This window comes from Achroia grisella, unplaced genomic scaffold, assembly GCF_030625045.1.
Source record: "Achroia grisella isolate CSIRO2021 unplaced genomic scaffold, CSIRO_AGI_Agris_v1 utg487, whole genome shotgun sequence".
NCBI classification, from domain to species: Eukaryota; Metazoa; Arthropoda; class Insecta; order Lepidoptera; family Pyralidae; genus Achroia; species Achroia grisella.
Window position 1 is genome coordinate 409,926 of NW_026712891.1, and position 55,271 is coordinate 465,196.

Here is a 55,271-nt window from a genome sequence, read left to right on the forward strand (position 1 = left end):
ACATTATCATATGTTTATCATATATCTATATGTTTTTTAACTATATCACATAGTTACAGAAATAGTGTATTTAAATCTATAAACTGAAATCAACTAATGAGACATCAAATAAACTGAAAAATTACTAGCGCTCTCTATAATATATTTTTAAAACAAGTTAGAAGTTATTACTCTAACGACTGATTACTTAGTTTGTTATTTAGCATACGATGGATACGAAGACCTTAGAGTAAGTTCAAATATTACACGATAGATGGCACTTAGACTAGTTCTGTGATTAACCAACAGATGGAGTTATATTTTAAGTCAACCGGGAACGCGCAAGCGGAGCTTTTCCCTCCCACGGAGAGCAATGCGTACTCCGAAACAAGTTATTTCTTGTGTCAAGAAATAATTCATAGTACATTGCTTGTTTGTTGGAATAATACTGGAGGACCATTTCCGTGAGCAGCGGTGGTATTTGCGTAAAGACAATTTCAGTTACTTTGGAGTAGTGTAGTAGTGAGCTGGATCTGTGGACACAAGTCAGCAGCAAGCCACCGGCGGCCGGTTGACGGCAGTTGAGACGTGTTCGCCACTGTGATAGGGACAGGTGGCGCACTGCTTCTGATCACGCAACTTGCGCTCGCGAAACTCCCTTTTGTTTATAACACTTGTTGTGCTCTTGTGGTGTCAAATTGAACTGAGGTTGAGTTGTGCGATTGTTTGCGAATTAAAATGTTAACTTGAAAGTGTTGTGAAGTGATACTGTATAATACCGGCACAGCCAGTTATGTCGTCAAGTACGATTTAAGTGCAAAATCGTCTTGCTCAACTCAAAAGACGATGTACACAAATCCCGCATGGATTACAATTCTGTGAAATAGTGCTGAATTTTGGTCTACATATTTAATTAACGTAAGATCTCGTTTATACTTACAATCTTATTGAAGATGAGATTGTAGATGATAAGTCAATTTAGAAGGGTACCGGAGCGTAGCAAGTAGGGTATTGTCTAGAAATAAAGCTCATTATGTGTGAAAGAAATCTCACGGGAGAAAATCTACTATTCCGTTTTATGTTACCTCGAATAATAAGTACTTAAATAATTTTCTGTAGAATATATATACAACAATTTTGATTATTCAAAAATAACCAACACTGACGAAACACATTTTTAATGTTGTCATATAGAAGTTTAGATGCCAATATGTTTCTAACGGATTTACTGTTATTAAGTCGTGAGTATTGGTACCCATACTAGTTACTAATGAAGATTTGTTTATGCAAGTTTTTCTTATACCACTTCAAATTAATTCAAAATAAATATACACGGTATACATTATCTGCATTAATTCTGAATAGTAGAGTACAGTATAGTCCATACGGAGAGTGCGAGGCCACGATTCTACTGACAGCGCTGAGTTGAATGGCCGCCGCTGCCGCCGCCGTGGCCGTTCCGTCGCGGCATTGGACGCTGTGCATCCATTCAATCACGCCAACAATTACCTCACCTTGACAATAATCTAATTATGCTCTTTCCGGAACGAATCCTAAATTAAATATCGAACAATGTTACTATTCTAGTAAGGTACTGGTATTGTCTTGATTTTTAAAAACGTAATTACTTACTAACATGCAGTGGAGAGTGTATCCAAATTATACAAAATCTACATTAGTTTAAAAATAATAGACATTTTTATGAGTAACCTGCCTATGATTGTACATTTAGACATTTGTTTGTAAACCGATTAGAATAAAATACACAAACTTGGTAAGGTTTTGAGTTTCATGTTTTTTTTCTATTAGATATAACTGTACCTTGTGATGAAGTTCTTTGCTGAATAACAAATTAGCAAACATTTGTGGGCCTATTTAAGATGTACGCCGCGGTTTTTAATCATAACCAAAAGTTTCTTTTCTTCACGATGGCCTCCTGGGAGACCGCTATATTTCATCCATTTTACAACAGCCTCAGGGCTGTCAATGATAACGAGGTCGATATCATTTATTAGCTTTCTCTCAAAGTCTCGTGTCTTTTTGTAAAATCATTCTAGTAAAGCAAAATCCTAAAGCATATTTGATGACCTATTATTTGTGTATTGGAAACTTTTGTTGTTGCACAATTCAAAATTAGAGTTTTGATTAGAAACTTGGGAGTCAGGAACTGCACGGTCGAAGCAAAAGGGTCAAGTGTCCTCTTGTCCTCAATGGAGATTTGTAAATCTCGGTCCACTTACTGGGCTACCCACTTCAAACGCTCCTGACTCCTTTGTCCACAGTTTGTGAAGACATTTTAAGCTTCTTCTATTAGGTGGTTTTATACAATATTGTTGATTTTATGTACCTTAAACATATATCCTTTGTGCACGTTTATTTACTTTTAACTACTTATTAATTATTAACTTGTACCTCATAATTTCATAGTGTCACATCAGTATAGTAGTAAGTACATAAATACATATTGTTATAAATGTCCCGAACTTTTAATTATTTGATCTATAAATTTTAATGCCATAATCAAAAGCCTACTCGACTTCGATTGTATACCATATCCCGGATAAGGAAATATTGTCCATATATAGCAATTTTCATGACATTCCTTTGGTATAAAATTAGAGTAATGTGGTAAATAATTAACTCCATCCTTATCTATTATTTTTCTTAATACTTTCAGTGAATTAAATTCCTGGATACCTTTTATAGATGACTTAAGCTACAGACTTCTAAATTAGAGCATTTGTTTGACAATCATCTCCTAGTCGTTGCTACTCAGGTAATTTGAATTAAAGTACCAACATATGTTTAATAGTTAGGGTCCTAATTATATTATGAAGTTTTATACTATAACCTATATTTATTTTTCCTAAACAACTAACATGCACTTATTGTGAATATAATCTTATTTCCTTTAGTGATTTAATTTGATTAATATATCTTAATAATTCTTTAAGAATGGAAAATTAGGAAAGAATAATTATGTTTCAAATATATTTATTTCATAGATATCATAAAATAATTGAATAAATCTGTCTGATATGGTAGAGCGTATGATTACAAATATGTAGGTACATCTGTGTGAGCGGAATATAATCATGATGGTCATGAATGATCATGAATATTCGCGGCCGACGAGGCAGGCCGTAGCGCGGGCGCGGCCGGTGCTCTGTGGGGGACAAAAGACTCTTTGTTGCACAATGCCCATTTCCGATTACCAGATTGAATCGTGTCCGTCAAAGCGCCCCCAGTCCAATAATCGTCCACATGAAATGGATGTCATTTTTGGATGACTTATTGTTATTTTCAAAAGCATACCTAGCCCGAATTGTTTAGTCTAAAATTACTAATAATTGATTATTTTATCTTTCCGTATGGAATTCAGAATAGCTATCTATTCTTTCAGAAGAATAGCTATACTGAAATATCTAGACTACTTTGACTGTGATTCCTAAATGGTTATATCTCTATCTACTCCTAAGTACCATTGGTATCTTTTTATAATTAATATAGCAATCACAACAATATAGCAAGAAAAACACGAAATGATTTGTTAAAAAAATCAATTTTATTTGAGATTAGATTGGGCGATTTACAAAAGAATTTCGATGTATTTTATTTAAATATAACTTAATTGTTAAAACTTTAATACGAAATAAAATAGGCACTGAATATCAGATGATTTTGATTGATTTTATTATATAAAATTGACTTTTTTTCTTATAACGGCCTGCATAACATCTAAATAACATTGTTACTGTCAGAAATTTCGGCTAAGGTTGTCTGGAAGAGTTTGCGTACTAATAGTAACACCGCTTCGTTATATTCAATTTTAATAGTGAAATCTAGTAAGTAATTATATAGTATTATAATTTTAATAGCCTATTATTGTATGCCTACTAAGTATTTCAGAAATTTTGATGGCCTTGTCCCTTCCTTTTACAATCAAATTTTGAATTATTTTTACGAGTACGTGCATAATTAATTAGCTCAGTTTAAGAGTATTACTTATCTTATTACATGTCCCCATTATATTGTAATATAAGAAACTACTTCATCCTAATATCGATTGTATTCCCATTATTTTTCGACTTAAAAGTAAAATCTGCACACCGAATAAATACCGCGTGTAAAGAGGTTGAACAACTAGGCTTCCTTGAATTCTACTATTCCAAAAGTGTTGGTATTTTCACTATAGCACTCTAAACAACGTTATTTCCCATTTTCTTACCTTGTTTCATTAACTTACTGGATATTCTGCATTTTTAAGTATCTAGGTGACGTTGGCTAGAAACTGGATGAACTAACAAACCTTTATTTCTTATACTAGAATTTGCTGGTAGACCATAAGTTGGTCACATTAAATACGAATTTGTTTATACAACCGATAAAACTACTTTATCAAGGCAGTAATATATATGTACAATTAAATATATATATATATATACGCTAGGCTATTACTCAAGAAATATTAAGTAGGTAATAAGTAAATAAATTTGAACATTGGATATTTAATATGCGACGAAGTGGGTACATACTGATAGTCTGAGGAAGAAGCTATCAAGAAGCATGTAAGGAGTCTCTCATAGTTTCTAAGCCCGTCACAAGCAGTTTGTGGTCAGGAACTTTCGATAGGAATCGAACTAATATAGCTATACTGATTTACGTTATATACAGAGTACTTCATACTCTTGACACTCTGGGAATTCTCAAAGTTTGGTTGTTATTTAATTTAACCTCTCGTTATGCGGGCGGACGAGTAACGCGCCGATTGCGAAACGGCGTCTGGCATACTGTTCATTGTTGCGGAAATTTAGACGAATTTGCGACGATCGCATTTCATTAAGGGGCGTTTTAGTGCGAAAGGAGCGCCGCTTTTAATTCACAAAGCGAGTGCGGTGCTTACGTAAAACAAAGTTTCTGAGGGGTTCTTCGTTAGTTGCTCACTCACAGGTGGAGTAGCGCAGGAACATGCAGCAGAATATGTTAATCGTGAATATTGCATTACATTAATGATATTTAGATTTTACAATCTTACATATAAAAAGACTTACAAAATAATTTTAAGTTGTTCGTTAAATACATCTGTAATATTTCTATAAAGAAGCACGGTGCATTACTTCTTGTAGTAGTAAGAAGGAATTAAATTATTTAAAATTAATTATCTACTTCGTTTTTAGTGCGTCAAGTAACCTAAATAAATAATTAGTAGACAATTAAACAATCATCCTATTAAATTGTTTGTAGGTTGAATATAGTATAGTTTTACACGGTGAACAAAATTAAATACATTCTCTTTATATTTTAATATAAACTGAATGTAATTAATTTCGTTCATACATATAACAAAACATTGATACTAAATTGATGACCACAAACACCTTCGATGAAAATGAACAATCTAATATCAAGTATTTCAACGATAATCAACGACAGACAAATTGTAAAAAAATGTTCTCTACGTTATCCCGGTACAGAATGAAGCTGACAAAAGCACCGTGAGACCTTATGAAATAACTGCAACTTTTTAATTAAAGCTGCTATTAATGCGTCACAAAAAAGTAACGACCTCTCAATTTCCTCCTTCATACGGTATCCCAGCTCAAGCTATGACGGGAAACTGCACTTGTACAATGTAGATATTACGTATATATATCTACATTGTTCCAATTTACGTAACATGCTATGTTTGTGTACATTTGTATATATTATACGAGTGTATTATTTAATCAAACGACAGTAATAAATGAAACATATAGATACGTTTCTATCTATTATTTTATTAATTAGTATAATGGTAGATTTCTTATTGAATCATAACATTACTTACATATTTAAGAACATATTTTGTGAAAATGAAATTTTAATTCCAATGGCCGTTTTTATGGAAACTTTAAAACACGAAGCCTTGTTATGATTTTTGTATCTACATATATATAAAGATAACAGTATTAACTACCTACTTTCAATTGTAATCTCATACCTATAAGGTTTAATTAGAGACATTGTCTGTATCCGAGTTGTTTCTGTGACGTATATTCTATCTCTAATTAAATATATGTATCTTACTGGCGTGTACTAGGTTTATTACAAATTTAATGAGATTAACAGAGATGCCCAGGCAAGACATAAAAAACTGATAAACTCAGTTTCTTCTTTATACAAATATGAATAACTCTTTACTGCTCTTTATTGAGTTTGAGATTAACCACAGACGACCAGGGGAACAAAGTGCAATCTCGATAAGGAAATCTGGAAATAAACTAATAATAAACTAACTGGCTTAACGAGTGTGGCAATAGTTAATAGATTTTTTTCTTTCTCTTATATAAACGCTTGCTGGTTAAATGCTTACTGGAAAGGTGTTCAGACCAGACACAACATTGCTGTTGGCGATACTTACGATCACTGAGATGAAAGTTGTAACCAATCAACGGGTTGATTTTTTATGTTTTTAATTTATTTCTTCTTAGTTTGAAAAAAATAAATCCATCATTGATTTTACTTCATAATTTTTACTTACCACTTGAATATTCTTTCAGTTATATTATTAGCGACTAATGTAAATTATACCCGGGCAGGGGGTACAACTAAAAGTCTGTGATCTATGGCATGAATAGAAATTTTAAAATTATCTAATTGAGTAAAGCTTAGGATCATACATAGTGAAGGCATTAGAAGTGGCCTTGTTTTAATAATTACATAATAGTACTAAGGGATTAACTTAGATATGCAAATATAAAACAGCTGTACAGAGCTAGCAGTTATCATAACATTATTCTTATTTATTAAATATAAAGTCCACAGTTAGTGACAGTATCACAACGTCTTTAGTAATTCAATTTTAAGTCAATGAACCTTTTTACTAAATTAGATAACAATAGAATGTTAGAACGACTCAGTTCGGCAAGGTAGAAAATAGTAACGACATTATAATTACTATGCTACATAATAAACAATATACCGAACTAGTATTAATTCCCAGACGAGTTAAAAAATGTTAAACTGTGGGCGGAGATGAAGCAGTGCGGAGGTGAGCCTTCACATGGACCGTACGGGTGCGTTGATTGTGGTCCAGCGCGGAGAGTCGAGAGCGGCACTGCCGCGGGCTACCTGCCATAATTTGAGAGTCAAGAAATTACTCATAATAATAAATGTACCTACTAATTTCGAAAAAAAAGGTTGAGTTTCTTCGTTGAAGCGTTCGAGTGCTTGGAAGTTTGAACAGATTATCTCTGAGTCAGCACCGATTAAGGTATCATATACAAAAATATTTTACCTGTATCGATCAAGAGACGGTATATCATTTTTGTTTAGTCAACTCTTTAATATTCGTAGCACATTTCACAGTTTAGCAATGTTCAATATACACATACTCGCATGTAAACTATAATATGTCATTCGCAAGCAATTCGCAACTGTGTTTTTGGCTCGTATCCAAGCTACCACTCGGATCCAAGTCATCTGTTAACTTTATACGAGGGAAATAAAATACACTACACTCTTTGTAAGCAGTTGAAAAATAAAAATAATAAACATGCTCTCGAATATTGTTTTCATTTCCTTTTCGGCCACAATTATGCTCTCGAGGGTATATTCTTTTTTCGTAATTAGCTACAGCAAAACTAGAATATTAACAACTATAAAAACAAACAAATAACAAGATATTATTTCCGCAGTCTTACCTGATAGAGATGGATGGATGGATGGATAGTCTTGTATCTAAATCATAGATCTACCCGTTTATACAATTTGTATACTTTATTTTATTTTAATTTATCATGATAATATCTTAGAAATGCTCATATTATCTGTAAAAATTTTAAAATAAAACCGGTCGATTACTAAGTAAAACCGCAATCCTGACCACATTTACTTCACACGACAAAATCTCACAAGATTTACGTTATCCAAAGGACGGAATTCTATTGGAATACCCTGGTGTATATAAAATAGATTACAGGTGCGGCAGATCATACATAGGTCAAAGCAAGCGAGCTGTATCGTATCTTATTAGGGAGCAAATATCAAAGCAGTAATGGATAATAACTGAAACAAGCTTAGTCCTATAGTTAAATTTATGGAATTGGGACCGAATTACTGGGTGGATTTTGAAAGGAAATCAAAATTTATAAATATATCAAAATTGCATTGAAGAAAAGAAACCAAAAGTGTAAAGTCATCTTATACTTATACTTCCTAAAGTAGTTGTGATATGATGTGTATTTTCGTGACGATCAAGTAGTAGAGGTGTCGGTGTAAAAATATGTACTACGAAATCTAGTACATCTACCGCCATCTTCAATGATCCGAGACCAAGATGTTTGTAATGTGCGTACAACGTATATCTGTGTGTTTGTGTGTGTATATTGTAAACTGTGCAAAAAGTTAGAAAACAGTATTTAAAAAAGTAAAAGATAGTTTTCCCTATACATAAATACCTTGCGTTAGAGACTTAGGCCGGTTTATCGCTCAGATTGGAGAAAAGTGCGGCTTGTATTATGCAAACTTTAAGACGTCCGTTCGCCGAGATAGGACCTCTGAGATCAATTTGTTTTGTAACATTTTACATAACACGAGTTTATGAATAGGTATATATGCGGCTAAGAGCTTATACGTGCATGTTATAGCCCTATAAAATTCGAGCTGGATAATTTTACTTAATAGCAAAACGTTAACGGAGCATGGACAATTCCGTAACTCGAGAAAATAATAAGCCTTAAAATTATTTCAGATTTAATAAAATCCAGGGCTATTAATCGCTGCTTCTATATTATAATTGTAGTATTTTCATTACAAATTGTTATTTAATAAAGAACAACACGAAAATTTAGTTATTGTTTGTTACGTTGAATAAATATTTACTTTTTATTTGATCTTTATTATTATTATTTCACTTTTCGTCACATTTTATATGAAAAAGTCATTTAATCAATAGATGCATTTAATTTGAAATCGTAAAACGTGGTTTGTATATTTTAGTTGCAATGTTACAATTCATGCAGTGAGTTGAAATATTTACGTTTCGTTAGTCAAACACGGTTATAAGTATAAATATAATACTCTATATTGTGGCCAATCTACTACCTACTTTGATATTCGTAGTTTAATTTTCTAACTCCCCATTTCAAACAGATAAAATGATGCTATCAATATTTTATGCATCAATCTATTGAAAAAGATTGACAATAAATTGCAATATGAAATGAAACTATGATTTAAAATAAAAATAATGATATTCGTATCAGTTATGTTGTTGTACCTTATAATGTTAACCCTTTTTTCCTGGAAAATGTAAATATTTTTGGATATAATATTTATGTAACTGTACGTAAGTACTATAAAGGGATATCATTTTTTTTTTCGAATAACGCATTATAATACACAAAAATGGTAAGCAAATTAACACTGTCCTTTGCTTATTGCTTTTGTGGTAGTTATATTAGCACAAGCAAATTCTAACTAATTACTCATTTTTAAAATGTACTACTTACTGGTTTGATTTCAAGATTTCGGATAGTTTTGTTTAAAAAACCTATTGATTTTTCTTAATGAATCCAAAGTATTATTTAAAAACACAATACAAAACATAATTAATTTAAATAGCTATATTATATGTATTCCATCACAGATATTATTCTCATAATAAAGCCTTGTTATGGTAGTATGTTGAGCAGGCGGGCCGGGCAAGGGCGTCATGATTCTGGTGTCATCAGTATGCGCCAAGCAAGCGCGTGTCGGCATGCGCCGGCGTCCGTTCACTAGGTGCGAACGGTTAAGCTTATCAATAACATTTCTATCATAACCAACAATTTTTGTTATCCTTAGATATTTTTTGTTGACTTACTCGTTAGTCAATTTTAGTAGTATGAAGTTACTTACTACATAGGTCCAGTGGTCGTGCTGCTTAGGTGAAGATTTTATTTATAAGAGACATATAAAATTATCTTCACTTCTCCGCTTTGCTTCCAGGGGATACGGAGATCGAAATTGCGACGATCTGAGCCGAGGTTCAACCCCTAGCGGTGCCCTCAGACTAAAGTCGTCGCGTCGTATGGCAATGCATTAAAGGTACCACTGACGTCATATGATGATGTGCCATTCCTGGTGTTATCATTAGTTGAAAAGGTCTAGTATTAAAAATATGCATGGCAAGGTAAGATGGATGCATGGTAAGATATAGAGACTTATACAGTGGTTGTGGTGAAATAACAAAATAACAGTCAAATACAGTAAATAAGAGTAAAACGACCAGTGACCGCAGTCCCACAGACGAAGCGGTAATTGTCGCCGGGTCATGTTCGTTTTTCTGAGAATACAGCGGGCACAAAATTAGATATAATCTGGATTCTCTTTTATTATGATTCTAACTATTTCCTACGATTTCATATAATGTGTACTTGTTATAGTTTTTCGTAGACTTTCGATACAAACTATAATGTACTTACTTGTAGACTGTATAGGTATAAACTAATAATATATATATACATATATATAGAATATGAAATAAAAAAATGGCTGTGTCCTACCTATATATGAACGCCTAATTATTTTTTAAACATCATTAATATTACCTGTAATCTAAGAATATATGTGTATGTTTACTAAAAATATTCAAGAGTAGAAAGTAGATTGTATAACTATGACGATATGATATTATAAAATCATCCGAAAACAATAACATTTTCAATAGCCAATAATATTTAATTTATTCTACTAACACATCTACTATACAAATATATTATCAATAAAAATAACTTAACAGAAATGAAATGAACCTCATTCTGTTGGTTTCGTTACATGATGCATGCGGGTCACATGGGAAATGACATTCGTGAGAATCCAAGTGATTAGTATGAAACAAAGTTACTGTGGGCGTGGGGACTGGGCGAGAATATTGGTGCAGTGCTGTATCTAATAGTACAGAAATATCGCGGGCATCTCGAATGAACAAAAGAAAAATTGCTACGCGATTGGAGGGCGGGAAACCGCGTCTTATGTCCCGCACTGTCGTTCAGTGCCTCGCCTCGTCGCAGAGCACAGCTACGTTGTCAATCGCATATCTTCTTTTTGCTTTCTGCTCAGACAATGGCGGGAAAATGTTTTCTGTATGAGGTGGGGTGTGGGGTCAACAGAGGGAGCACTAATCTCCGTCGGGATCGTTTGGATTAATGGCTCGTATTGCCGTGTCTGTTGTTTGTTTCCCTAAAGTTTTTAGTTTCTTCGGTTGCTTGAAACTTCTTGTTGTGTAGATTTTACGGGATGACAGTGTAGAACTGTAGATACTTGATAAAGATATTTTATTTAGTTTAAATTTATAAAATTTATTATAATAATCCAAAATGGAATGAATATATATTCCAAAATGGAATAAGTATCACTTATTAGCCGAATTTCGTATATAAAAATAAAAATAATAATAAATAAATAATAAAAAAACATTGCTGGCATTGTTATGTTTTCCAACTTTTATCAAGTACACAAATAAATTCCAATTGGAAAAAACACAGTCATTGTTTCTAAGTACTGTTTTTCATGTCGAAAATGGACGCCACGAGCAAACTTTGGCAGAGTACAATGGGAGGGTGAAAGTAATTTTTGAAGTTTATGTCGGGCAAATTACTATTTAGTAGAGGAAACGTGAATATATTTTAGAGATCCCTGTAGTTGAATAAAGAGAACATAAAATTAGATGACAACTGCTTTCAGCTTAAATTGATTAAGAATATAGTTATTTTAACTTGTTTTATGACTATATACCCTTTTTTTGGACAAGTTAAAAAAAGCTACGTCTACAAATAAATAAGCATCGGACAAACTTATAGGAACAAGTTTGTCAACAGGTCCGTACAGTGGAAATTGTTTCTGGCAGCAAAAAACTTCATGAATCAAATTTGCGTAGAGGGCGCTGCTACTAATTAAAATAAAATTGTTAAAACCGACTCACGAACGCGCTCACTCCACAGACTAAGTTTTAACGAGGATATATTTGGTTTCGACCAACCCTTTGGTGATTTTACTATTGAGTCTGGCTGCAAATAACTCTGTAATTGACTTCAAAGTAGTTCTGGTTTTGTGGGTAGAATACAAGTGGTGAACTATGCCTTTACAATAGGGTAACAGAATTCATGATAGTGTTACTACACCATGCAATTTTATGTTATATATATATATATATGTAATACTCTGTATAAATTACACTAAACACAATACAAATATAATATGGGCAAATATCAAAAAGAAATAAATCGATAGACGATATTTATTTAAAAAATTGTCATTTAAATATGTAATGATGTACTTTGATGCGAAACAACGTGATATCTAAACAAAATGTAGGTACCTTAAAAATATATTCTCATCACAAGAAAGTTGAAGCAGTATATAAGAAAAAAATTACAATTATGTTATAAATGTGAAAGTGAGTTTGTTGTTTATTAACAACTTCATTAAAACCTTAGTTGGACCGATATTGTCATGTAAATAACATATTACGAAGAAAAATACATATCCTTTTGCATGTGAAACAGTACAGTTCTTATATATTATACGAAGTAAAATTTTGTTCTTTTATAGAAATTCGTTAATTTTATTGAGTATCAAATCTTACACGAGACGCTTTTTTAAACATCTGCTGTAAAATTTGGTTACGCTCTCACGTCTATTTTACAGTACACTGGAGACCTTTTCATTTACGAATATAATATCTGTATGAGACAAAAATAGAATGTTAATAAAGAATATATTTCAGAAGGCGCCAAGAGGGGTGCTCCCGACAGCGCAAAGATGATGGAATGCTTGTGCCCTGCGCCACGCACGCTGGCTTGTCGCGTTGTATTGCTGGATGAAAGGGAGCTTCTCCATGAGATACAGGCAAGAAATATTATTTTATAACGATTTATTGCGTGTAATTTATACAGTTGATTTTATACCACGATGGTGGCAATCAAGCAAATTGAGACTGGACTAAATTAAAAAATAATTACGATAATTAAAAAACTTTTGTGTAAATTCTACATACATGTACATATATAAATTACATTATGGCTTTTTGAGGATATCTCAGACCAATTGTTTTTTTTTTTGCGTTAAGGTCTGTACATATTACTGGCTATTGATCTACTAATTTTGAGAAAACTGAAGTAGGATATTTTAGGAAAATCCATGAAATGTAATTAAATTAGATGATGTAATTAAAATAGAAGTAAATCTAAATAATTAAGGCAAGGTAATTTTTATTTCGTATAGTACAAGTATTTCCAAGTAGGACGTCAATAATAACAAGAACCTTCTCCACTTCTCACTAAAATTGGGCCTAATATTATCATGGTGGCCTATAGTGGCTATATAGATTTTTATTTTGGGTTTTCCTTCTATTTGCAACGATTTAATTGGCTTATTCTCTTAGCCGCTTATTTCCATGTACTTTTGTATTTTTACTCCTTTACCAAATTGTCTCATGATTTAGTCGCTTTATAATATTATGAAAGATATCCTATTTGCCAGTTTATGCGTGAAATAAAAATAATATATATAAATGTAAGACTATAGGTACATTTTAACGCTCTCTCATTCCGTTCTCAAATCGAAAAAAGTTATTATCAACTTTATTAAATTTGAAAGGGTTTTGTAGACCAAATTATATAAGAATAAAACGGTTTCACAGTCCCAAAATGATTAAATTTTACAGCAATTTAGAAATACGAGTAAAATAAAAACACTACGAATATATTTACGGCTTTAAGATAGATTACTCAAGGACGAAGTTATGCATCATAAACTATAAATCTTGAATGTGACATGGAATATAATATAATATTTATTTATGTTATTGTAACTTAATAGTTAACACCTAGTCTTAACTTTATGAACTTTTGTAGCGACGTACTCGGAATACAGCATTTCATTGTTTTTTATACTTTTTTTGTAGCTAAGATATCGAAAGACGCGCCACCTGAAAACAATAAATTTAAATGAAGAAAATCTCGATATATGTTTAGCCTTACAGAAAGAGTAGATACTATCTTTTCTACTTAGTGTTTAATCGTATGTCACAGACAAGATAATATTACAACTAGAACTAATCTCCGCTATGCGAGATTAATATATGTATATATATAAAGTAATTGTAAGTAGCTTTGAGGTGGTCTAGTGTTTTGAGTAGTCATGCTCACTAAAATGTCCAGACTTGTGGCGGCGTGGTGGGCCGGGTCATTGGGCTCCCTAAAATATGGTCGAGCGCAGTGATGGCTGGCTCATCCGTTATACTCGTGAACGGGTGCTGCTTGTAGGGACTGGTCTGCTCTAATCACTATGACTGATTTCCTCTTATTAATTGTTTAACCAGTTGGTTATATATTCAATATTTTTTCTATTTGAGTATTTAATTGAATTAGTGCTAATTGGTGGTTTGTATTCACACACTTAAACTTAAAAATGTAAAGTAATAATAAAATTATTTAAAAGAGCAACACGCAAGTTTTCTTGCTCGTTCTTCTTGTGATGACACAGCTTTCCGAATGAGCGGTAGATTAAAAAAAATGTAATGACTATTAAAAAGTGCTTCAATGTAAGTTTATTTGAATAAATGTTTTTCTATTCTATTCTATTATATATATATATAATAATTATTACCATGCGTAACAGTAAGATACAATTCTTATAATATATCTAACACTGTCCGCTTTCAGTAGTTGCAGGTAATAAAATTGTTGTATAATATATATTTTCTAATATTAAAATAAAAATTAAGATTTGTACCGTAAGAACAAATAAAAATATTAAATCTTTGAATTTAATACGTGTCAAAATATATTATTATTCTATATGTGATTAGTATCCCTATATGGTTTGTTTAATTGTCGTTACATAAACACTATTGTAAAAAGCATTATCGTAATACTTTTAATTTTTTTTTTAAATATGTACCTAATATGTAGCATATACACAAAAAATAACATAAAGAATATATAGGCAAATTGTGAACCTCCTCTTTTCGGTAGTCCCTTAATTAAACATTGTCTACTGAGCGCCTTTTTTATAAGTATAGTGAGGTTGGGTTCATTAATAGCTATATTATACCATTTCCTATAACAAGAACTCGTGATTTGTTCCAATGCACAACTTTTAATAAATATTCAGCAGCCATGTTCCATGTTTTCTTTTAAATATAACTTCAATACCTTTCTTGTATGTGGCCGATATTGGCGAGGGATTATTTCGAAAACCGACCTTTGCCGGAGCGGCCGTCCCGACGGGCGTCGATAGCATTTTTCAATTTTCTCATATCTATAAAACAACGAGACTTTTCTCGTTTTCATCCCTCACATTTCAAGTGGAGCCATTCCGAGACGAATTATTTGAAGCACACCCAGGGGCTCAAGGAAGGTCTTTTATATGCGAAGCCCGGGTCTAAGGTGCGGATGAATTCACTGAATCGTACGTCGGCTCTATGAATATTAAATTCTATTTGGCTGGCATTGTCGTTGCGTGGTGAATGTGAGAGTAGCTCGCAAACTCGCAAGCAATGTACGCCAATAGTCCAGGCGCCAAGACCCCTATACTACCAACAGCGTCCTCGGCCGCACATCTCATGTCCGTACTTGCCCTTAGTATTTACTTAGACGACATCTACTTGTGACACCCCACATTTGTACAAACGTTATTCGCAATTTGTCATACCTAGCCCACGCTATAAGCGATGTAAGAGAATTCTTTCTCCTCTCTATCAACTAGTTAAATCTCTAAATCAAAATATGCGTGAAATTTTTTTTCGATTGTTTGCTTGTAAAGTTTAGATTTTTGAATCACAAATTGCTAGATGAATTCTAATGAAATTTTTATACAGATAGATAATAATACCTATAATGTATACAATCTGTTCTCAAGATAACGCTGCTTATAGAATATTTTAAATGTATTTAATATCACAAACAACTGACTTCAATAAACATGGCTAATTAACATACTTATTTGTGTAAAACCATGATACAGAAATATTTTATAAACATTTATTCACTTCCTTTGAAAATAGTTTATTAAACAATAAAACTTAATTTTCAATCTTTAACATTTAATATATACCCTCTATAAATAAGTCATATGATCATATGATCGCCATTTCGTACTAAAAGTTATGTCAATTTACAAGGCATCTGATTAAGTACCTACTTACGCACACAATCTCTATTATTTCCAAAACTTCGGCTTCGAGAATTCCACAGTTATTCAGATAACACTTGCCTATGTCCCTGTCATAACCGTAAACAACGGTGGAATTTATCCCAGAAATGCTTTTGTTTGGCCCATACGAAGATCCCAAACTTGTTCCTCAAACAAATTCTCAAGATATATTGGGCTAAAATCATCCAATTTGGGTAAAGTGGAAGCGACGAGAGTTCGACGTTTCTCGCTAAATTGTATGGATATTTTAGATAAATCGCCGTCCTTTCCTTACAGTTTCCCTATCATAAAGGGACATTTGTCTCAGACGTTCCCGCGACAACTATTTTCCTTCCACATCACGAAAATACCAAGATATATTATGACTATAGAAGCAAGCAAGATATATATTTAAGTTACTTTAATTTTTTATTTACCTTCGCATATTAGACAATATTTATAGTACTACAAAGTGAAGCAAGGACATGGACAAAGTAATAATATACAAAGATATATATGATGTTACAAGTATTATACATGCAAACTAATAATGATATCCGATTAAAATATTCGAGCGGAGTCCACAACTATCCGAAATAATACTCATTATGTTTATTATAGAAGATTACAGACGAGACGCGTAAATAATTCGACAGTACTGCTTAAAGCTGAAATGAATAGGTATTCCATTCATAATAATTTCTATAGATTACTGTATAATGTACATACTTAAATAGGTAAGAAATTACGAATAAGTAGTTACAAATCGTTGTATCCTTGTAGCATTGGAAGATAAATAATTTTTATATTATAAATACTGACTAGATAATAAGTAATCTATAACAGAAATAGTAGTAAGGCTAAGACCATATAAGTACATATTTCAAGAAGTCACTTTAAGTTACTTAAATTAAATGAAAGTTTATTTCATCAAAAACCATTCAGTACTTTTTGCGTGAAAGTCAGTACATATTGATATATTAGTAAGAAGTTAGTACGTATAAATCGTAAAGATAAAATAATAATAAAATAATAACCAATCGTGTTGCTTTAAAAATCTCGAATTTCAAAACCTGCTGCGAGCAATACTTACTGCACTAGACTTTTGTTTCGTGAAAATTGTTAGACGCCTCGCCTCTATTTTATTTGGATCGGATTCTAGAGAGGAAGGCAAGGAATTGCACAGCAATTTATGGAACGAGCCTAGTGTCGGGAACTGGAGGTGGAGGTCATTGTGTTGTGTTGTCGCGGCGGCAAATTGACTCGACAGCATTTCACGGTCTACTGCGTAAGTGCACCTAGTGCCTCATTCCCCTTTATTAACGCCGTCTTCATTGTATTTCATCCTAGGCTGCTTCTGAAGTGAAGGCAATCCAATATTCTTTCATAGATCTCTATCTACATATCTATAAAAGAATATTAGATTTACATTAGTACATGTAGACAGACTACGTGGAAATAAAAACTACTGCTTTTTAATTAATAAACGTAAATATTTCTTTAAAAGAAATATTTCTATTTTTGTATAACACTCCAGAGCAGAGAGAACAATTGGCATAATCTAAAATGAGTTTATTTCAAATTACACAATTTGAGTAGATGTCTCAAACTATTACAAATTACTATTTACAAAATTTGCAAGTTTAAATATGTTTAAAAACGTTAAAGCTACAACACTGTTTATAGTGCAAAGTAAATAAATACATAGATTGTTCACTGACAATGCCCTGCAGGCGCCCAGCGCCGACATATGAGAACGTAGGTAGGTATCGCGTATGCGCAACGCTATATCTACATCAACTGCTGCCGGATTTTGAAATCGTTTGTTATTTTTCGTGCTGAACGTACGCTGGGAGCAAAACGGGCTCTGTTATTAAATCATTTATTATTCAACCCAACGAACTGTTTTGCAATTTTCCCATAAGCCAGTGCAGGCTCCTACAGGCAGCCGTACACTTAATTGTTTTGAATTGGACGAGCCACGTATGGATCATTCGATTTTGAATTGGGTATATTACCGATGATCATCATTCGACTAATATAATATTGTATGCTTAGTGACAATCTTAACAAATAAATTGATGTATATAGTGTTATAGTTTCATTTTCAAAGAGGAAGAATTCAACTGTAAACAAATAGATATGAAAGATAAATCTGATATATTGAAAATTGCAACATTTTCGTTACATTGCAATGGTCATTGAAATTTCTACTGTAATTTTTAGAGAGTTCTACGTCTACGTGTATTACACTCTTAGATATCTATGTATTATGTTCTTACTGTCCGGCTATTAACGCACAGTTATAAGGACTGTGTAATAAACTTGATATTTTAGTACGTAACCACCCACTTAGATAGGATTTCCCGAAATTCCCATAGGAAAGAAAGGTAACGCATTCGCGCGGAAGAAGTCATAGTAAAAAGCTACTTATAGAAATATTGAGCTATGACATATAAGAGAATTTTACATAAATATTGTAGTTTGGGACCGCAAATAGCCTTATAATGTATTTAATATTCACTTTTTATTATTACTCGTACATTGGGTTAAAATTATAGTTACGTCTACTATAACCGATCACATACACTTAGCTTTACTATTATCATTGAACACCAACACAGCAATTTTCCAATTTAGAAACTAACTAACCTAACCTTAATAACTGAATCTAGAACTAGAGACCGGAAATTTTATGTACTACATGAAATGGAGATAAGGCGAAAATTACTTGGATCAAACCTGTGACAATTCTTTTTACCTATTCTCTATGTAGAGTATAATAGGAAGTTTCTACTTATTATTGTTGCTTATATTTATACCTAAAGTAATATTACTTTTTATAAATTCAAAAACGATTGCATTCTATTTTATCATATCGATTAAAATTTTTTAAAAGTTGAGTCTTAGTTATTCAGAATAATATTAGGTATACAATTTTATATTATATTAACCTTGGTTACAGAAGAGTATAAAAACCTATACATTGTTCACGTTGAAACAAATTATACTTATAGAATGACGACCAAATGGACGATATGTTATAATTCCGTCTGCAGTGTGTGATTTTCGCGTCACGCAGAACATAAGAACTCACGCAAATTGTGCGCATGAGAGCTCGCTTTAAACCCAGAGCGATCAACTCAAAGCCGTCAATTATGTTGCCAATATCGTATCATTGGCAGCCAACTACTGGTCTTTCTGGTCCTGCAGCATCGCGTGCGGATCACCCTAATTGTGGAAAGCCGAGCATCAAGAAATGCTAATTGGAGATAGTCTCGTGCCGATACCGTGGGAGATGAATTTATTCAATAGAGACGTTCTTGCTTTCTAATTAAGCGATATCGATTTATTTTTTATTATGCAATCACTTATGCAATATTCTCGTTCGTTATGTGCTGTTATTGTAACTGTCAAATTGTTAATATTAAAGTGATAGGTACCTATGTAAGTGAGTGTGTTAGCAATTATTTTTATTATATCATTTTGTTACAGGATAACAATACGGGGCAGGCTTTACTAGATGTCGTGTTTAGACATCTGGATCTTTTAGAAACTGCCTATTTTGGCCTACGCTACGTTGATCAAGATAATCAAACTGTAAGTTCTTAAGCGTTGCTTGTACATTTCATATGTAACTTAACGGAATACTTAAAGCGAAATATATTTAAGTTTATATACTTAACACAAATTAACGATAAAAAGGGACTTTGAGTACGGTTTTCATGTAAATGAATGACCAAATAATGAAATTTTATATTGTATATACGGCCTATTGAAGATACGCTGAGGCCTGAATTTCAGTAGTTATTATTAAATTATCAAGTTCTCCATCAGAATTAGTTTTAACGATTATTATGTACAAACCCTAAATATATGTAATAGACTTACGAAAATCTTGAGTATTTCTTTAGTTAAGACGTATACAGATTTGTTTTTTTCCGATTTGATCTAGTGTACTATTTTTTACTGTAAATAGAATGAATAAACATTATCTTATATGAATAATACCGCTGACAAACATTATGAATCGATGCCCGTGGTTCAGCTCAGTGTTTGTCTTTCCGACTTAATAATAGCTAGTAGAAGTATTTATTTTATGTCTTTTTTCTAACAGCATTGGCTGGACGTTGGCAAGCGCTTGCGCCGACAACTTCGAGGTTCAGATCCTCATACATTCTACTTCGGCGTGAAATTCTACGCTGCAGACCCATGCAAATTACTGGAGGAGATCACACGGTAAATACTTATCCATATCTAAATACCCATAACCTCAAAGGAATGAATATTAATAAATTAAATTAACATATTTAATTATATGCAGATACATGTAGATATAAGCCTGTAGGTATATATTACAGAATATCATCATTTGAGTAATTTGACATAAGTAACAAATAAAAAATAAAAATCTTTTAGAAAGTGCTTCGCTTTTATAATTGCGTGATGCGCTTAACACACAACATGTTAGTTTTATAAAAAAACAACTATTGAGTTTATGATTACAACTTTAGCTTAGCCTAATGTTGTAATCAAAAACCCAATAGTTGTTAGATAATCTGTTTTGTAATTGTAACTGTTTATTTTTTATTCCTATAATTATACTATACTTGGTATCATTACCGCATTGTAAAATGTATGTAAAATAAATTTACTTTTGGTAGTCTCATTACTCACAAACTCGAGAAAGACTGGACCGATTTGGCTAATTTTGAATTAGAAATATTTGTGGAAGTCCAAGAAAGGTTCAAAATGTAAGAAAATGTGAATATAATATAAGCATGAAACAGTGAAACCAGGTACGTGTAAATATAATAATACTTGTAAGTCAGTACGGTAATTAAAATCGTTAATATGCACTGTATTGTTCATATTAAAAGGCAAAAATCACAACTTTTTTATATAATTCAAAATTGCAAACAAGCTGATGAAAAACATGGCCTACATACCTGTACAGCACTATGGACATTCCATTCCATAATTATGTGATATCTACGATACCACTCCTGCCATACCATTCCTGAGAATTAATATGTCATTCCTCTTATCCTGTAATTTTACTGTCATATGTCACACTTTAATCAAAACACATCTTAAAAAAGCAAGCTGATATAATATAACAGGTGATACTGTATTTTTTTATTGGGGGGGTTTGGGCTATTGTCAGGTGCTGGGACCTGCAGCACTGCGACTTACATAAATCTATTGTGCCCGTCCTTTTTCATAGTTCGCTACCTAGAACCTGAGTGATCTGTATCCATGCAAACGATTTTTTACAAAGTTTACCCGTACCAGTTCACAATTCATTAGATAGGTCGATAGCTTCTATTACATTCTCAGAATTATCATTGAAAAACAATATTTCCGATGTATCATAATTTAATCACCATGTACATGTGAGTAAAATTAATTATTAAGTACCTATCGACGTTAAAATAGTTTGTATACTGTGAGCATTAATTTTCGAATATAGCGTAACCACATCAAAGTACTGCGTGGCCTATATCTATGAAATGCACGTGTGGTCTATGTTGTAATGTGGCTAACGTATCCATAACGTCACTTGTCTCATATATTAATATGAACCGAAGAGCGGTACGGGTAGGAAGTCGTAAAACGCATCTGTTGAAAATGTAGAATACTCAGCGCTTACACAGCAATATAGTAGCTACGAGCTTATAATGTTATTTATGTGTGACATAGAGTAATTTTAAAATGTCGGATTAAATATGTCAATAAAGTAATTCCCTGTAATTTCATTTAATTTTGACAATAGCACTATTGCGACTGGCTAGGAAAAAATGTGGACATATTAATTAACAGCTAGCTACTCGTTGAAAACCCATGTTAGTTTATTTACGTAAAGCCTGGACTATTAAATTCGATACCTACATAGCCGATTGTTTCGGGAAAATTTTGTGATAAAAAATATGCATTTCTATCTAGTACTGAGTACGTGCAAATAAAGTCTGATAAAAATAATACATTCCAGAAATATCCATGCAATGTAAAAATGTAAAAATATTTTTATGTAGCTACTACATAAAAATATTTTTACAACAAAATTCATCCACACCCGTAACGCGCTTCGAAATATTGCTCTGAATATTTATCGTCTGAACTATGTATAACATATCTAATTAAAACGTGTGAATATTTTAAAGATAAATAGAATAAAACATATTTTGACTTGAATATTTAAATAACAAAGTCTCATAAATAAATGCGTATATGGAAGAGGAAGAACAACAAAAAGGGAAGTGATGATCGTAATCGCACTAACGAAATACGAAGGCATTACATCTACCCTAGAAGGTAGACAACTCCCAGGAGGGCGAAGCTACCTCGAATCAGGTTGGTAAAAGTACCGAGCACTGATTTGGAAATTGGACGTTCTCGAATTCACCGCCTTCCAAGTCTGCCCGATCACTTTCGGTCATGTTAAATAAATTTTCTCTATAATGGTGGTCATGTTAAATGATTTTTTATTATTATATATTTCTATGAAGAAGTAACGTACGTAGGTTCGTTTCTTTCTAATAAACGATGAATTAAGGAAATATACAATTGTTCATAAATAATAAATCGATTAAGCTTCTACAGTATACACTATCATCTTATAACATTACAAAACTAAATGTTTCTGTTATCAAGTACACAAATTATTTTAAACCCTTTTAACATATTAACAAACGCTCAAACATAGAAGCAAATAGTACTCGCGACTTTCAAGCTTATTACCACAGACTAAAGTACATACTCAATTCGTCTACTTTAGGAAATGTATTCTCGCATAAAATCATACCATGTCTCCTTTGCACAGTTTACCAGTATATAATACATACCTTATACTGAAAGCATTACAACATTTGATCAAGTCATGTATATCATCTTGCTAGTGTGAAACGGGCTTTATAAATATAATAACGTTATATCATGGGAATGGGAACCAACAGTGCCGTTGTGGCAATCACACTGCGTAGTCTGCGTAACAATAATAAACAGTCGCGTCATTACTTTGAATACTCATTTGTGTACTTTGTCTTTACGCACAGAAACCTTAGCAGAAACACTTCCATAATTATTAAATTGTTTAAGCTTATTATGTTTCCTTATGCCTTTGCATCTTAATGCTATAATTACTATTACCGTACTTTTTAAATTGTATCCGAATCAAATGAATGGTATATAGTTCATAAAAAAAAATTGGGTCATATGGAAACAAAAATCTTTATATACCTATAGAAATTTATAATTAAAATATAATAACTTTGACTGTGATCTTTGTACTGAAATAAAGCTACAGCACCAAAATTATCTCAGGACTCTAAATAACAGATCTATTATGCTAATTTCCTATGTATTTTTAAGAGTTCAGAATCAATTTTAAGGCTTAAATGCATTAAAAGCGGCTTAAATGCATTAAATATACATACATATTTTTAGCTTTATTACAATAGTAAAATTTTCACGACTATAAAAAGTTGTAAAGTTTGCAGAGAACAAAAGAAGGTCTAATAGTGCTCTCGTAGTAAACCGTCGGGCTCGTAAACTGAGGCACTCCCACCCGAATGAATGGGGATAGGCGGTCTGTACGAGCAACAGAATCCGGCCCTGGCATGAATAAAAGCTTCCCATATTTTATTCTATACACAGCTTTAATTGGACACTTTACTCTTTATTAATTTCATCTGAAGGCCACGTTCCATTATTGAATATACAAAATTCGTTGAATTTTATCTTTTTTACAAGTGACCAATTGTTTCTCTACCTTGTAAGCACCCTCCCGCGTTCTCCTTGCCAGTTGCTAGGTACTTACCGATCATATCTTCCTTTAGGCATGAGTTTCAGTTTAATATCTCCCTGTAATTTCTTTGAAGATGTGCTACGATGGTATTTTAATATTTAATTTCGTTTAAGCGTCGGAATCTTTTGTAAAGCTTACGTCGACAACTGAGTTTTGTGGATATAATTAGGTACATATTCTTTGCAAAATATTCGTAATATATATTATATTTATGTGATATTTATCTGTCAAATGGGCTAGAATTCTACTTAATGTTATATTATTGTTAATATTATAATATTGATATAAATTAAATTCTTTGATTGTTTTGGTATATATATGTAAGTTTAAAATATTTCTACATTTGTTTAAATATGTTTAAATAATGTTTAAAGTATTTCTATAACTATTATATAATTTATAAAGTAATATGTCTCTTCATTGTCTTTGCACGGTGTTTTCAACAAATGTAATATATCTCCAAAATATGTTTGTTTGTTCACGTAGAGACATCTGTTTTGGTGCAAACACTTGTTTTGACAATTTTATAAATATTTCACGACCTGCATGAAATTTGAATTGTACGCTCTTTCTAGTTACAGAAAAAAAAACTCTTTGCTAGAAACTTGGTTATTTACTACAATATAGTAATTTTACCCAACAGGTATCAGCTGTTTCTGCAACTGAAACAAGATGTGCTCCGTGGTCGCCTCCCGGTGAACTTTGATCTTGCCGCCGAGTTGGCTGCTTATGTTCTACAATGTGAGTACATTAGATAATTTGTCACAGAAACAACGCTTCATCCCAACTAGTTTGTGATAGCCAACTAAGGTTGTCATCTTTAGATTCGGTTAGAAAAACTAGATAGTATTAGTTGAAAAAAATAAACTAACAGGAACCAAATTCATAGACTGTACCTTACATATATAGCAATACAAACATATATTTTTATTTGATTAATACATTTTTAGTGTGGTCTCGAAACCGTAACCACCGGGAAATAAATTGGTATACAAAACCACTGGAACGCCGCGCCGGGCCGTTAAGTAATAAAAAGATCAGGCGATCAAGTCAGATTATTTAACCTATAGTAAAGAATTACCTACAGACGTCTCTAAAGATACATAGACGTGATACATACATTGTTTTTTTTTTCATATACCGGATATGTACTTCCAGACTTCCTTCTATCTTATTTTCCAAGTTTTATTTTTACATTTTACATCTGCAATCCTACATTGTGGTACATACATTGTAATCAGTAAAGTACAAAAATCCATTTGTAATAGTCTCTACCCCTCTTACTCTAGTTTTGCTCCCAATTATATAATAGACAGGATAACCAGTCTATATTATGTGGAAGTATAAGTACTTATGTGGAACATAGTTAACAGTAATAATCCTTTCTATTTAGAATTAGTACGAATACGTACTATGCGACAGTTATGTCTATTCATGATGCTAATCTGACGTTTTTGTCCGGTCATTATGTGGAGTCTCAGTAACAGCAAGTTTCCCCTTATTCCAACAAAACCAAAAGTTTTCGAGGAAAATAACCATACTTGTTATATAATAAGTTTGATATACCTCATTGGCTACGAACTACAAACCATAAAACTCAGTAACGTAATATATACTTATGGCACTAATCCAATGGAACCCGATTGTCTCTTTAGTCCCTAGATACGCAAACTTATAGAAAATATGCTTATATCTGTAATAGTATATTATAATAAGGTTGTTTGTTTCATCCATTTCATCTCCATTCTAGTGTGCTGACTTCATGTTTACTTATCTCTATTTTTATACATAAGGTATCCATAACTTTGTATAGGGATTATAAATAAATAACCTAAACAAATCAAGCAGCACCATCTAGTGGCATTAAGCAGAGAATGTACTATGTTTATTAGAGAATTTATAAAAATTCTATTTATTACATATCATATAGAAAAATATGCAGATCAATAAAACCTGATATGTATATTCATGAATACTTAGAAATGTCTGCATTGCAGGATTGAACCTTCGATATTCAATTAAATCTAAACGACACATTTCTAACTTCGGAGGAGGCAAACTTCTTGCCACATTGAACCAAATATTTTCAGTAAAATATGACCATACCAAATGTTATGTACAATTATAATTAATTTCATGATTGTAAATATCTATTTCAATAAACTTTGAATTTCATTAAATTCATCAGGATGAAACCGTTCTGGTCGAAACTTTTGAGAATTGTATATTGTGGATCAATATGAAAAGCTTGAATTGGAACTACAAACTCACACCTTCATCAATAGTTAATATATCTCCTGGAAAGGTATATTTTCTTCTACATACTCTTGATATATATCCAAGAGAAGGAAAATTATTAGTAGACACACGGTTTGGTAAATTTAATTTATTGGTACGGCTGTATGGCTATATAATTTAATATTATATAGCCATACAGCCGTACCAATATTGACCATAATAGCATTTTGTATAAAATTTTATTGCAATATCCTATTTTATTTAAATGGGTGGTGCGGCATCATAATTCATTTTGCATTCTATGTCACGTCCTAACTGTTACGTTCTGTTTTTTCATAAATAAATTGAATTGAGAACTTTCAATTTAACATTGTCACGTATTTTTAATGTTATTGCCTTTATTTTTACCAATATCACTAGGGAATGTACAGAATAAAAAAAGGATTAAGTACCTATGAAAATAGTCCATAAAGATCCATATGATATAAGGGGCAGATAAAACAAAAAAAAAATCTTATTACACAGTACACGAATTTTGTGTATTCATAAAATAATGTTCTTAATTTAATGTTATTGAAACAAATTTTCTACTCATTTCAATTGTTATGATACCATAGAGTAAACTAGCTAAAATATCTCCGGAGATAAAATTGTCATCTTTTGTGTGTGTCCGTGTATTTTTAATATTATGAAACATGTTACTAACACTGTTTTTGTAAACGTAAAAAAAATTGCTGTTAAGGTTTATCTACTTCTCCGTTAATTTTTAGAAAACTACGTAACTAATTTTATTATACCGATTATAATGTTATTAGATATTTTGTTATTAGATTATATGTTAAGGAAAAGACGTTGTGGCGTTATTCTACACATATTAAAATATATACAACTATATATAAGATGGCAAAATCGAAATATCACCAGTTAGACAATAATTTAGTATCAAAGCATGTATAGATTTTCAGATTAAGAGGACATCACAATTATGGATCGTACTTTAGAGTTTACCGTAAAAGAGTCGTTACTGGGAAATGTTGGCGAGTGCTCACAATCGGGTCAATAAAATAGGTGTGCTATTACGCGAAATGGTGGCACTGAGGTCGCTGTATCAAGGTGGGCGCCAACTGCGTCAAGTGGGAAATGGCGGGTTAGTGGCCGGGCAGGCACTTTGTAAACGGAGCACGACTGGAGTCGCGGATTTTACTGCCACTATAGCCACACAGAGCAACTCTAATTCGTGTCGCTGTTTACAACAGAAATTCTAGCTGAGTGCCACAGATTATGACTTAGACGTTATTCTGAATTAGACCCATTGAGACTTTGTCGCGTAAGTATAATTTGAGTTCTTTTTAGGATGTTTTGCAGAAAATTAGAAGTTACAGTTACTTTGAGCCGACATTAGGTAATAGATATTATAAAATGTAGTACTGTAGTACAAGATATCCAGCAAGTACGAGTTTGTAGTTTGGATTCTTGTCTAGATGGATAGGAAGATTAATGTCCGTATTTACGTGTAAGATGTAGTAATCCACATCGCGTGATATCGTATCCTGGATTTGGCTGTGCATCGTAATTAATTCCTAGGAAATTAATCACGATAGGCTGACTGTTGTCATCCTCATCCTTTCTTTATTCATTGATACCTACTTATAACGTACTCTATAGTCATTGCTGTAGATTACTATGTCATAATCATCCATAAAAATACATTGAGCCTAAAATATGTTCTATGATTCTAGAAGAACTACGAATGTTCCTAGTTGTCCTTAGAATTATATATTATTTATAGTTTCATATTTATTCATCCAATGGTAACATAATAGATGTTATTATCATATACAATTTATATTGTTTAACTTATACATATATCATTAGGTCACAAAAGATGTAGTATAAAAAATTACAAAACAACAAATTTACTTACTCCACTGAATGTAATGCCACGTAAGATTAAAATTCTTAACGATTTCAGTGTTAGCATAACAAAGTAAATGTCTTTAGAAGAAACAACTATTTCTCGTATTCTGTAAGTTATCCAATTGGCTCAATAAATAGTCGAGTGAATGCTTTTCAGTCGTATTACATTCTACTACTGCAATGGAGATAGTTTAGAGTTGTCCTTTTAGGATGCTGCATCGTCGAGATACCGCCGTCATCGAATTATCGGAACCTCCATTTTGGCTTCGAAACGGAATTTCATATTAATAAGTATATATTTAAAAAACTATATAATAAACCTTTCTATAATATATTATTTTAATAAACAGAATTAACCTTATTATTTAAAGTAGAATTAGTCAGGCAATCATAAAACAGTCATATAACATATTTTTTTTTTCTACACAAAGAACTGTTCTATTTTTTTTAAATAAATGGCATTACATTATTTTTCATGGCAGCATTTATTTTTTTGTTAGCTTTATGGAGAATATATGTGGGGCGGTGAGTGAAGCGGCGAAAGTCTAATATCGATGCGTTATTCAAGAGGTAAATGAGCCATCAGCAGCGAGGCATCGTTTGCATCTAATCTCACCTATATCACCGACCCTTGTGTAGGGCTCGGTAGTACTAGTCAGCGAGGCGATTGCTTTGCATATATTTTATAGTTTCAAAGCATAATACAGCAAAATTATGTTAATAACATGTACCTATACAGATTTTATAATAATTGACTGCATTATATTTATAGTTAGGAACAGTGATTCACAACAAGAAACCTTTGTATAGAAAATTTTGAATTAAGAAATATGTATTTTTATAGAGGTGGACTTTGAAATTTTGACAAATTCAATAAGGAGTATGAATCCATTTTGTACTTCTGGCAAAGTGGTTTCCTTGTAAGCTGTTTTTCGCTTGGAGGGTAGAATATAGCAGTGAAGTTAATGGGCATAACGCCCATACATGATGACATGATAGTGGCTCTTTGTACATGTTTATTGGCAATGGTTGCCACTTATCACCAGATGTGTCGCGAGATTGTTTGCCATTTTAATTATAAGATATCATTAAAATATGTGTAAGAAGTATTTTAAACTAAATAAAATATACGAGATAGACGAGACTGAGGTAGATACGTAAATTGAATAATGTTTATTGAAAAGTTCTGAACGCCCCTGGCCGTTTTTAGGCCGAGAGTAAAAGTTAAAGATCAGTCTCATGAATTTGAAAATGTGAAACATAAGTCGAAATTTTATGTGAAAAAGTTTTCCGCAGCGCGGCTTAAATGCTCGTTTGTGTATTTTTATAGAACAAGCAACATAAAATATTCGCGTTTTTCCGCCCTTTTGCACCGAAATTATCTGGGCGCATTACCTTCTTTATGTGAAGTGTTCTTATTTTAATAAGTATCTTATTTTAATAATTCAAATTACTTACCTGCTCTCTGAAAATTCTAAATAACTATAACTATCATATATTACTCTATATTGTATATATATTTCACACATTATTACCATACATCTCGTGAGAATGCATCGATGCAGCTACACATACTCGTGAATTGCCAGAAGCTGCTTTGTTTGCTCTTATACAGACATTTTGATATCACGGTCCTAATCGAGATTATTATTTTCAAAATTAGACAGCAAATATTTGGATATTTATTTCAGAACAAGTCAGACAGTCAATTATACGCTATCTGACAAATGAGTATATTCTATGTAATACCTACTCGGCGTATTACTTTATTGGCACGACACATTAAATAGTGCTATTTATAATTGACAAATTTATCAGGGACATGAAGATGAATTGTATCTATTTCTAATGAACCGTCCCCAAATATTGTCAAATTTAGCTCTCACTTCCTCTACATTCATCTATCTAATAAAATGAGTTTGCCGGCCAATAAAATAATGTATGTTAATAAAATCTCTGCGTGATTTATTATAAAATCATTCTCTCGAATATAATCATTACTATAGTCTGTAATTGTATATAGTTTGTCACTTTTGGGTGCACGTGTACCTACAGGCAGCCTGTCTAGTCTGTACCACAAGATCGATGTTCTACCCGCAGATCATTCACATTTATGCGCCCGCTAACGTGAAACAGATTCTGAAGCTCCGACTTATACAAACGACAGTGCCGTAAATATATGAAGAAAACCATCAGCCGATGAGGTTCTTTGATGTTTCCAAATAAGTAATAACATATGTTGTAAACAAATTGGATTTGCTAAATCGATACATATATAGGAATACGCAACTTTTGATTAATAGATAATCAAAATATTCATTTTATTTTTGCTGCTTTACTTACATTTTATTTTTAATTATTAAAATATATATGTAAATATACATACTATACATATGTACATATAGGTTCATTCTAATAAAATTTTAAATTACATAAAATATGTAGGGTTGACTATGTAGATACTACTGAGTTACTATTTGTTGTTTATAGCCATTTTGTCGATCATTGATGATGAATCTGCCTACTTTTATTCAAACTCCTGTTTTTCATTATATACTGAGAATTTCTAGCTTCTCTTCAAATTTGTTAGAAATGTCTAAAATAATAAAAACATATTCTTGCCGGCCGGCATGGTGATCGTATCTATTAGAAAAGATTATCGAGAAAGTTTCTTTAAATATCTGTTTTAATTTCAGTTGATCAGTGTATGCCTATCTAAGATCATCATCTGCTTCTTCCTTATCCCATTTATTTGGGTGCGGCGTAATAACGTTTTCTCTTCCATTCATCCCTGTTCGGAGTCGTCTCGTTATTCACTCCCTTTCTTATCATATCATCTCCTTCGGCCTACCTCTGCAACACCTTCCTCAAAATATTATCTTCATTCCTACGTATTTCATGCCCATACCATGATAGACGATCACTCTCAATCTCTCCGACACCGGCGCCACTTTTATACTTCCTCTAATATATTCATTCCTTATCTTATCCAGTCACATCACACATCCATCTCAACAGTCGCATTTCAGTTGCGTGCAGTCGTCTTTCATCCGTCGCTTTTACGGGCCAGCACTCTGATCCATACAAGACATTGTAAATTTTTCCCTTAAGCTTAAGGGGAACATGTGAGTCACACGTCGTCGCCGTAACCTGCCGCCACTTCATCCATCCTGCGTTAATTCTGTGCTTTATATGTCTGGAGGAGTGCATCTGGATACCGGAAATCGGAGTAGATCGGTAATGGAGCTTCATTTAATGATATGGCTGCAGAGCCAGAAAGACCGTATGCCTATCTAAGAATATATATATATATATATAATATTATAGAAGATTAAAAAAATGAATTCTAAATAACTCTGATCAGCTTCAACATTACATTGTTAACATTCTACGCTAGATACTGACAATGAACAATTAAAGATGATAAACAATTTTATAGGATGTACATAGACATATTATTGAGGTATCTAATGTCATGCATTTTTTACGACTTCGATGGCCCTTCTCGCATTTTCGTTTCGAATGAAAGGTTCCAATTTCTTTATGTATATTCTGGTAAGCGAACCAGATGTTGCGATTTCCGTGAAGAAAAAAAGAGAGATATATGAGGGGAAATTACTGTCAAGATGGTTCGCTGGTCATAGTTTTTCTAAGCGGGTATGTGTGAACATCTCGCCGTAACATGCTCGTTAAACACTTAGATAAACATTAATCTCATCTTTAAAGGTTCACGGTTATGTATACTACATATCTAAAAAAATATTTGGAAATACAAGAAATTCTCATATAAAACTTGTTGATAAATATAGATTTAAATCTACCTTTTCAATGTACATTACAAATTAAATAAAGAAATAATAAATATTATGAATACCTACATATATATTCTAATAGTAATTAATCAGTGACTAAATTTGATCTAGAGAATGACTAATAAACAATTCTGTTTTAACGCTGTCCTTGTTTTGATATAAGTTCAGTTACAGCGTATTTTGTGTAACAGATATTTTCGAATGATTACACGCGTCTAAACAAGGAATTTATGTTCTAAAATTGGAATCAGGACGAGCGTATTACCATAAGTTATTTTTATCCTTTTAGTAATGAAATGGGCTTTCATAACCATCACATGGTTTGAGCGTGTTATAAGTATGTCACAATTTTTAATAAATTAAACTAAATAATACTTAGCAGAACTCATTAAAAAGTTCAAGAAGTGACGGTATGTATTCTATCTGGGATTACAACTGTCATTAGGATATTTTTTGTTATATTCTATTGTGTGTAATTAATTTTGATAGTTTACCCTTAGTTTCATAGTCCATCGACGAAGCTATACGAGGAAAATATTGTAATACTACGCTACCGCGGACATGAGAAATCGGACGGAGTACAGAAAGATTAATTTAGAAGAGGGCCCTCCCGTTATTGTAGGCGGGAATAATAAAGGCAAGCAGATGAATGGGGGCATATTGTACCACAGACCTACTGTATCAATCTAAAAATATATATATATCGTTCATTTTAAAACTCTTTATTGCTAACTTGTATTATTTTATGTGCTGGGCTCACTACAAGGATGTAACATACGTGCTCATAGTGAAAATTATGAAATTAGCTAAATTATAATTTACAATTAGCTAATTAATTTATATTAAAAAAAATGAATTAAAAAATCGTTATAAAAGTGTCGCCAAAGTTTTTCAATGTTCTTTTATAAATAGTAACGTTTTATTATATCGACTTACCAGTATGCCTACACTCAACACTTTACCGCAAACTTAAACCAAGTTTTGCTAGAAGCTTGTTCCGAAAGGTTTGCTTCCAGTATGATGCAGTACCACCCTTATACCAGCAGGATTCCAAGCAGTAGAGTACTGTATACTTTGCTTAACGGTATGGTTTATAACAATATGGTAGAGCAGTAGTAGTAATTGTAATTAATTTTCACAGCGGAACTAGGTGACTACGATCCACGAAGGCATACACCGGGATATGTGTCAGAATTCAGGTTCCTGGCACATCAAACTTCAGAGCTGGAATCACGAGCCGCTGACATACATCGAACTCTCACGTTAGTATTCTAACACATTTTTTAACATGTTTTTTCTATGTAATTGGAATGACAAACAGTTTATGTAATTGCTTTTAACTTACTCGTAATAACCAGTGCGCTTGTACCAGTATATTTAATTTTAAACATAAATAAGTAAGCTGTACCTGTACTTAATATTTTGTAACTAGGTAGAAGTTTAAAGAGAGTAAGTTGCTAGAAATTAAGCTTTCAGAAAGCACAATTCGCGACGAAAGCGTCGCAGACGGTCCCGGAAATTAAACTTCGCCTCCTTCTTGGCTAATTGAATGAATTTTTAACTGTGCAAAGATGCAGTTAGCGACCACTGGCGCATCAAAACAGCAATTACAAGCAGATTGTGTGTACCTACTTAACACTAAGTGGGGCTATGGGCGGCGCGGTGGGCGGACGGTGCCACGACATGATTACAGACTGTCACTTTACTTCAACTCACAGCACCCTTTGTTTATGAATCTTTATTACTTTACTTTATAACGTTTAACTAATTGTTTCAGGGGTATTTCTCCAGCACAAGCTGAGTTGAGTTATTTAGACAAAGTAAAATGGCTTGATATGTACGGTGTCGATCTGCATCCTGTTTTGGTAAGTTCGCGTATATTAATAGTACATACTAAAATAGTTTACGAATAATTGCACCGAAAAAGTATATATAAGGTACAGCGCTCCGTTGTAGCTATATATATCTAAAAATGGTCCTGTTTATTATTATTATTGTTATGAAAGTTTTTCATTTAACGAATAATGTCCCTTTCAGTGTAAATCATAAATACTTAAATTACATGTATTGTGTAAACCTATAGATAAATTTAACTAGCTTGTATACTTATATTCTATACAATAGGGCGAGGATAGCGTGGAGTATTTCCTAGGACTAGCGCCGAGCGGACTTCTGTTGTTGCGAGGCAAACACACCGTCGCCAACTATTACTGGCCCCGAGTTTCCAAACTTTACTACAAGGGGCGCTACTTCATGCTCCGTGTAGCGGATAAAAACGTAAGTAGCTACTATGAGCTTATTGAGGCAAACGGCAAATAAATAAACATCTAAATCTGTGGGACACTCCACTCACTTGACCTCGTTCTTGGTCGGATCGTTCGTACTGATAGCGTACTTTGAATAGTGGTGCAAGATGGACTTCACCTTTTACGTTTTCTTGAAAAGCATTCGCAGGCAGGCAATTACAGATAAGTCGAGAACGACTGAGCGCAGTATTTACAAGGCTCTGGATGAGTGCTGATAACCACCGCCCGTACAAACGGTCGCGCCTCAACCTATTTTTATGACATAAATTTTGCTATAAACTGTAATAGATATACCTAACATTCCACTAGACAACATTGGTACATATTGTAATAATATTATTAGATTCTTAGTATTAAATTACCAATTTTGGAGATTAAATTTTAAGTACTTAATTTTTATGGATTTACTGCACGGATTTGTTATGACAAAAATTTCACGACATATTTCAATAACAATGCATTAACAAACAAAAGATATTACGTATTTCAATAGTATATTTGTTGATGAACATTTAAAATAAGCGTAGTTAATTTCAATATTGTTTGAGTTATATTTTGTGGTGTCAGTCAGTGTATTAAAAAAATAATAATTTTAAAGTACATTACTAATATAACACTGATCAGAACTATTTCATAATTCTAATTCTACATATAGAAGTTCAGTTTTATACACTCTCACTTATTATGGTAGTAGTTTTAGTAATTTGATTCACCTTATTTGGATTGTGTTATAATACATGGTCCTGAGCTTTGTAACATAAAGACAACCTTTAAATGTAACATGTGATAAGTTGAATAGATGTCATTAATATTATTAGATATTAGTGCATAATTTCTTGTCTTGCCTTGTCTAACTTGATGCAGAATGAAACAACGACATATGGATTCGAGTCACCAACTAGATCCGCCTGCCGTCATCTATGGCGATGCTGCTCTGATCATCACGCGTTCTTCCGTCTGCAGCAAACCTCACCGGCTTCAGCCGATATTTTTGCCTTAGGCACAAGACTGAGAAATAGGTAAACCTGTTACAGCATACAGATTAGCATTTAACATAAATTTTGTACTTTTAATATCAACATCGAATTTGACGGCCGCGGTGGTCTAGCGGCTTAGCAAACCGCTTTACTTCCGATGGTCGTAGGTTGGATTCCTCGCACGACACAAACATTTGTATTCATGAGGATGATTGTTTGTATTGGTCTGGGTGTTTTCTGTATACAATATGTATGTATTTTCGAAAAAAACTATGTATTTATCAGTTATCTAATACACCCATAGCATAAGCTTTAGGTAGCTTAGATTGGGATTAGATGCCGCTGTGTAAATTATCCTGAGATTATTATTATTATATCCTGAGATTATTTTATACTTTCAACTATTATTAACTGTTACATAATTTTCTTTTGAACTATTTCTATAACTTAAAAGACCATTCTATTTATTAAAGTAGGTTGGTAGAAGGTTTTAGTTTCAGTAATGAATAAGAGGTTTAGTATTTCCCTTCTGCCTCGCTCGGCCTTTGTAAAAGTACATTTCACATAATTATATTCATGCAACTATAACTAAATTACTGTTATATATAACTAAATTACGACTTACTTAATCTGTATTTATAATACAGATTAAGTAAGTCGTAAGTTTTTCCAACAGCTCGTCAAAAAATATATTTTCATATAGATACAGTGTTCAAATGTTACAAAATAGTGCAGAAAATTTATTGTAAAAATTTCCAGTGCAAAGATAGGAGGACTTAGCAATTATATGATAGTTATTGATATTAAGTGATACTTTTGACAACAAAACTAAGCTGAACATAACTACATGGATTTTTCGGTTTTTTGCTATTTATTTTTAGAAGTTATAAAAAGAGTTTATAGATTTTTTTGGGATTGGTAACTGGCTACTTCTCTTAATTGCCGCGTACAAATTTGATGGCGATTAAAGTCGTTTCATTTTGCGGAAGTAAAAAACTTGTTTACTTATAAATATAAAATTTATGTTGTGTATATTTTTACTAGACATTTTATATGAATGGACTATAATACACAAGTGTGATGACAGCGGACGTGGTAGCCGGCCGCGACCGCCGCCGACTTTCAGTCGAACACCGTCGCGTCGCATCGCGCGGCCGCCGCACGCATCGCACACTTCGTTGCATGACGGTAATCACCCCATAATTATGAAGCATTTTCGCTAACTCTATTTTTTGTTTGCATTTCGTAAAATATACTTTTTTGTTTCAGTGCCCAAATTAGAAGACTTGAGAATAAAAGACTGCCCTCCCGAAGTTAAGCAACCTACCTCAGTTCATCGACCGAATTCGTGCGTGTTTATCTATATATATATATATATATATATATATATTTACATTGTAATAAAAATGTAACCGGTCGATTTGTGATTGTGACATGAAAGATATATGAACATCAAAACAAAACAATGATTGTTAGAATTTTTGTCTGTTTGTTAGCAAATCTCAGAAACGGGTTAAATATTGTGTTTTAAAATTCAAAATAGTTATATGGGTGCGAAGTCGCGGTCTCCGCCAGTTTACATTTATATATATTTACTAGCTATGCTCGCGGTTTCACCCGCATGTAATTTATAGCCTATGTATTATTTATATTATTTATTTATACTCTTTATTGCACCAATTACTATATAATTTACTTATTGTAAAGTTACATCAAAATTCGTTCAGTAGATTTTGCGTGAAAAAGTAACAAACATCCATACTCACAAACCTTCACTTTTATAATATTAATAAGATAAATATGAGATGAGAGGATTACAGCCTAGTGGCTCCTACTCCGACAGGTTTTATGTTCGAATCAGATCGACAGAAAAAAATATTTTAAGTGTGTTATATTTAAACACCGACAACATACCAAAATTTCGGCGGGACGTCCCCTGATACAATGGATTTCGCTATATAAAGCGAAATATGGGCATGTCAATTGGTGCGTTCAGCACGACATTTACATTTGCCTCTGTCTACCCCATGTGATAATAGTCGTAAAGTTACGAATAATATTATTAAATATAATGAACTTATATATTATAACAGCAAATTCTTATCCAATTAATTTAAGCCATTTGCTTCGAAGTAATTTCTCTTAACCACGATCCCGATTGAATTATTACAGTACGTGCATTAGCGTATGGCATATAATAAGTAAGTATAATAGGTATATATAGTAGTATGTATTAAGCATTTTAATTGGATATTTAGATTTCATTTACAATAATATTGAATCCAATTTAATATTTCAAATTTAATCATGATTTATTAATAAAGTTTCCATCCTTTTGTCTTTCACGAATGTCCCGCCAACGCGTACAACTCTGCCCACACTTGGCTGGGCATTTCATGTAAAATCACATTTCAGAAATACATATATTCATTGATACTAAACCGTATACCTAAATGTAAGGTACTTATTTTAGTAATAAACTTCGAATCTACAACAAAGATCCAAACGTGCCTTTGGCGTTAGTCTTGTTGTACGACTAAATTATTATACCTACACAAACTGTTCTAGTACGGGTTGTTAAATAACTTAAATATTCCTTTCGGAATTTATGGCTTTACTAGAGATCTGTAACATTAACTTTGAACTAAAAACAGCCTACGCTAATGAGTTTGCATATTTTGAGATAATTAAAACATAATAATAAATATTTTTCGATCACGACTACTATCACAGATATCAGAGGTATTGTCAAATATAAATGTAGTGGTGAATCTAGGATGTACGTCGGGGTAAACCACAAGGCTGTGACTCTCTCAATGTAATAACGAATACACTGCTTTTAAATAGAATCAATGGCGAAGTGACGGGTCCACCCTCTATGGGCCCTGGTGGTAGTTCACCACGTTCTACTCGCTCAGCTCCGACGCGGCGCGGACTATACTCTGCATCGCCTACAGCAACACGACCGCCGCCAGCGCCCCGTCATCGATCTGCTTCCGTTGATTCACAGAGTTCCAACGATTCCAGAACTAACCGCAAGTAAGGCTAATAATACATATGTATTCTCATTTACCTACACAACTACAATCTCTTTGATGTGCTATTACTATGCCAAATTAAATTTAAACACAATATGGTAAAGTATTAGTATAAATAATGTATGTCTTTTATTAATTAAGCTATTACTTCAATGTGTGTATAATTTAATTATGTTTTGTTAATTTCCCGTCAATGAGTCGATTATTGTTACATGTACGAATTTATACCAAAAGGTTGGAGGTAAGACTGAGCTAAAAAGTTGGTTCAAATGATATGTAAGATATAATTTTACTATATCAATATCAAATCGAATCTATATATACTATTTATTTGCTAACAATATCCTATATTGTTAAAGAAAAAACTGACAAAAAACTCAGCTCTTAAAGCTAAGTTTTTTGTCAGTTCTCTTCTTAGCTCGAAAGTACATCGAACTAGTGGTAGATTTGACATATATAAGAGTCTATAATAGATAAGATATTTTGATTGAATATATAGCTACATCAGGAAACTTAATTGATTTCTGTCTTTAAAATAGACACAAGCATAGGTCTCGTCGTCAGCAGTCGGATGCGGAGAGCGAACTATCTCGTGGTTCAGGACGATCAGGTCGCCGACACAGGCGACATCGTTCACGACACAAGCACGAATCTGGTTCCGAGAGAGACGACTCGCAACCCGATACCAAGTTAGTTTCAAATGTATCTACAATCTGTTCAGATACCTAGAGATGCTAATTAATGTAGAATAACATCGATGGTGCATTTAATTTACATGTACATAAATATATATATTTCTAAGTTATTAAATAGCATCAATAATAAAATTTTTTTGTTCGCGTTTATATTTAGATACAAACGCAAACAAATTTGGGAAAACAAGCGTTTTAATAATAATGTCGATATTTCAGTTATTATCGGTATACATGTGGGTCTGTTGATTTTAGTCATAGAGTACAAAATATTTACTAATGTTACCTTTACAGAGAATATGAACTAATTGAATCAGAGTCACAGTGGAAGGAAGTATTACGACAAACGAATGCTGGAAGTGGTGTTCAAGTAAGTGCTTCAATTTCAGTATTCTCTCTCTTTTGTTGACTTTATTATTCTTTCCTATTCTGACTTCAATAATATTGTAGGTAGCAAATGTTCGTCGGTCACAAATGGAACCAGAAACTGGAACACACAGATCTTCCCATAGACATCGAAGACATAGAAAACACAGGTATAACTTCATAGAGTTTAGTGACTTAAAATATGTTAACAACTTTTATAAATAACTTAAGACAATATTTGAATTTGTGGTTTATTAGATCTAGATCTGGGTCTCCGAATGACAAGAAATGGCTACCAAATGAACTAAAGCAACATTTAGAATTCTCATTAGTTGATACGACGGGTATGACTGAAGAACAATTAAAAGAGATACCGTATACTGTAGTTCAGACAAGTCATGCTCGCCAAACAAAGCTTCGCACTTCTAAACATAAACAGTAAGTGTAACACTACCTTTATCAGTACGATAGTATGCTTTTAACATCTTTATAATTTTTTGATTATCTTTATCTAGAACCGAGCATGGATCGCTGGCTAGAAGAGAAAAAAGTTCTTCATTACACGGAAAAAATTCTCATGAAAGTCATAACCAAGGATCACTTAGATCTGTTTCGAGTACATTAAGCACCCATAGGACTAATAGTGAGAAGCACGGAAGGTATGTAGTACAATAAGGCAAAATACATTCACAAAATAAACGTAAACAACAGGGATCACAAAATTAGTTACTTTTCAGGCGTATATACCCCAGCTTTGATGAGACTGCTGGACGACAAGGAGATGATTTTTTAACCAGCAATGGATATAAAGGCAATGTTACACCGATTTCCAATAACAATAATCCGTACAGTCCAGTAACAAACAGCAATAGTAATAGCTCAAGTGGTGAGCTGATAACCGGCAGCGCGAGGGTATCGCACGAACATACAGATTCTGGGCTGGGAGCTGACCAGGATTACGCGTATTCATCTGAGAGGTGATTTCAACATACTATAATTTAAATTTATACATGATCTAATAATTTCTCTGTTATTCCTCAGTTCTTTTAAATTGGTACGGCTGCCATTTAACAGTTTAAAATAAGTTAATTGCCAGCCAAAACTGGGCAGACGAATTGTTATAAAATATTTCTCTGGTAAAATATTGCCCTAAACATTTATTTCTTTACTTAATTGAGATTCTTCCGGTTTTGTTCTAAATCAATTAATTAAATTCACACTTTCTCGAATAGAATGCCTGTTTAGATTTATATTATATAAAAAAAATATCAACTTTACATACCTACAGTAATAACCAACTGAAATAAATGCTTTTCTTTTGACTGTTATTGTTAACCGATCTTCGTCCTTCGTTAAATCAACACTGATTTTAATTATCCTTTTTTCAATATCAATCAATAAAATCAATGATATTTATTTACATAGATCCCTCTTATGAACGTAATTTTTTTATCACTATCCTAGCTACTCCGTCTAGTTACTTCATTTGAGAACCGGATTTTAAAACTGTTTGGTTAAACTTTGTTTGTCCGGCTAATTTAGTCAAGATTGTGGGTTCATTTTGGGAAAAAAATATGATTACGGTGGCAGGTCGAGCGACAGCACGAAGGGCGGCGCGGGAGGCTCGACAGCGCCAGTGAGTAGACCGTGGCCGGGTTCGGGCGCGGGCGGTGCGGGCGTGGCCGGCGGCGGGTGGCGGGAGTCGCGGGAGTCGCGGGAGGCGCGGGCGGCGCGGGCGGGCGCGCTGGCGCGGCGGCCGCCGGCGGTTCCGAGCCGCGTGTCGGGCTCCCAGCGCTCCTTGCTGTCGGTCGCCAGCGACAGCGTGGCCGCGCGCCGCCCGCGCGAATTCGCCCCCCGCGGATACCCTCACGCTGCGGACGGTGGCTTTTCTCTCTTTGTGAGTGGGAGCTTCGCTTTCTAACATTCTTCCGCTGACCGACGGCCCTTGAAAACCCTATAGTTGTAACTTGCAACTTTACTCGAGCCCTATGTATTCAATTAGATATGATTTGTATGCAATTTCTCATCCAAGCCCATTGTACAATGGGCTTGGATGGAATCGTGATTCAGCAAGAACCGAAAATTTTAAACACTACTACTATTTTACAGTTTGTTATATTGCTTGTGCACATACCTGTACCCGCGACTTCATTCAAGTGATAACCCCATTCTAAATAGATACTAAATATATTTATGTAATAGGGGATAGGTAGTACCTATATACAAAATTATGGCCATTGATTGGTATCAAATAGAAATGGCATTCTGGTATCGTATATTAGTAGGTACCTACCTAGATGTATTAAGACTATAAAATACTTTAGAATTATTTTCTTTTATTTTGATTTGTATTCTATTAAAACACGTGAATAAACCACATCATCATCCGAACGAATTCGTGGAGATTTAAATAATAATATTACTTTATCCCCGACTTCCCCTCTGTATTCAGTCGGTCAAGCAGAAATGAAAACACAAAACATTATTAAAATAATGTAGGTTCCGCCCTTTGTATTTATTTTTACCTGAAGAGAGACTCGTTAAAAAGTGAAAAATGCCTTCGGAATTATATTAGCTTACGAGGGCCGTCGGTAGTAATCCGCAGCTCCTGTTTCTGGCTCGCTGATAAAGCTAACCGTGTACAGGCTGCCGAAACAAATAATAATGTCAGGCTTTTATGCCATTATGTAACCACGCCCTAATAAATCTTTTGGGTATAACGAATATATTTTTTACTGTCTTTTTATAGTCAATACGAGGAAGATGTAGGAATTAATGAAGTAGGATAGTCTAATTTACTGACATTTTAAGTATATTTAGGAGATATGAAAAATATGTATCTACTTATTTTGTTATAATTTTATATTTGGTGATATCTGGTGATCTATTCACTTCTTTCTATGCTTAGTGAGCTTACACAATGGGGTTTCAAAGTGCTATAGTGGTTATTCAGTCAATTGCACTTTATAAATAAATATAGTGTAACACAAAAACATATTTGAAATAAAATAATTTCTGTTATTATTTTACAGTACTGATTTGATGAAATACTATTTAGACGCGGTCTGACAATAGTAATTGCCACTTTAGTACATTATCTGCGCGTTATATGGTGATTATTACATAAATAAATCACATCTGTTTCAGATTCTATTTATATCTATTATTATGTACCTAATATAAAAGTATGGTGAGCACCGGTAGCTTGATGTACATATATATGAATTGGGATACGCAGAGACATGCTAGCAACAACAACATATTGGTCGGCGAGAGCGGGTCGCTGGCGCGGCGGTACGTGCGACCGACGCGAGAGTCGCGCGACAGTCGCGACTACAACGCGAATGTGGCGCGAACGCACGCTCGCCTCGCGCACGCGCACGCGCACGTACGCCACGACAACACCCTCGACATTATTCTTAAGCCTCTCATAGAAAGCACGCAGTAAGTAAGGCCGGCACTGGAGACCCACTATATGTGTCGCAACCATTAGCGGAATGAGTAGCTGCACGCACCCTTGGTTTGTTCGTGATCGCGGTTCTACACCGCGGTCTCCTGTATGCTCACAGAGTTTGTGTTATGTATTTGCATGGGTTCAGGTTCTTTAGCTTAGTACGCTAACACAACACTAACAATTAACGCCTGTTGTAACTGTGTTTTATTTATTTGTTTTGCGATTCGTGTTTTAATTGTTTTGTGATTAAATATAATTAACTGTCAAATGTTATTCTCAATCACTGTTTCTCTCTCTTTAATTAGAATTCAAATTGTTGTGCTAATCGTTCCGTAGAGGTCGTATATTTATTTGGATTATTATTTAATAAACAGGTTGCAGAGCAATTGAGCCCGGAAAACGATTCAACTGTTAATGCGTCAGACTGTGCTTTGAAGTCGTCTGGTAACACTAAACCTCCGGGAGCAGCCGAGATGAGCACAGAACTGTAAAATTTGCAATGTTATAATTGTAATTGTAAATGTTATATGTATACCATGCATATAATTTGCATTTAACTTCATAAATACTGTGTGCTTAAGTTAATCGTTGTTAAGTTTTATTGTCATGCGAGTGGAATATTATCATATAAATATAATATTTATGTAATTATACTTATACTTTTTTTATGTTGTTGCAATATATAATTGTAATTTAATAATTTCTAACTAGCTATTATGTAAAATACAAAAACGCTAATAATATTTTGGTAATATTGAGTCGATACAAAGAGATGGTGTAATTATTCGAAAATTATTTATCTTCTTAGATTTATAACATAACACAAGGGATAGATTTCACAGAGTAAGTAATATGTAATACTATAGTTATGAGAATTTCGTAGAGGGCTGCAAAAATATTACGTGGTGATTTATGATATGTTACGTAAAGGTGTGTAGTAAGGGAAAAATCTATGGTCTCTCTGTGGGGGATACGCGCGTATCGCAGTAATACTTTGTTTTCTTATTATATGAATGTATGTATGTCTGAAAGTTAATTAATATAATTGTAAATAACGTGATATAAATTCCATCGGGTATGAATACTATTCCAATTTATTTATGTTTTCTTGTTAACAAAAATATAGACTCTTAATGAAACATAATTTTGTGCCAAAGAAGTTTCATAATACCTTTATTATGGGTATTGCCTCAGATAAAAAAATCTTTGAATTACATCACAGCCGCATAACTAATAACCACATTCATAATAAATCTGATTAGGTGTGCCGCTTAGATTATGTAGACATATTTATTAATAGGTAATGAATCTAATCTATTAATAATATATAAATTACTAACATAATATAGGTACTCCGTCCAAATTAAATTAGGTGAAATTACAACATAATTTTTTGAAGCTAGGTAACGTCATGTATTGTAAATTTATTACATGAAAAATCCAAAACGCACAGCGTAAATTAATATTTCTGTAACAATCTGAATTTCAAGCTGATATTTATTATGAATAGTAAACGTAAAGTTCTAGTTTTCGTCTAAAAACAAATCGGCTCAATCTATACACCTATTTCTTTTTACCAGTTTGCACCAAAAAAATACGTAGAATTGCCCCAAATTCAAATATTAAACTATTAAGCATTATTATAATGTACTACGTCTACAAATTATAGAACTTTTTTATAAGTTGTAAATGCAAAAATATATCTTACAACATATTGTAGGCGAAGTATACATGTACCTACCACACATACCATATACATATAGGTACAATATAAATAAAAGAATAAGTAGATACAATGTCATTGGTATTTACCAAATTCAATGATAATAAAGAATGTACCTAATGTTAATAGAAATAATACCCGAAGCCTCTTTCCTGTTTGCTATAGGTTCTTTTTAATAAAAGAAAACAACCTGAAGACAATTTGTTCGGAGCTTCCATCTAAATCCTATTTCTGAATGTTGCGGTATTTTTAGCATATTTATATAGAGTTCTATATCTATGTATTTTTTATGCAAATATAAGTTTTAGATAAAATTCCTTAGAAATTGTGTCGGTCTAACAGTCGGCCTAATATTAAAATTTAAATTGGTTCGTTGAATTTAAATTGCAGATCAGTGTTAATTAAAGTATTTGTGATCTGTATTTGTCTGGATACATTCTTTTACTAACTGCGCAGATTATATATGGAATAATTTTATTCTAGCAAGCGTTCTACATAATATATGATCATAGATACAAAATTAAACAAATTTGGAATCCGTATATGCCAATTGTTTTTCATCATGAAGCGGTGCACCTTACAATATTTATAAAAAATTTCTTAGTTTAATATGTTATTTTTAAATTTTATTGTAAATTCATATTGCATTACTTAATTACGATTTTAAGAACGGGTATTAATATATATTTTACCAGTTTCGGTCATTATGATACAAAATCGATGTACTGTATTGTACAGTTGTTATGTAGTTTAGTATTTATGGAATATTATATTATTATTAGTTTACGAGACATGAGTGAAATCACAAACATAATGTTACATTTTATATTGAATCTTGTTGAGCTTAATAACAAGGCCATAGCTTTGTTTCTCATAATTTAAGGAATCCTATAATGTCGGTACGTACATATATAAGTATATCTTTGAAACTACACAAGATTGTTAAGAATCAAGAAGCTATTGCCTCGTATGTTAAGTTTATATATCTGCTTATTTCTATGAAATAAGTATTAAGTAATATATAGTAACATTATCCCTTGTGAGGTTTGCACGATCTCTATTCTAAATAAATAGGGTGGATTATTGAGACGGAAAGTAAACGGCTAATACCTTAATCGTGGAAGCTACAGGAAAACATTCTTAGGAGACTGTTTCTAATATTTTATAAATAATTTGATGTTTACAGATTTTTTAGAAAATATAATCTACAAGAAAATACTTAATCATGTTGAAATCAGAATGTTGATTGCTTGTGATATATAATCATTGGTTATCAGTATATTCTTAAGTTATATAAAATTACCTAAAGCTACGTAGATTTTCTATGAAAAGTACCGTAATTTAAAATACTTATTTGTATTATTCTGAATTCGCTTTTTGATCATATAAGCTCATCTGTAAATTGACTATTTTCTTGCTGCCGGTATATTTGCTCTAAAATCTTAAGAATGATTTCAATTAAAAGTCAAAGACAGGAAGAACGTTAACCTTTGGCATCGACGTTAAGTTGTATCTGCCCTACCTACTGTCCCTTTCATAAATTCATATACCTATGATGAGATATACTCGTGTCTATAACGGGCTTTCATTACATTCAAGATTATTACGATGTAAATATTTATAAGTTGGCAATTAGGTATTCACCAACACCAAAGTAGCTACTTGAGTTCTGCTGTAGATGCGGGTATATTTTATCATTTATTATTAGGTACTCATAAAATAAACATGAGCTGGAAAATACATGACTAAAATATCTAGTTACATGTTATTTTCATGTATATAGCGTAAAATTATCAGAATAGTTTGATGTAATACTGAATTCTTTACCAGTATTTCTATATGTTACAAATAAGGAAACGTTAGAGCGTAAGACTAAGGTAATCGTAATTAAACAGTATAGTCGGTCAATTTGTACTGTGACAAGACTGAAATGTATAATTTTAACAATATCCCGAATGTTTGTAATCATTACAATTTCCTACGTATTTTTTCAAAATCATGTCCATTGTTCACAATAAAGGATTATAATTTCATATTGTCTGTTATTTTTATATCTAATTGCTCTAGTACTGATTTCATAAAAATAACGTTTTAAAGGTTTAGAAGACAGAATACCTAATACGAAAAGTATTTTAGAATTACCTTAAAATGGGTTTGATCCTACCTAATCATAAACTTACATAGAGAATATGACACCCCTATAAAATATAACATACACTATTTTAAACATTTTTCATGGTTGTTTATTATTGTACATGTTACATAAACGGGATGTTTGGTTCCGGGATAATATTTAGATCGAGAGCTCTTGAATAATAAAGGTATTATCATAGTAAATATCATGTATGTATAATGATGATATAGGTAGTTTCTAATATTATTTAACTCATTATACTTAATAATGAAGTTAAACAGATTAACAGTAATAAAATATCAGAAACGATTATGGATTATCTGACAAAGAGCAAGGCGTCAGTATTAATTAAGCGGTCGTGTCTCAGATATCGGCGGCCACCGCCCGCCATTAACACTAATGAGGATGAGTTGAGAGTAAAACCGTTACTACTCGTAATTCTGCCTTTCGCTGTAAATATTATACACTTATGGTATTTACATAGACAACCTTCATAATTCAAACCAGTTTTAATATGCACCGTTTTAATTAATGTGAATATCCTAATTTTTTATAAGTTATGACAAAAATACCTACTGTAAAATTATATCTATCTAGTCTATAAATAATAATATTTTCTGTTCATAAACTTTCCAGATAAGGTAAAGAAGAGGTTATTTTTTACATTTTCCATTACATAAACTAAATCACTACGATATACCTAAGTAATTTTACATTTAGAGACCTTAAATTTATTTTAATGTAAGGTAATAAAATGAAAAAAAATATATATTTTACCTATTTTGAAACTTAATATCTATTAAGCTTTTTCTTTTTATTAAATATTCTTAATATTAATATAAAACTGATTTAAATTTCAAACCCATAGAATTAGTGTCTAATAAAGCGGTGTCGAACAATATTGACTTTTACCCTTACCGCTAATACCCTTTAATAATATTACTAAAACAAATATTTAAATATCGCTTAAACGATATTATCTCTAAAGAACACAATATTTGCTAGACTCAGTGCAATTATAATTTTCTCCTTACCTTGTAAAACTTTTAACTAACCTTAATCATTTAACAAACATCTTACCATTTAGGTACATAATTCAATTTGCTCGACGCTGAACCATATTTTGTAAACTAAAATAAAGTTTGTAAATTCTCACCTTGGTGAGTGCAGGTCTATCACAGTTCCGATGTCCACTAATCAACGAAGGGTGAAAACTCATTAGGTACCAGTATTTAATGAAAGGGTTCCCGGGGCGTGTATGATTACTTGTTAATTGAAAGGTACAAAATCAAAGGGCGACGAGACAAAGCTACCTGGCACACTAGAAAAGGCTTAAGAACCTTTTATAACATTAATTTGTTATTAACCACAGTTGTACTATATATTAATTTATATCGTGAAATAGATTAGACAAGAATAGTCTTTATTTATACGTCTGTCTGACTGTTGACGATATTCTATCTCTGAGAAGATTGCTTCAACCTCAATCCAGATAATACAGTTCTTAGCTGATGTGATAAAAATAAATATCTAAGTTGCTTTACTAATTATATTATTTACATAACTTAATTATACAACTACAACCTTAAAATTAAAAAGCTTAAAAATATAATATAATAACTAAAATATATTATTAAAAGGGGTCCCTTTAGGCAAAGTTCCGAAGATACTGGCAGCGTTCCCTCTTTGAATAGCTAGACTAATTCTTTGTCCAAGGTAGCTGCCAGCTCTTCGGTCTTCTGTGATGTCGACTAACCTTTTCGTTATTTCTTTGAAAAGTCTTATAGCGCTAGGACCCCACGGACCAAGGGTCTCGACACCGAATGGGACAAATTCATATTCGGAGCCCAGACCCCTGTATTCATATGCTTTGGCTTTTTCAGCCGCTTCACACGCCGCACCAGCTCTGTTGTTGGTTCCATGTAGATGGGATGGGGCCAGCGTGTCTGAACAGGTTGCATCCCATACCAACACCCGGCCCATCTTCCATGGAATCAAACTCATACCGTCCGGTCTCTTGCCATCGTCTCTTGCAATACCAGTCGGCTCAAGTGGACTTGGCACGTTGACGGTGGCAAGGGACCGGCGTATGATATCGTTAAGTGCGGCGTGTCTCGAGAAACGGCCTGCACTTTTTTGGCATGACAGTCCGTGATGTCCTAGTTTTTCGACATCACTGCCACAGGGACATTTGTGAGGAGCGCAGACCGGAACCCCAAGACGTAGACAGGTTGCTATTCGGAGTGTGTCAGGTTCAAGAAATGTTCTTGTATTTGACGAAGAGTACGCGTGAAGCCAGTAGCCGGCCTCATCTCATCCTCATCCTCATCACCCACGACCAAAAGCCTAGCACGCGCCGAACCTGTACTACAGCTCAAAAAATTGTCGTATGTCAATTTACAGTTTATGTCGTTCCAGCTCCTCTGTGAATTTGGAGATATTGGAAAATTTTGACCTGGGCATGCAATTAAGAAGCCTTCCTAGCTTCTTCCAAGCCAGCAATCTCAAAGTTTGAAGGGCATGCCCTTAAAATTTTACTTATGAGAATTGCTGAACTATGGAGAAATATAAATATAACATAGCTTTCTATGTTATATTTATATTTTACACTACAAAATCTGCACACGTTGCAATTCGTAGTCGATAAATGTAGGCAAAATATATGCTAACATAATGGTTCTTCTAACTGTAGCTTAGTATATAATACGCAATTTATTACGTAGTTATAATATTTAACTATAAGATTATAGAAGGATAGCGCCTCCTAGCACAGGAATTTTTATGCTTAAAATGAGGCTTCGACAATTAGATATATTTAAGTAAAAATGGGTTACAATAAAATATTTTAAATTCATGCAATTATCATTAAAATGAGGGAAAGTCAATTGTTGAATGACGACCGTCGCCATTACCACAGATAATATAATATTACATACCATTACTAACAAATTCAAGTAATCAATATTGACTTCAAAGCAGTCTCTCGGGTGGAATCACTATGATTTCAAATAGAATTATTCACGAAGACTGACTGGGCTGACACTGTTCATGCCCATTCTATCATCCTTCAATAGTCATTCGCCAGCGTATACCGTGAGCGTAAGGTGGGTGCATCATGTTAATATCATGCAATAAAAATAATAGGCATTAATAAAATAGTACTCTCTATACACTATCTACGAAGCATTATCAAATATAACCATTGCAATGCTGCCAGACATTGCTATAATATTCCGTTTATATAATATGCAAAAATTACGTTACACTTACATATTTAATGACTAGAAAATTAACAAAATTTCTAAGTATACCATACTAAGTATAAGATCTGATGGCATAGAAAAGCGCAATCTTGAATAATTTTATAGGTGGATTTATATGCATAAGTATCTCTAATGGAGATACCTATAGGTACATACGTACATTTGTAATCAAGCTGAGTGCTTGTCGCCATATATTTAGCTCAGAACAAGGACTTACTCAACATATTCAAAGTATTTCCAGGATTTCGCAATAACTCTGTAGCAAAGTTGGATATTATTTTAAGAAAATACAGCAGTGCTGGAATAATATATAAATTGTAAAAAAGGTTGATGTAATAAATATATAGGCCTTATTCTATAGATACAAGAATACTACTGTAATAGACCAGAAGGTGAGCCTCTTGTCTATTGCATTATGTTGCATAAGCTTCACTTTTAATCATTTTATAATTGTATACGACTAAAGCGCCTATTCATATATTCTTGGCAATATTCTGACATTATGTAAATGTAACGTTGGTATGAAGTTCTTATATCTTATACAATATAGTCCTTACATGTATTTTTATCACAAAGCTGTATTAATATGATCAGTTCATATTTTTGAATTGTTTGCTACTTTTGTAAGACTGTTTTTGGGTTTTTATTTGTGTTTCACACATGCGTCCCATTCAAATATTGAGCAATTAGCCTTTGATACAGCTCGTCGCCAAATCATATTTGCCATGGCGTTTCCTCTGTTAAAGGCAATTTAGTCAGGCAATATAGAAACGGAAATGGAGTTTACTTTGTACCAATTTTCAACATGTAGTGTAGATAACTTACAAACTTAATAAGTTTAATGCATGTTTTCATACTTGCATCAATAGCGAGTACATTTAGTAGTACCACAGATAACATGAAGTAGTTTATTTTTTTCATACACACATACTACATATAATGTAGATGTAGAAGATAGGCACTTATATACAGATTCTATCTACCTAATACTGTTTTTAAAACTGCATATACACCGATTTTTATGACCACGTGTCCTAAAAATCGTCTAAAAACTAACTATGATAAGACAACTTTAGATCCTACAGAGTAAATTATAAATAAGGTAATGTATTTTTGCATTATTTTAACTAAATATTTTATAATCTATAATATGTTCTATAATTATTATATCTATAATATGGAAGATATGAGAATATCATTTTAACCAGCCTGTCTGCCATACCTAGATCCGACAAATGCGATGTAAACAACGAGTTTCATTAAAATCCAAAACAATCAAACATAGTACAGCGCCATCCGACTAGATAGTTTTGACTATTGAACTGAAATGATGATAAGTTTTCGTTCATTTACAATGATTACAATATTCTGTATATTATATACTAGTAACCGATAAAATTATAAGAGAAAAATCCTAATTTCCTTTTGAAACCATATTAAAAAAAAACAAACCATAGAAACTAAGTTACACACAGTAAGATATACTTGGTTTAGGTACCTAACTGTCTTGGGGCGTGGGTCGGGCAACCTCCTAGTATGGGCCTGCCATTGGGAGGCTTCCCCATCCTCGTGGATACGTCCGCGGGGAACGGTGGCCGAGCAATGGTTTGGTTCTGGTACGCCCAGGGCGGGATAGTAGTCGTTCCTTCGGGATACGGCTACTATGTCGGCCAGTAGCCCGGCAGGTTGGGCGTGTTCGCGGTTTCCCATGCCTCGACAAGGTCGAGGCTGCCGGAGCCGGCGAACCCCCCCAACTTTCTCTTCGTTTTTATTTTTTGGTTGTTTCTTCTTATTTTGTTTTCGTTTGTTTTGTCTTCTTTTTATTTGTTTTAATTTATTTTGGTTTTTATTTGTCTTTGGTTGTTTGTCTGTCTTTTTCTGTCTTTTGTCTTTGCTGTCTTTTTGGTTGTTCTTCTTTTTTCTTTCTTCGTCGTTGGTGGCAGGAGGTCGGGACCACACCCGTTAAAAGGAACAATACAACTCATGGCTGAACGGAAAAGTATATTACCCCAGGGAGGTACCGGTCGCTCTGCGGCCGGAGAATCCTCCCCCACCGCACCGGATTTGCCGGGGGTGGGCCGTCCCACGTACTCTGGGGGGGACACGAACAGCGATGAGGAAAAGTACCAGAGGGAGCTGATGAGGAAGTACGGGGCCGTCAACTATCTCGAGGCCCTCGAACTGCACGTGGCGGACATGGACTCGGAATGCACAGGGTCCTCAATGTCATTCCGGTCCGATGACAACCTTGGGGAGGCGAGAGGGAGTACCTCGCCCCCCAAAAAACATCGAAAGAGGAGGATCGCTGAGAGGGGTCAAGAGCTGGACTCTGACGATGACGAAGCCAACCACGTGCAGCTGTCATCTGCGGCACGGAGGAGCAGGGCCAGGGGCCCTCCAACGGCCAAGAGGGGAGCGCGAGCGGCCAAGTCTGCGGCGCGATCGGGTACAGGGGTTTCGGCCTCTGAACCCGAATCGTCCAGGTCCGTCTCGCGCGCCCGCAGGGAGTCAGCGGAGAACGTCACGCTGGGCGCCGACGAGCTGGGCGCCAAGGTTGAGGATAGTGCCCTTCAGGTCCTTGCTGCAGTGAGAAAGTCCAGCAACCTGAAGGGCACTATAGTCGGTGAGATCAACCGCGCCATCCACACCATCCGATTGGCGTCGGGTGCCCTGAGGCAAAGGTCGTCGAACCCGGAGGAGGAAGCCCTCAGGCGGGAGATCCGCAAACTCCGCGAGGAGTTGAACATGGTCAGGGAGATGAAGGCTGCGATGCTGAAGGAGTCTGTCGAGGAGAGGAAGAAGTTCCGACAGCTCCAGATGGCGTCGCAGTCTTCCGCCGCGTTGGCCGAAGAGCTGGCCGCGTTGAAGGCGGAGAGGGAGGAATGGCAGAGGCAGGCGCGGGAGAGCGCCAGACATCTAGAGGACCTTAAAAAGTCCAACGCTCTAGACCGCGCCGCCCTGCATAAGACCATGCGCCAGCTGGAGGAGCTGCAGACCGCCACCGAGCTCCCGCCGGTGGTGATTACGGGGACTACGGCGGAAGCGCCGGAAGGTGCCACGCCCCGAACCCTGTCAGAGGACGCCGAAGACCGGATCATCCGGCGAGTAGGCGAAATGATGAACACCCGCTTCGCCGAAATGGAGGAGCGGATTTCGGCGAAGCGAACGCGGCCGCAAAAGGCCGCCAAGAGTACGCCTACTGCCGGATCATCCGGTGCAGCGGCTGACAGGGTTCGAGAGCCCAGTGGAGGACATGCCTCACAACCGTCGACGTCTGGAGCGAACAAGGAGGGCTGGGCGACGGTTGTGAGGCGTGGGAAGCGCAAAGGTGCTGGCGCAAGCCAGGCGGGTCCCACCAGCGCGCGACCAACGAAGGCGCCAAGCGGCGGCCACAAGGAGCAACCGCAGCGGAAGCCTTCCGCGCGGAAAGTGAAAGCGCGTCCCCCTCGGTCATCGGCGGTCGTCCTGACCATGAGGCCGGGAGCCGAGGAGCGGGGCGTCACCTACGGGTCGGTGCTAACCGAGGCGAAGGCCAAGATCTCCTTGGCCCAGCTCGGTATCACCGACCTGAGGTTCCGCGTGGGAAGGACCGGAGCCCGTATTCTTGAAATACCCGGTACCAACACAGGGGAGGCGTCGGACGCGTTGGCCGCCAGGATCGAGGAGGTCCTGTCCGAGGACGTCGTCCGGGTCTCCAGGCCAGTTAAGTCGGCCGAGCTGAGAATCGGAGACCTGGATGACTCGACACTGGTGGCTGACGTGATCGTCGCTGTTATGCGCGAGGGGGGTTGCCTGGAGTCCTCGGTGAAAACCGGGGAAATCCGGCGCAACTCCCAGGGTACGGGCTCCGTGTGGGTGCGGTGCCCTGTGGCTGCCGCCAAGAAGTTGGCCGAGGCCGGCCGGCTACGGATAGGGTGGGTGATGGCGCGGGTACAGTCGCTGGACCCGCGTCCTCAGCGGTGTTATCGGTGCCTGCTTACAGGCCATGTGGGCATCCGATGCACCGCCGGGGAAGACAGCAGCGGAATCTGTTTCCGCTGCAGCGAGCCCGGCCACAAGGCCGCACGGTGCGCCGCGCCATCACCGCACTGTCGGTACTGTGCCGCGGCGGGTCGGAATTCCGACCATAGAGTGGGCGTCACGAACATGTGTCGCCCGCCAAAGGCCCGAGCCGCGGCACGGGCCACAGGTGGGGGGAGTCGATGGACACTTGAGTAAAATCAGGTGTGCATCGACTCCAAAATTGACCCTAGGGTGGAGGATTGTTAGGGCAATCCGAAGCTCGCCGGGGAGGTTTTAGGGTCTGGAGGTGGCGTGCAGAGACTGTTCCCTGCACGCCTAGATGGAGGTCCCTTCGATGGGAACCATGCCGGTGGTCTTGGTGAATGCTTTGCGTATCCCATGGCCACGGCGATTATGTCGAGGAGGAACAGTCGTCAGGTTTTTAGCAGGTAGGAGTCCGGCAGTATCCATTCTTCCCTAAGGGAATGGTTCTCCATGATGGATTTTCCTGACGTGAGAAAAAAAAAAAAAAAAAAAAAAAAAAAAAAAAAAAAAAAAAAAAAAAAAAAAAAAAAAGGTACCTAACTGTCTTAAGTAATTAAATAGTCGTTTATAATTATAATAGTTATCTAATTGTACTACCTTAAAATAACATTTTGCTATATTTCATATAAAATCATACCAAAGAAACACTCAATTATGTCATTTCAAACTATGATTACTAGAGGTTGTAAAGAAAATGGCAGTCACTTTTTAAAACGAAAGTGTCAAGAGGTATTCAACAAAAAATATATGAAAAATTATAAAATTTTAGGTAGAGACTTATGAATGATACTATGTAAAGTATCGCACAGCAAAGCTAAGAGGTAAAAGAATTTAATGTAAACACGAAAAGTTTGCTTTCGAGTTGAGGCAACTCAAGCCGGAAGCGCATTCGAACTCAACTGCCTGGAAAAATTAATTCGAAGCTGCCGAGTGCTGGCGAGGGCGCCTTCTCTCCAAGCAAACTGCGTGCTTCGAACCAACTATTCGAAATAATTTTTGCTCTACATGAATGAAATAAACATACTGAAATATCATAAACACTTCCTACGCTTTACCTTGCAGTTGCAATATGAGCATATATTGAGATAAACCGTATTAAACTTGTAATGAAAACTGCTGTTGTAGCGTAAGAGGATGGGAAAATTGCATAGGTATTCGTTGTAATAAACACGGTTTATTAATATATCCAGCAAATGGAGGGATGAAGTTGCAACCATATATCTAAATGTACATACTTAATCGGCAGCAATTAGCTTCACGACAATGACATTCAAAACGTTTGCAAATAAAGCAACCATACCATTCGAATGTACTATAGAATACAGTAAACAACTTGTGTGTAAAGTATTGTGTGTACAGA

The 55,271-nt window shown here is 34.3% G+C and overlaps 1 protein-coding gene across 1 annotated transcript; it reads left to right on the forward strand.

Moving 5' to 3' along the window:
• The first annotated feature begins 550 nt into the window (after positions 1-550).
• On the forward strand, positions 551-44,598 carry LOC131845912 (band 4.1-like protein 4). Its single transcript, XM_059195068.1, has 22 exons — positions 551-897; positions 9,949-10,047; positions 12,728-12,849; positions 19,633-19,737; positions 20,255-20,376; positions 24,588-24,685; positions 33,053-33,173; positions 33,689-33,776; positions 34,036-34,188; positions 35,082-35,236; positions 36,282-36,382; positions 36,464-36,542; positions 38,042-38,233; positions 38,772-38,921; positions 39,219-39,294; positions 39,375-39,460; positions 39,549-39,728; positions 39,806-39,949; positions 40,028-40,267; positions 40,881-41,187; positions 42,529-42,734; positions 43,119-44,598. The coding sequence occupies exons 3-22, from the start codon at positions 12,763-12,765 to the stop codon at positions 43,132-43,134; spliced, it is 2,706 nt and encodes a 901-aa protein (XP_059051051.1). The 5' UTR covers positions 551-897; positions 9,949-10,047; positions 12,728-12,762; the 3' UTR covers positions 43,135-44,598.
• Positions 44,599-55,271: the final 10,673 nt, after the last annotated feature.

Excerpts from the sequence above, each read along its gene's own strand:
- LOC131845912 (XM_059195068.1), top strand. The coding sequence starts at position 12,763 with ATGATGGAATGCTTGTGCCCTGCGCCACGCACGCTGGCTTGTCGCGTT. Across the intron at positions 38,922-39,218 it reads GACTCGCAACCCGATACCAA|AGAATATGAACTAATTGAAT; the intron begins GTTAGTTTCAAA and ends TTACCTTTACAG. Across the intron at positions 40,268-40,880 it reads TACGCGTATTCATCTGAGAG|GTCGAGCGACAGCACGAAGG; the intron begins GTGATTTCAACA and ends TTACGGTGGCAG.